Raw genomic sequence first — 71,723 nt, 5'->3', positions numbered from 1 at the left:
GGCCAGCTAGCACAATAACATTCTTAAGCACTTTCATTATCTTCCTTAAATAAACACAATAAAAGGAAGATTTATCTAGAGAACTGAAGAGCAAAACATTTCAAAAGCAGATACTATGAATACGGAATCGCAGGTTTCAAAGCAGGCAAAGGAATTTTGATGGTGTGCTAAAATTTATTTGTTCCTTCAGAGCTGTTAATGTATATTAGATACTTTAATGCATCAACTCCAGGTCTTCACAGTGTTCTAACAACTCAGAATCTCTTGACATATTTAGAGGTACTTAGCCAGAAACGACACAAGACTTTCCCATCATTTTTCCAGAGAAATAGTAGTCAGAAAAGAAGCTGTTGATTTGCACTCCACATCGCTCACTGATGTGAATCCAAACAGGAAGTAAATTATTGCAGGGACCCCAGATTGGGGCCCCTACAATTTTCGATTGAAGGAACCAAGACTCCTTGGGGAAATGACAGAGTCCTGAGCTGAAAGCACAAGATGAAGCAGGAACATACCATACCAGAAAGCAAGACAAAGTGTCAGTGCTCGCTGCGAGTGTGTCTAAAGGTCTCCGCGGCCAGTTTAAAGGCTCCACAATTAAAAAGATCGGAAACTCCAAAGAATTGCTATGAGCCGGGCATGGTGGCACACGCTGGTAATTCCAGTCCTCGGGAGGCTGAGACGGGAGGTTCACAGGTTAGAGTCCAGCCTTGGCAATTTAGTGAGATCCTGTTTCAAAATCAAAAATAAAAGCCGGGCGTGGTGGCGCACGCTTGTAATCCCTGCGCTTGGGAGGCTGAGACAGGAGGATCGCACAGGTTCGAAGCCAGCCTCAGCTACTTAGTGAGGCTCTCAGCAACTTAGTGAGACCCTGTTTCCGAATAAAATATAAAATAGGTCTGGGAGTATAGTCCACAGGTAGAAAAGCCCCTGGGTTCCACCCACCTGGTACCTCAAAAAATAAAAAGAGCTGGGGGTGTAGTTCAGGGGTAGATGGATGGCCCCTGGGTTAGATCCCTAGTACCAAAAAAGAAAAAGAAAAAAAAAAGAATTGCTGTGAGCTAGGCTTGGGGCGCATGCTTATGATCTCAGCACTTGAAAGGCTGAGACAGGAGGATCACAGGTCTGTGGCCAGCCTTAGCAATTGAGCGAGGCCCCCACAACTTGTTTCAAAATAAAATAAAATAAAATAGGGCTGGGGGTGTAGCTCAGAGGTAGAATTCCTCCGAGTTCAATCCCCAGTACCACAAAATAAAACAAATAAATAGGAAAACTAGTAAAGGAAAAGATTGAGCCATTTCCCCGTAAAAACTATTCCTCAAACTAACCAAATCGTTCACAAGGGGAACTTTTTAAAATAGAAGAAGGCCTGATAGAATTAGAATATCATCGTTTTTGCCATTTTGCAACCACTAATGAATTAATAAGAGATCTTGGTGACAAAAATAAGTGACTGCTAAGCAGAAAGCCATTCAGACATATGCCTCATGACGGAACCACGCCATGCCACGGGCCAACAAAACCCTAACCGAAGGCCCCTTACCTCTCTCACTCTAACTCAGCTTTATAGGAAATACAGGGCACAGAGAAACAGGGCAAGGGAACTCCAGCATGTGACTGACAGTTCAGCTGGGAAGCTTTATACGGTGGCACATTGCTTGCTATCTCCTACAAATAAATTAGAAGGGAAGCCGGGCGTGGTGGCGCATGTTTGTAATCCCAGCATTCCGGAGGCTGAGACAGGAGGATAGCGGTTGGGGGACAGCCTCAGCTACTTAGTGAGGCCCTCTGCAACTTAGTGAGACCCTGTTTCAAAATAAAGAATAAAAAAATGGGGCTGGAGATGTAGCTCGGTGGCAGAATGAACCTGGGTTCAATCTCCAGTAACACAAAAAAAGAAAAAGAAAAGAAAAGAAATACAGCACCTTTGTGTGTGCCTGCACACGTGTACACACAGACACGTGTTGGGGGGGTTACTGGGGATTGAACCCAGGGGCATTCTACCTCTTTTTTTGTGTGTGTGGTACTGGGGGTGGAACCCAGAGGCTTTCTACCTCCGGGCTATACTCCCAGACCTATGTTTCTTATATTTTATTTGGAAACAGGGTCTCACTACGTTGCCAAGAGTCTCACTAAGTAGCTGAGGCTGGCTTCGAACCCGTGCGATCCTCCTGTCTCAGCCTCCCAAACTCAGGGATTACAGGCGTGCGCCACCACGCCCGGCTGGCATTCTACCTCTGAGCTACACCCCGGCTCTTTTTTTAAATTTTTATCTTGAAACAGTCTCCCTAGGTTGATTAGTCTCACTACTTGCTGAGACTGTCGTTGAACCTGTGATCCTCCTGTCTCAGCCTCCCAAGTATTGCAAATTATGGGTGTGAGCTACCCACCACACCCAGCTCAATACAGTATATTTAAAAAACTTAACAATTATAAAAATACAGAGCATTATCGTATATTATATAACACTCTCAGATTCTGGGGCAGCAACCAAAAATTAAATACGGTAATATTTCTATAGTAAATCTTACAGGCATCAGCATTGTAAGTATTTATTAAGTGGGATTAATTAAGACTATAGATAGACTCCAATAGAGTTTTATTGCCAAAGGAATACTGGCACCAAATGTGAAAGAAAAAAAAAAACTTGGTTTCCAGAGGGTTTTTAAATTACTATTTTAGGATTGTCATTAAGGAATTGTGAGCCTGTAATGCTGTAACTTTACACTATATCCTAAAACACTGATGATACATCTTTTTGTGTAGGGGGAGTACTGGAAATTGAACCCAGGAGCATTCTGCCTCTGAGCTACACCTCCAGCCTGATTTTATTTTTTATTTTGAAACAGGATTCAAAAACGTTGTACCTCCAAGCTACACCTCCAGCCCCCTTTTTAAAATATTATTATTCAGCGTCTCAAGTACTGGGATTACAAACTCCAGGCACCACACCCAGCTAGTGCTTTTTTTTTTTGGGGGGTGGTGCTGGGGTTCCTGGAAGCCCTTCTCCGGGCTACACTCCCAGACCTAATTTCTTTTTATTTTTGGAAACAGGGTCTCTTAAGCCAGCGCGGCTGGCTTCGAACCTGCGCCATCCTCCTGTCTCCGCCTCCCAAGCCCGGGGATTACAAGCGTGCGCCACCACGCCCGGCCAGCTAGTGCTATTTAAACATCTATCTTTCACAGTCTTATCGATAAAACTACCAAGCCTATACCCTTTCCCTTTTCTGAGCAATTCGATGGCTAGTTATAGTTTTCTTCTCTACTGTATGCGCTTGAAACTTTAATTTTCTTCTAAATACTACTTGAGCTATTATCACACAAGCACAGATTAAATTCTGTTTTGCTCCTGTCCAGTTCTTTTTTTTTTTTTGCCAGATACAAAGGATGCTTTATAATGACAAAAGAAACAATTCATCAAGAAAATATTACAATCAGAAACATATTTATACCGCTCCAGTCCAGTTCTAAATTCTAAAAACTTTGTAATTTGGGGGGGGGGGTCCTGGAGACTGAACCCAGGGGCATTCTACCCCAGAGATACATTCCCAGACACATTTTATTCTAAAACAGGTTAAACCAACCAAGTGTAGTGGTGCATGACTGGAATCCTAGTACTTGGGAGGCTAGGACAGGAGGATCAAAGGTTCCATGACAGCCTCAGTAAATAGTGAGACTCAAATCAACCTAGCAAGAGCCGGGCGTGGTGGCGCACGCTTGTAATCCCCGCGCTTGGGAGGCGGAGACAGGAGGATCGCACAGGTTCGAAGCCAGCCTCAGCTACTTAGTGAGGCTCTCAGCAACTTAGTGAGACCCTGTTTCCAAATAAAATATAAAAATAGGTCTGGGAGTATAGCCCGGAGGTAGAAAGCCTCTGGGTTCCACCCCAGTACCACTACCAAAAAAAAAAAAAAAAAATCAACCTAGCAAGATTCTGTTTCAAAAAAAATAATAAAATAAGGCGTAGCTCAGAGGTAGAATGCCTCTGGGTTCAATCCCCAGTACCACAAATAATAAAGAGGAGCCTCACTGTGTGGGTGAGGCTGTCCTCGAACCTGTAATCCTCCTGTTTCAACCTCCCAAGTCCTGGGATTAATTGTGTGCACCATTATGCATGATTACAGTTTCTTTTTTAATCCAATAATTATTGCAAAATGTTTTAAGCCAAGCGTGGTGGTACACACCTGTAACCCCAGTACTTGGGAGGTTGAGATGGAAGGATTACATATTTAAACCAGTATGATGGTGCACGCTTGTAATCCCAGTACCTGGGAGGCTGAGACAGGAGGATTATGGGTTTGTGGTCAACCTCAGCTACTTAGTGAGGCCCTCTGCAACTCAGTGAGACCCTGTTTCAAAATAGAAAGAATAAAATAGGGTTGGGGGTGTAGCTCAGAGGTAGAATGTGAATGCCCCTGGGTTCCATCCCCAGTAGCGGGCGCGCGCACGCGCGCGCACACACACACACACACACACACACACACACACACACAAACAACAACAAAAAATATTTTTTAAAAAACCTGTCCCTACTATAAGGGAAGGGCATAGTTTTTGTTTGTTTGTTTTTTAGGTACTGGGGGTTGAACCCAGAAGTGCTCTACAGTTGAACTCCACTTCCAGCCCTTCTTATTTTTTATTTTGAGACAGGGTTTCACTGAGTTGCCCAGGCTAGCCTTGAATTTATGATCCTCAGTCTTAGCCTCCCAAGTACTGGAATCACAGTAGTGAGCCAACACACTCCACTGGAAGGCTGTGTTTTTATATTATCTATATCGAATTTGATTTCTTGAAGCCAGAGAACGTACTTCATATTTGTGCCACTCAAACCATTTGCAGTGAAAGACTAGCTTTTTAAAATCCAAGCCAGAGCCGGGCGTGGTGGGCACACTTGTTATCCCAGCATTTGGGAGGCTGAGACTGGAGGATCACGGTTCGAGGACAGCCTCAGCTACTTAGTGAGGCCCTCCGCAACTCAGTGAGACCCTGTTTCAAAATAAAGAATAAAAAATTGGGCAGGGGTTGTAGCTCGGAGGTCAAATGCCTCTGGGTTCCATCCCCAGACCCACAAAAACAAATAAAATAAAAATAAAAAATTCAAGCCAGGAGTGGCGGCTAAGAAGAGAGGACTGCTGGTTTCAGGACAGCCTCAGCAAGTAGGGAGGCTCTCATCAACTTAGGGAGATATTGTTTCCAAATATGAAATAAAATTGAGCCGGGGGTGTATCTTGAAGGTAGAAAGCCTCTGGGTTCAGTTCAAAGTACCACACACAAAAAATCCAATCTAAACCAGAGTCACAGATTTGAGGACAGCTTCAGGGGTATAGTTAGACCCTCAGCAACCTAGTGAGACCCTCTTTCAAACTAAAAAAATCAAAAGCGCTCCAGAACCAAAACAAAACAAAACAATCCCCCTCTTTTTACATTGATACTTCTTGTTTGTTTTGTTCTGTTTTTATTTCTGCACACTGACATTTCTATAAAATACCATAATAAATTAGAAAAATAAAAATTTCAAATGACATCAAATTTTTTTTGCTATGAGAGGCAGCAGACATAAAATTACTTGGCCCAATATTATAAAAGTTTCTAGACACATTCTCTCAATTTCTGTATTTATCTCGTCACAGTCACAGGCAGGTAACAAAATGTTCACTGATTGGCATCACTCCGCAACATTACTTGTAATAACACTGCTTTGATTACATATATATAAAATATATAACATCTTACATAAAGATCCTTAGGTTAACTTTTGCCAAAATAGCTCTTGGAAATTATATCGCCTTATAATGAAAGACTCCTTGTTTTTATAACATAATGACTTTCCTCAAAAAATACATTAAATTAATATGCTAAAAGAAGTACTAATTTAACATTACACTTTAAGGCATAAATATACTCACCAATCACAGGACACAAGAACTTCTATTCAGAGAATATCATATGGAACAAATTTGGACTGTGCCCTGGGCTTGAATGAAGCACAAATGTTTTCTGCTTACTTATTTCTTTCAGCATACAGACAGCAGGCAAAAGAAATAAACACCCCAAATTGAGAACAAAACAGGAAGAAGCAGCTGGCAGAACTGTGGAAAGTTTTGTAATTCTCCCAAAGGTGAGGCAAGCCAAGGACACAGCAGGAGGAAAATTAAAGTTTCAGTGATGTCTGAATTGTGCATACAAGATTTCTAGGTGCCTGGCAACGGAGCCCCCACTTCGGGGGAATATCGCTATATTAAGAGGGAAATTCGCATGAAAACGGAAGTGAGGAGGAAGGAGAATCGGATTGTTATATGATCTGGCCTGGTGAAGAGTCTGTTTTTGGCTTTTTTTTTTTTTTTTTTTTTTTACTGTAAGGAATGTCTCTGGTGGATAGAAAAAAAAATTGATGTTTAAGGAAAGGGTTAAAGTGCGCCTGCGCGCTGCAGCAGAGCCTCTCAAACGTCCATGTGCTCGCGAGTCTCCTGAGGATGCTCTGCAAATGCCTGTTCGGAATAGGTGGGTTCAGGACGAGGACTGAGAATCTCTCACGTGACGCGATTGGCCGCTTCTGAGCGGAGCCGCAGGGGCTTGTGGGAGCTCGTCGGGCTCCGCACGCCGCCGAGCCCCTGGGAAGTGTTACGTAGCACGCACGCGGCGTGGGGGCTGGGACGTGGAAGAGGCGCGTTCCCGGGCGGCCGGGGAAGGGGCCGGGCTCTCTGCAGGCGGCCGGGGGCTCAGCTTCCTGCCGCGGCCCGGATGTGGCCCGGGACGGTGGGGGTGGCGGCCCCTCCTCTCTTCCCCCCACGCGCGGCCCCCGGGACTCCAGCCTCAGAGGTGGGGGAGAGGAAATGCCCGGAGACGAGACGCGCCGGGTGCAGAACCGGCTCCGCCCACGGCACTTGCTGGTCCAGCCCCCAGAGATGACGGAGACATTTTTTTGAAAAAAAAAAAAAAAAAAAAAAAAAGGCCAGGCGTGGTGGCGCACGCCTGTAATCTCAGTAGCAGGGAAGCTGAGATAGGATCGAAGGTTCAAGAACAGCCTCAGCAATCTAGTGAGACAAATATTATAAACAGGGCTGGCAAGCGGGGCGTGGTGGTGCATGTTTGTAATCCCAGCGTTCGGAAGGCTGACACAGGAGGATCGCGGTTCGCGGACAGCCTCAGCTACTTAGTGAGGGCCTCTGCAACTCAGTGAGACCCTGTTTTAAAACAGAGAATAAATAGGGCTGGCAAAGTAGCTCAGAGGAATGACCCTGAGTTCAATGGTCAGTAGGGGGTGGGGGTGAAAGAAAGAAAAGAAAGATTTTCCTAAGCTGAGTCTACAGACTGAAAGAATTTTGCATTTTCAGGGAGAATTAATATCCTACAGACAGACTCAATGTTTTACTCACAGGGGAAAATGCCTGCAGCCATTGTTAAGGGGGGGGCGGTGTGTGGGGAGAGCATCCTTTTCCGGGGAGCCTGCCTAGGGTCTGGCTTCGCCGGTCTTCCTGGAAGTTCTCTCAGCCCTGAGACAGCCAGCCTTGGAGTTGCCTGGGACTCCAGAGCTCTTCATACTGTATGCTTATATTTTTGTTATGTTTTGTTTGGGGTACTAAGGACAGAACTCAAAGGCATTCTACCAAGATCTACACCCCCAGCCCTTTTTTTTTTTTTTTTTTTTTTTTTTTTTGTGGTACTAGGGGTGGAACCCAGAGGCTTTCTACCTCCGGGCTATACTCCCAGACCTTTTTTATATTTTATTTGCAAACAGGGTCTCGCTAAGTTGCTGAGAGCCTCACTAAGTATCTGAGGCTGGCTTCGAACCCGTGCGATCCTCCTGTCTCAGCCTCCCAAGCGCGGGGATTACGTGCCCACCACGCCCAGCTTCCACCAGCCCTTTTATTTTGGAAACTCTTGCTAAGGTGCAAAATTGCTGAGGCTGGCCTTGAGCCTGCGATCCTCCTCTCTCAGCCTCCCAAGTCCCATTATAGGCATACAGTAACATATCCAGATAGTTCCAGATATGTCAAATGGTTAGGATTTGGCGGGGGTGGAGGGGGTAGGGGGGTGGGGGTTTGTTTGTACTTGTTTTTTCTTTCTGTGGTACTGGGGATTGAATCCAGGGGCCTTTTACCTCTGAGCTATACCCCCACCCTATCTATCTATTTATTTTGCGGTACTGGGAATTTTTTTTTTTTTTTGGTACTGGGGATGAAACTAAGGGTCATTCTACCTCCGAGTTACACCCCCAACCCCATTTTTTATTCTTTATTTTCAAACAGGGTCTCACTGAGTTGCAGAGTGCCTCGCTAAGTCATAACTGAGGCTTGTCCTCGAACTGTGATCTTCCTGCCTCAGCCTCCCAAATGCTGGGATTACAAGCATGCGCCACCACGCCCAGCTGCGGTACAGGGAATTGAATCCAGGGGCATTCTACCTCTGAGCTACACCCCCAGCCTTATTTTTTTTTAATTTTTTATTTTGAAACAGGATCTCACTAAGTTGTAGAGGGCCTCACTAAGTAGTAGCTGAGGCTGGCCACATGTCTGGCTCCTATTTTATTTTTTACTCTGAAACAGGATCTCACTAAGTGACAGGCCTCAGTAAGTACCTAAGGCTGACTTCCAATCTGTGACCCTCCTGCCTCAGCCTCCTAGGTACTTGGATTGCAAGTGTGTGCCACCATGCCCATCTTCTGCCTTTATTTATGGTACTGAGATTGAACCCAAGGACATTCTATACTCTTGAGCTATGCCCCCAGCCTTTTTTTTTTGAAACAGGATCTCCCTAGGTTGTTGAGACTCTCATGACTTGCCTGTGATCTCCCTATCTCAGCCTTCCAAATACTGGGATTACAAGTGTGCACACACCACACATGACACTGACTTGTTTATTTATTTATTTATTGGTCCTGGGGATGGAACCCAAGGGCTTTTCTACCTCCATACTATACTCCCAGACCTATTTCTATTTTATTTGGAAACAGGGTCTCACTAAGTGCTGAGAGCCTCACTAAGTAGCTGAGGCTGGCTTCGAACCTGTGCAATCCTCCTGTCTCAGCCTCCCAAGCACTGGGATTAGAAGTGTGAGCCACCACGCCCAGCTCTGAGCTATACCCCCAGCCCTATTTTTTATTCTTTATTTTGAAACAGTGTCTTAATTGATTGGTCGGGGTCCCTTCCACACTCTGCCCCGAGAGCAGCATCTCACGAGAAGCATGTGTTCCCATGAGTGAAAAGAAGAGCCTGCCTCTTCTAGCCTCAGACGGGCGTGTGGGCCCCATGCAACTGCCAGGCCCTGATACCCGGGAGAACCGTGCAATTGAAGTGAATGCCACATGTACCAGACCTCTCTCGTGTTTTTCACACTCCCAAAACCTGGGAGGAGTTTTTTTGGGGGGTTCCCATTTTTTATTTTTTCTCCTCCTTTTTTTTTTTTTTTTTTCTCTTTTTGAGCCCCGGACTCTCCGACCTGCCAGCAGCTCGACTGCGAAGTCCCATGCCCGTGCTCCACTTGCAGGCATTGCTCCCACCGCCGCAGTCACCACCGCCGGGGCGTGCAGGCTCCACCGGCCGCCAGGCTGCCAGTTCCACCTGTCCCGAGCCAGGCTCCTTGGGGAGTGCAGGTGCCTGTTCTGCCTGCCGACCGACTGCGCAGGCCAGGACCTCTGCCTGCCGAGTGGACCTCCTAAAACCACCGTTCTGGCTCGGCGCTCCAGTCACCACCGGGACCTCTGGCCATTCTGTCCCGCCCGCCCCGAGCCAGGATCACTGGGCGGCGCACAGCCCGGCCTCGGTGCCCGCCACAGTCACCCGCGCCAGGCTTGACTTGCAGGTGTAGCTCCACTCGCTGTTGCTGCTTCGTTCCGCCCACCCTGAGCCAAGCTCACTGGCGGTGCTCCTCGGGACCCAGCCTCAGCATCTGCCATGCGCCTGGAAGCCATTTTGTTTTCATGCCACGGACCTGGCAACTCATGCTGCCTGCATGCCACCGTTTGATTCCGCCTGCGTCAGCTGCCAGTGCCGCCCACACCAGGCACAGGCACCGCGCGCCCCGGCTCCACTGCGCCCCCAGCAGCTTCTCAGCGCTTCTGCCGCAGCCAGCGCTGGCCAGCAACACTTAACTCCGGTAAGCTGCCTCCTTCCCTTGGTTAGCAGACTCCAGACGTGGGTCTTCCGGTCCACTGTGACCCCCAAATCCAAGCACTTGGTGACTCATTGTCCCCCAGTCCACTGGGACCACCCTCTGGATGACCAGATCATCCTCCGGTTTTGAGAACGGATGGAGACGTCCTTCCCGATCTCTTAACCCCCGTTTCCAAACAATTGATCAGGAAAATGAGGACGCCTGTTTCCTGTTCTTAGTTTCCACCCGCGAACCAATTATGGGAAGTCGAACCTTTAAACTAGCGGATGCCCTGAGCTCCTGTCTGGCCTTGATACGAGTTGGGTAATTGGTTGCGGTGGCCCAAGAATGGCTAAGAACTTTTGTAAGCGGTCTGGTAAATGGTCAGAAGTCTTTATGTCCAGTTTTTTTTCCCCCTGCATTCTGTCCCTCCAAATGCTCTCCCCCATCAGCTGCCATTTATGTTCCCGCCAGCCACCATTTTGTGATGGCGCATAGTCGCTGCCTGGTAACGTCACAGTTGCCATCTTGGTTGCTATCTTGTGACATTCAGTCGCGACCATGTGTCGTTACGCAGTCGCCATCGTGGCCTGCGCCAGCCTGCAATTTTGCTGAGTCACAGGCACAGTCCACATTTTGTGACGATACGTGGATGCCAGAGTCTGACCGGGCTGGCTTGTAGGCGCCGCTTTCTGCGGACACTGATTTACAGGTTCTCTCCTCACCGCCCCGGTCACCATCCTATCCCAGGACAGCCTCCCACTCTAACCTGCTCTGTTCCCCCTGCCTTCCTCCCTTAAGGAACCAACTCAGGAGGCTTTTCAAAATAATTAAGAGAGGCTGAAGACAGTCCTCAAACCCCTATCCGAGATTTGGTTAACATGGCATTTAAAGTTTTAATTCCAGAGAGGAACAGGCGGAGATGGAGTGTACACTCCGAATTCGCCAAAAGGCAGATCCCTGGTAGCTGCCCTTCAGCTGGTAGTGGTGGCTCCGCCCTCTGGAGCGCCACCTAGGGGTGGAGGACAGCAACGATGACTACCTCCAGGAGCCTGCCTCAGGAGCGTCAAGGTCACGCCCACCAATCAGATTGTGCCCGGCATGTGGCCCGGAGGGCCACTGGAACAGTGCCCTGGGAAAAGCAGTGAGCCCCAGGTGCCTCAACACAGGGGGACCACCTTTCCAGACCAGGCCCCACCACTAGCCCTACGCGGCCTGGCCGAAGACTGACAGCTCCTGGACCCCTCAACCTCCATCTTCCTTGCCAGCCCAGGGCAACTCTCCAGGTAGCGGGTCAGCCAGTCTCCTTTTTGGTTGCCTGCTTAGTGCTTCCATCCTTTCAGGTTCTAGTTTTTCCTTTTCCGATCTCGATACAGGGGATTGACGGCAAGCTCTCATGCCCACACACTACAGGCCCTCTTTTACAGGACAAAATTGCTCTGCCTGAAGCTTTTGCAGAGTCTACAAAGGGCTCCGCTACAACAGTCTTGTACAGTTTTGGGGCCCACTAAGCTTTGTTTGTTCTCGGCATAATTCTCTTTGATGTTTTTATTTTAGCAGGTCCACTTGTTTACATACTACGGTGCTCTCCCTCTTCAGATGCCAAACTGCCATAAGTATTAAACCTCTGAAATCCGTTACTGATGACCTCATATTTTGAAGGGTTCCAAGGGCCAGCAGCTGCTGGGTTCCTTCCCTTTTGGGCAAGGGCCAATAGCTGGTGGGCTCCTACCTTTCCCAGGACTCGCTCTCACGATTTGTTTTTTCTTTAATAGCCCCTCACCTGTTACAGTCTCCTCGAACGCTCATCACCAAGCTGTCCAGGGTAACCTCAAACTCCTGCTGCAGCCACACTTCCACCTGCCCACTTCTGGAGGACCTGCCCTCTCCTGGCCAAGGGGGGGCCCCCTTGACAGCTCAAAGCAGCTCGAGTCGATTCTTCACCCATTAATCACCAAAAGGCCAGGATGATTGGTTGGGGTCCCTTCCACACTCTGCCCCACGAGCAGCATCTCGCGAGAAATGTGTATTCCCCTGAAAAAAAAGAGCCCACCTCTTCTAGCCTCGGACGGGCGCACGGGCCCTATATAACTGCCCGGCCTCAATCCTCGGGAGAGCTGTGCAATTAAAGTAAATGCCACGTGTACCAGACCTCTCTCGTGTTTTTCACACTCCGCCGAACCCACATTTTTATTTTTATTTAACATTAATGAGTTACTAAGTGTAGCTGAAGCTGTCCTAGAACCGAGATCCTCCTGCCTCAGCCTCCCAATTGCTGGGATTACAAGCCTGAGCCACCATACCCTGCTATTATTTTTTAAGGTTTTGTTTTTCTGTTGTGATGGAGAGGCTGGGAATTGAACCCGGGGCCTCACACATGCTAGGCAAGCACGCTACCATTAAGCTACATCCCAGCATTGCTTTATTTTTAATTTTGAAATATGGTCTCGCCAAAATAGCTGAGGCTGGTCTCAAACGTGTTGATCCTAGCTGGGTGTGGTGGCATACACTTGTAATCCCAGTACTTGGGAGGCTGAGACAGGAGGATCACAGGTTCAAAGTCAGCATTAGAAACTTAGGCCCTCTGCAACTTAGTGAGACCCTGTTTCAAAATAAGAAATAAAAAATCAGGCTGGGGTATAACTTGGAGATAGAATGCCTCTGGGTTCCATCCCCAGTACAAAAGAAAACAAACAAACAAAAAGCCCTCTGATCCTCCTGTCTCAGCCTCTCGAGTACTGGGATTATAGGTCTGTGCCACCCCACCATGTCTGGCTGCATAATAGATCTCTTGAATTGATGTCTTCTAAGATTTTATATCATCTTTAACCAATGTGTCTCCTGCTCCACCCTAGCCTCTGGTAATTACCCTTCTGGTCTTTGCTTCTGCCAGTTCAACATTTTCGATTCCACACGTGAGATCATGCAGTACTTGTTTTTCTGTGCCTAGCTTATCACTAACATAATGGCTTCCAGGTATAATTAAGTTCTTTTGTTTCCTTCCTTTGGCATTCCATTCTGTGATCACTGACAACCAGGTTGGGGTAGGGGTGCGTGCGTGCGTGTGTACGTGTTGCAAAGGAGGGAACTCAGGGCCTCAAATACTACACAAGAGCAGCCCAAGTTGATTTCTTTTCAATTTCATACAGTAACATTCGCACTTGCTGGTACATCATTCTATGGGTTTGCGGATGGTAGAGTAATGTGTCCACCAGTAACTTTGGCAGCTCGTTGTTCTCAACTCTCCCCCCAACCCCTGGGAGCCACTGATCTGTTTGTGGTCCTGTTCTAGAACGATTAATAACCACACCAAGGTATCGGTGTCCAACTCTCAGAAACTTGTAAATGTTACTGTGTTTTGTGGGTCTGGGGCTGGAACCCAGGAGCATCATATCCAAGAGCTATGCCCCCTGCCCTATTTTTTATTCTTTATTTTGTTTTTTATTATTTATTATTTTTTATTTTAGTGTGTGTGTGTGGTACTGGGAGTGGAACCCAGGGGCTTTCGACCTCCGGGATATACTCCCAAACCTATTTTATACTTTATTTGGAAACAGGGTCTCACTAAGTTGCTGAGAGCCTCACTAAGTAGCTGAGGCTGTCCTCGAACCTACACAATCCTCCTGTCTCACCCTCCCAAGCGTGGGGATTACAAGCGTGCGCCACCACACCCGGCTTTGAAACATGGTCTCACTAAATTGCGGAGGGCCTCACTAAGTAGCTGAGGCTGTCCGTGAACTGTGATCCTTGGGTCTCAGCCTCCAGAATGCTGGGATTACAAGCGTGGGCTTGTAAGGATCGTGAGAAGAGATTATCCTGGGTTATTCTTGTAGCCCTTAAATGCAATAATAAGAATATTTATGCCGAGCGTGGTGGCGCACGCTTGTAATCCCAGCATTCTGGAGGCTGAGACCTGGAGAACCGCGGTTCGCAGACAGCCTCAGCTACTTAGTGAGGCCCTCTGCAACTCAGTGAGACCTGGCTTCAAAATAAAGAATAAAAAATAGGGCAGGGGCTGTAGCTCGGAGGTTGAATGCCCCTGGGTTCCATCCCCAGACCCGCAAAAAAAAAAAAAAAAAAAAAAAAAGAATATTTAGCCAGACTGTGGTGATGCATGCTTGAAATCTCAATACTTGGGAGGCTGAGTTAAGAGGACCACAAGTTTGAGGACAACCTCAACAAGTAGTGAGATTCATCAACCTAGTGACACCCTGTTCCAAAAAAAAGAAAGAAAGAGAGAGAGAGATGGGCTCTAGGGTACACTTCTATAATCCCAGTACTTGGAAGGCTGAGACGAAATTATTGCAGATTTGAGCCAGTCTCAGCAACCTAGAGAGACCCTATTTCAAAAAAATTTTTAAAAAAGCCGGACGTGGTGGCGCACGCTTGTAATCCCCGCGCTTGGGAGGCTGAGACAGGAGGATCGCACGGGTTCGAAGCCAGCCTCAGCTACTTAGTGAGGCCCTCTGCAACTTAGTGAGACCCTGTTTCAGAATAAAGAACAGAAAATAGGACAAGGGTTGTAGCTCGGAGGTAGAATGCCCCTGGGCTCAATCACCAGACCCGCAAAAAAAAAAAAAAAAAAAAAAAGAATGTCTAAAAGCTTTATAAAACTCTTTGTAGCCAGTCATGGTGGCGCACACTTGTAATCCCTGCTCTTGGGAGGCTGAGAGGAGGATCGCGCAGGTTCGAAGCCAGCCTCAGCTACTTAGTGAGGCTCTCAGCAACTTAGTGAGACCCTGTTTCCAAATAAAGTATAAAATAGGTCTGGAGTGTAGCCCAGAGGTAGAAGGCCCTGGATTTCATCCTCAGCACCATACACACACACAACTCACTACAAGATTCATAACAAATAATCGTGGGGTATGGGATTTTCCCTGACTTACAAGTTTGCCTTTTCCAATCTGTTTCTCCATCCTGTAGGTTCTAGCAGCACAGCAAGCTAGCCTGAGCATCATCGTATCTGCCTTGGCTTCCCTGATCTCCAAGTCCCACAGGGCCACCCGTAGGGTGCCAGGTACACAGACTGTGCATGTTGTCACATTCACACGACAGGCAAAGAATACTGGCCTGGGAGACATCGTGTGTGTGTGTGTGTGTGTGTGTGTGTGTGTGTGTGTGTGTAGAACCAAGGAGCATCCTTCCTGCGAGCTATATATCCAGCCCTATTTTTTTGTGTGTGTGTGTGTGTCTCTGGGTCTGGGTAGGAACCCAGGGGCATTCAACCTCCGAGCTATACCCCCTGCCCTAATTCCTAATTTTTCTTCTTCTTCTTCCTCTTCTTCTTCTTCTTCTTCTTCTTCTTCTTCTTCTTCTTCTTCTTCTTCTTCTTCTTCTTCTTTTTGGTGGTACTGGGGTTCCTGGAAGCCCTTCTACCTCCGGGATACACTCCCAGACCTATTTTATACTTTTTAAAAAAAATATTTGGAAACAGGGTCTCTTAAGCCAGAGCGCTGGCTTTGAACCTGCGCGATCCTCCTGTCTCCGCCTCCCAAGCTCAGGGATTGCAAGCGTGGGCCACCACGCCCGGCCTTAATTCTTTATTTTGAAACAGGGCCTCATTGAGTAGCTGAGACTGTCCATGAACTGCAATCATCCAGTCTCAGCCTCCCAAATACTGGGATTACAAGTGTGGGCCACCACGCCCGGCTTCCTATTTTATCTTTTATTTGAAACACAGTCTTAGACTGTCCTCAAATAAGCAATGCTCCCGTCTCAGTCTCCCAAGTAATAGGATTATAGGCCTGTGTCGCCATGCCCAGCTTGAAAGTCACATCTTTTTTTTGACAGACTTGCTCTTCGTCCTAAAAGAAGCCGTCATCTCACTCCTCAAGACAGCCCCTTGCAACACAGCTCTGAGAAATGACCCAGGTAAAGAGCACTCAGGGACTCAGAGACTCGCATTCTTGGCATACCCAACAAGAGCCAGCAGGGATGCTTGCTGTCATGGGGACTGTAATCTCCCAACAACAATATGCCCCAGGAGAAAACAGGCCCTCTCTCTTTTCTCAAGAAGTGAAAAGCAAGATGTACTGCCTCAAGTCTTGCCCTTAGGAGTACTTTCCTTCACCTTTGTCTTGCTGGGGCTAAGATGCAGCTAGCTGCTTGCACTTTTTGTGTGTCTGTGTGTGTGGTACTGGGGGTGGAAACCAGGGGCATTCTACCTTCGAGCTACACCCCCAGCCCTATTTTTTATTCTTTATTCTTTATTTTAAAGCAGGGTCTCACAAAGTTGCAGAGGGCCTCACTAAGTAACTGAGGCTGGCCACGAACCTGCTATCCTCCTCTCTCAGCCTCTCAAAAAATAGGACCTTTTATTTATTTTGTAGTACTGGGAGTGGAACCCAGGGGCTTTTCTACCTCCGGGCTATACTCCCAGACCTATTTTATAATTTGTTTAGAAACAGGGTCTCACTAAGTTGCTGAGAGCCTCACTCAGTAGCTGAGGCTGGCTTCGAACCTGTGCGATCCTCCTGTCTCAGCCTCCCAAGCGCAGGGATTACAAGCGTGCGCCACCACGCCCGGCTCTGATGGTCATTTTCTTTTTTTTTTTCTCTCTTTTTTTTTTTTTGTGGGTTTGGGGATGGAACCCAGGGGCATTTGCCTTCCGAGCCACACCCCCTGCTCTATTTTTAATTCTTTATTTTGAAACCGGGTCTCACTGAGTTGCAGAGGGCCTCACTAAGTAGCTGAGGCTGTCCACGAACCGTGATCCTCCGGTCTCAGCCTCCCGAATGCTGGGATTACAAGCGTGCGCCACCACGCCCGACTCTGATGGTCATTTTCAAGTCACTCTCCTTTATCTTCCAGGTCTCCTGCCAATGATTCCCACTGAGTGGATCCTTCCAGAAGCAAAGGGCAAGGAAACCTGTTCATACAATTCCTTCCTGGAGCACAGAAAGGGAGTTGAGAAGGCAGCCGGGAGATAGCTAGCCCAGCCCACAAATGGCACGGATGTTATTGGTATGATTTTCTAAAACATTTAAGTTATTCATGGTAAAATTCCAAACAAAACAACACGTGTTCCTTTCAATTTGCATAGTAGCTCCATTCCTGGAAAATTCCATGCATATTAAACCATGCAAAAAATCCTTGGACTTATGCTTGCTACAGCAGCAATACACTACGACTGAAAAAATACAACAAAGAGAAATGTGTTCCCCACCCTAGAATGACATGAAATTTATTAAAGCACTCCCTTCTTTTTTAGTGTGTGTGTGTGTGTGTGTGTGTATGTGTGTGTGTGTATGTGTGTGGTATTGGGAATTGAACCCAGACACATTCTACCTCTGAGCTACACCCCAGCCCATTTTTTATTTTCACTTTGAAACAGATTATTGCCACGTTGATGAGAGTCTCATTACTTGCTAAGGCTTTTCTCAAACCTGCCATCCTCCTGACTCAGCCTCCCAAGTACTGAGATTATAGGTGTGGGCCACCACGCCCGGCTAGCACTACACTAATGTGTGTGTGTGTGTGTGTGTGTGTGTGTGTGTGTGTGTGTGTGTGTGTGTATGTGATGCTAAGGATGGAATCTAAGGGCATTCTACCCCTAAGCTACACTCCCAAGCCTGTTGTTTTGTTTTTTGTTTTTGGGGTTTTTTTTTTTGCGGTACTGGGGATTGAACCCAGGGGCATTCTACCTCCAAGCTACACACTCAGCTTTAATTTTTATTTTTTATTTTGAAACAGGGTTGCACTGAGTTGCACAGGGCTTCACTAAGTAGCCAAGGCTGTCCACGAACCTTGATCCTCCTGTCTCAGCCTCCCAAATGCTAGGATTACAAGCGTGCGCCACCACACCTGATTTTATTCTTTTATTTTAATTTTTAATTAAATTAATTAATTATTTTATTTATTTATTTTGCGGTACTGGGGATAGAACCCAAGGATATTCTACCTTCAAGCTACACCCCTGTAGGGAGCCATTAAGGCTTTCCCCTAGATTGATATCTCTGACTCAGATGACTGTCCTTCGCCCAGAGTCAACAAGGTTTGGGGAGAAGATCAGATGGTGATGGCACGAGGGTACTGATTAACCTGTCTGTAATATATGTGTTTTGTATTGGTCTTTATTGTATTCTGGTGATGGTAGCACAAGGATATTGATTGACCTGTGACTGTATAAATACCTCTGAAAAAACAAACCCAATGTTGGCGCAGTGGAGATGAGATTGACCCAGAAGTAGGCATCGGCCAGGAGCGTCGGCGCAATGGAGAATACTGACCCAGGCATAGTCGTCGACCTGTAGGAAATATTGACCCAGGAACAGGGGTCGACCAGTGGAGATAGTGGGCTGGCAGCTCCCCCATGTTAGAATTAAAAGTTCTTCATCCTCACACCTCTCTTCAGAACCCGTGCTCTTGCCAGCTGGCTCCGGCACACCCCAGTCCTATTTTTTTTTAATTTTTTTATTTTGAAACAGGGTCTCGCCAGGCATGGTGGCGCACGCTTGTAATCCCAGCATTCGGGAGGCTGAGACCCAAGGATCGCGGTTCTTGGACAGCCTCAGCTACTTAGTGAGGCCCTTAGCAACTTAGTGAGACCCTGTCTCAAAATAAAGAATGAAAAATAGGCCAGGGGGTGTAGCTCGGAGGTCGAATGCCCCTGGGTTCCAGCCCCAGACCCGCAAAAAAAAAAAAAAAAGAGTCTCACTGAGTTGCAGAGGGCCTCACTAAGTAGCTGAGGCTGTCCATGAACGGTGATACTACGGTCTCAGCCTCCCGAATGCAGGAATTACAAGCGTGTGCCACCATGCCCAGCTATTCTTTGATTTTGAAACAGGGTCTCACTAAGTTGCAGAGGCCCTCATAAATTCCTAAGGATGGCTTCAAATTTTTAATCCTCCTGTAGCAGCCTCTCAAGTACTGGGATTACAGGCATGTGCCACCACTCTAGGCTAACACTAGCTTTTTTTTTTTTTGCGGGTCTGGGGATGGAACCCAGGGGCATTCGACCTCCGAGCTACATCCCTGCCCTATTTTTTATTCTTTATTCTGAAACCAGATCTCACTGAGTTGCAAAGAGCCTCACTAAAGTGTAGGTGAGGCTGTCGGCGAACCGTGATCCTCCAATCTCAGCCTCCCGAATGCTGGGATTACAAGCGTGCACCAGCACTTCCGGCTAACACTAGCTACTTTTTAAAAGAGAAAAAGGATTTGGCCAGGCGTGGTGGCTCACGCTTGTAATCCCCGCGCTTGGGAGGCTGAGACAGGAGGATCACACAAGTTCGAAGCCAGCCTCAGCTACTTGGTGAGGCTCTCAGCAACTTAGTGAGACCCTGTTTCCAAATAAAAATATAAAATAGGTCTGGGAGTGTAGCCCAGATGTAGAAAGCCCCTGGGTTTCACCCCCTAGTACCACGAGAGAGAGAGAGAGAGAGAGAGAGAGAGACAGAGACAGAGACAGAGACAGAGAGAGAGAGAAAGAGAGAGCGCGCGCACGCTTGTAATCCCAGCATTTAGGAGGCTGAGACTAGAGTATCGCAGTTCGCAGACAGCCTCAGCTACTTAGTGAGGCCCTTTGCAAACTAGTGAGACCCTGTTTCAAAATAAAGAAGAAAAATAGCCCTGGGGATGTAGCTCAGGAGTAGAATGTCCCTGAGTTCCATCCCCAGTACCGCAAAAAAGAGAGAGAGAGAAAGAACTTTACATTTACATGTAAAATGAAGTTATATTGAAACTAAGATAATTACGAATAGGTTTTTCATATACAGGAATGTCCAAGGACATTTGAACAGGATGTAATATCTACATAACAGCTTTCCTTGCAGAGCCGGGCGTGGTGGCGCACGCTTGTTGTAATCCCAGCATTCGGGAGGCTGAGACCTGAGGATCACGGTTCATCCTCAACTACTTAGTGAGGCCCTCCGCAACTTAGTGAGACCCTGTTTCAAAATAAAGAATAAAAAATAGGGCAGGGGGTATAACTCGGAGGTCCAATGCTCCTGGGTTCCTGCCTCAGACCCGCCAAAAAAAAAAGAAAGAAAAAAAAAACCTTCCCTTGCAATAAACTCACATGCATTGAAGGACACATGATATTCCTGGCTCCTGCCCAATAAATGTCAGAAGCTCCCTTCTAGGAGATTCCCGTCAATCTCTAGAATGACCGAAATAGCCCCCCTGTTTACAAAGCACATCCCTGGATGATGCTGCCCTGCTGACACTCACTCTCCTGAGGTAAAATATTCAAACTTGAGCGGGCGTGGTGGCGCACGCTTGTAATCCCCGCGCTTGGGAGGCGGAGACAGGAGGATCGCGCAGGTTCAAAGCCAGCCTCACTGGTTTAAGAGACCCTGTTTCCAAATAAAAGAAATATAAAATAGGTCTAGGAGTGTGGCTCAGAAGTAAAAGGGCTTCCAGGAACCCCAGTACCACCAAAAATAAAAACAAAAAAATTTCAAATTTGCAGATTTATATTTTGCAGTACTAGGGATGGAACCCTGGGGCATTCTACCTCCAAGCTACACCCCCAGCTCTATTTTTTTATTCTTTATTTTGAAGGAGAGTCTCACTGAGTTGCAAAGGGCCTCACTAAGTAGCTGTAGCTGAGGCTGTCCATGAACCACGATCCTCCTGTCTCAGCCTAAATTTGCAGAATTTGATTATGATATTTCACCTACTTCGAGTCTGGGGTAACACTGAATGGAAGAAATGACTTCACTGCTTTTGCATCCCGATTCATTCAATCAAACACACAGAAGTCTCTGGCCAAAACGTGGCAGCCATTTCTGGCCATGTATAAGGGTGAATGGAATGTTCTGATTCAGTACAAAGAAAGTCAGAAGATAAGTGACTGAATGTGATGTTCAAGGTGCACATTAATCCATAAAAGTGGCATCATAATTCATGCATGCCGGCCGTGGCGGGCACGCTTGTAATCCCTGCGCTTGGGAGGCGGAGACAGGAGGGTCGCGCAGGTTCGAAGCCAGCCGTGCTCGCTTATGAGACCCTGTTTCCAAATAAAAAGTATAAAATAGGTCTGGGAGTGTAGCCCGGAGGTAGAAGGGCTTCCAGGAACCCCAGTACCACCAAAACTAAAAATAAAAATATAATTCATGCCACCATAATATTCTCTCTCTTTTGTATGTGTGTGTGGTACTGGTGATTAAACCCGGGAGTGTGCTACCTTGAGCTATTCCCCCAGCCCCACTCTTTTTTTCTGAAACAGGGTCTCACAGGATTGCTGAGGGCCTCACTGATTTGCTGAGGCCGACTTTGAATCTGTGATCCTCCTGTCTCACCCTCCCAAGTACTGGGATTACAGGCACACTCCACCTGTCTGGGCTTTATTTTTATTTTGAAACAGAGTCTCGCTAAGTTTTTGAGGGTATCCCTAAGTTTCTGAGGCTGATTTTGAACGTAAGACCCTCCTGTCTCAGCCTCCCAAGTAATAAAATTATAGGCATGTGCCGCCATGCCCAGCAACAAACTCCATTTGTTCAAATACCTAAACTATTAATATGTTCTCAGATGACACAAAAATGCCTTTCAGTTTGGTCCAAACCAGGATTTGTTCGAGAACTTCACATAGCGTCTGATTATTGTGGTACCTTCTGTTATGTTCTGTTGTGATGCTGATTGCTGGAAAAACTGTCCATTGTCCACAGTTGTTCTAAGGAATTATACTACCTGTTGGTTAGGTAGAAGATGGTTTTTCTGTGTTCAGCATTTCAGTATTTTCTGTAATTTGGGAGGGTGGGGACTAGGGATTGAACCCAGGAGCATTCTACCTCTGAGCTACAACACCAGATTGATTTCTTTTTTCCTTTTTTTTTTTTTGGTGGTACTAGGGATGGAACCCAGAGGCCTTCTACCTCCAGGCTACACTCCCAGACCTATTTTATTTTATTATTATTATTTTATTTTTTGGTGGTACTGGGGTTCCTGGAAGCCCTTCTACCTCTGTGCTATACTCCCAGACCTATTTTTACATTTTTATTTGGAAACAGGGTCTCCTAAGCCAGCGTGCGCGGCTGGCTTCGAACCTGCGCGATCCTCCTGTCTCTGCCTCCCAAGCGCGGGGATTACAAGCGTGCGCCACCACGCCCAGCCACCAGACTGATTTCATTTTCTATTTGGAAACAGGGTCTCTCTAAGTTGCTGAGAACCTCACTGAATTTCTGAAGCTGACTTCAAACCTGTGATTTTCTTGTTTCAGCCTCCAAAGTACTTGAGATTACAGGCATGCACCATAATACCCAGCTATTTTGGTTCTATTTTATGTTACTGGGGTAAGAAATATAAAATCTTTTCTGTCAAACAGGAGGTCAGATAGCAACCATTTTACTTAATATAACCTTTGGTTAACAAAATCTCCCAGAATTTCAACCATTTTAGCTCAGATAGCCTTTGATTGACCAGGAATGTTCAGAATCTCAGCCATTTTAGCTCCTATAACCTTTGATTGGCTAGAATCTTCCAGAATCTTGTGTGTGTGTGTGTGTGTGTGTGTGTGTGTGTGTGCGCGCGGTACTGGGGATAAAACCCAGGGGCCTTTTACCTCTGGACTACACTCCCAGACCTATTTTACATTTTATTTGGAAACAGGGTCTTACTAAGTTGCTGAGAGCTTAAGTAAGTAGCTGAGGCTGGCTTCGAACCTGCACAATCCTCCTGTCTCAGCCTCCCAAGTGCCGGGATTACAATTGTGCACCACCCGCCTGGCTTCCAGAATCTTAAACTTTGTTTAAAAACTCCTGCCTAGCCAGGCGTGGTGGCACACACTTGTAATCCCAGCATTCGGGAGGCTGAGACAGGAGGATCACGGTTTGTGGACAGCCTCAGCTACTTAGTGAGGGCCTTTGCAACTCAGTGAGACCCAGTTTCAAAATAAAGAATAAAAAAAAAATAGGGCAGGGGGTGTAGCTTGGAGGTCGAATGCCACTGGGTTCCATCCCCAGACCCGCAAAAAAAAAAAAAAAAAAAAAAAAAAAGCCAATCAGTCAGAGTTGTGAACCCAAGCACCCACCAATCAGGGCAAGGGGCAAAATTTGTCAGAGATAAAAAAAAAAAAAAAAAAAAAAAACCAGCAGAGCCAGGTGTGGTGGCAAATGCTTGTGATCCCTGAGCTTGGGAGGCTGAGACAGGAGAAACGCACGGGTTCGAAGCCAGCCTCAGCTACTTAGTGAGGCTCTCAGCAACTTAGTGAGACCCTGTTTCCAAATAAAATATAAAAAATAGGCATGAGAGTATAGCCCGGAGGTAGAAAGCCTCTGGGGTTCCAACCCCAGTACTACCAAAGAAAAAACTCCCCAAACCCAGCAGACTGCACTCTCCAGGTACTTTTTGTTGGTTGCACACCCTTTTGCAGAAGTAAAAGGGTTTTGCTGAGCCGCTCTCTGGAGTGTTTTGTTTTTTGTTTTGTTTGTTTTTGCGGTACTGGGGATGGAACCCAGGGCCCTTCTACCTCTGACCTACACCCCCAGCCCTATTTTTTATTCTTTTTTTTTTTTTTTTTTGGTAGTACTAGGGGTGGAACCTAGGTGCTTTCTACCTCCAGGCTATAATCCCAGACCTATTTTCTATTTTATTTGGAAACAGGGTCTCACTAAGTTGCTGAGAGCCTCACTAAGTAGCTGAAGCTGGCTTTGAACCCGTGCGATCCTCCTGACTCAGCCTCCCAAGCGCAGAGATTACAAGCATGAGCCACCACGCCTGGCTCTTATTCTTTATTTTGAAACAGGGTCTCACTGAGTTTCAGAGGGCCCAAATGCTGGCGTTATAAGCATATAGCAGCGCCACCAGGGCCAGACTGAGTGTTTTGTTTTGATTGCCAATTTGCATTTGTGTGCCCAACACTGGAGATTGAACTCAGGGCATTCTACATCCTAGCAACACCCTAAACCCTTTTATTTATTTATTATTTTATTTTACTTTTTATTTTTGCAGTCCTGTGGATTGAACCCAGGGGCATTCTACCTCCAAGCTACACCACCAGCCCTGTATTTTATTCTTTATTTTGAAACAGGGTGTCACTGAGTTGCAAAGGGCCTCACTAAGTAGCTGAAGCTGTTCACGGACCGCAATCCTCCGGTCTCAGCCTCGCAAATACTGGGATTGATTACAAGCACGTGCCACCACACTTGGCTCAAGATTGAATTTATTTACTTATTTATTTATTTTTGTATGTATGGGGATGGAACCCAGGGCCATTCAACCTCCGGGCTATACCCCCTGCCCTATTTTTTATTCTTTTTTTGTTTTGAAACCGGGTCTCACTGAGTTGCAGAGGGCCTCACTAAGTAGCTGAAGCTTTCCACGAACCACAATCCTCCTGTCTCAGCCTTGCAAATACTGGGATTACAAGCGTGCACCATCACAACTGGCTCAAGATGGAATGTTTTCAACACTCATTTCTGATAGGTTCCTGTCTGCTTGGTACACCCACTACAATACTGTCCTCAGGCTCTAACAATCAGTCCGGTGAGCTCTGCTTCAGAAGCCAGGTCTGGAGTGATTACAAGCACGCGCCGCCATGCCCGGCTCTTTATTTTTTATTTTGAAAGAGGGTCTCACTAGGTTGCTGACAGTCTGGCTGAATTGCTGAGGCTAGTTTTGAACCTGTACTGTGATGACAGGTGGTGCCACCATGCCCAGCTTCTTTTATTTCTTTTCTTTGTTTTTTCTTTTTGTGGTACTGGCGAATAAACTTAGGGACATTCTTTCTGAGCTACACCCCCAGCCTATTTATTTTTATTTTTATTTTTTTATTTTTTGTGGTACTGGGGATAGAACCCAGGGGCATTCTATCTCTGAGTTACACCCCAAACCCTATTTTTTATTCTTTAATTTGAAACTGGATCTCACTGAGTTGCAAAGGGCCACACTAAGTAGCTTAGGCTGTCTGCGAACCACGACCCTCTTGTCTCAACCTCCTAAATGCTGGGAGTACAAGTGTGCACCACCACGCCTGGCGCCCCCAGCCTTTTTTTTTTTTTTTTTTTTCAGGTCTGGAGATGGAACCCAGGAGCATTCGACCTCCAAACTATACCCCTGCCCTATTTTTTTTTTATTCTTTATTTTGAAACAGGGTCTCACTGAATTGCAAAGGGCCTCACTAAGTAGTAGCTAGGCTGTCTTCCAACAACAATTCTCCTGTCTCAGCCTCCCAAATGCTGGGATTACAAGTGTGTACTTGGGAGGCTGAGACAGGAGGATCACACAGGTTCAAAGCTAGCCTCAGCTACTTAGTGAGGCTCTCAGCAACTTAGTGAGACCCTCTTTCTAAATAAAATATAAAAAGGTCTGGGAGTATAGCCCGGAGGTAGAAAAGCCCCTGGGTTCCACCCCCAGTACCACCAAAAAATAAATAAATTAATTAATTAATTAAAACAGAGTCTCACTAAGTTGCAAAGACTAACTTTAAACCTTGTGATTCCCCTTTCTCAGCCTCCCAAGTACTGGGAATATAAACTACACATGGCTTGTTTCTTTCTTTCTTTCTTTCTTTCTTTCTTTCTTTCTTTCTTTCTTCTTTCTTCCTTTTTTTATGGTGCTAGGGGTGGAATCCATGGGCCTTTTTCCCTCCAGGATATACTCCCAGATTTATTTTATTTTATTTTATTGGAAACAGGGTCTAAGCTAATGAGAATCTCATACCATGTTGAAGCTGTCATTGAACCTGAGATCCTCCTGTCTCAGCCTCCCAAGTACTGGGATTACCAGCATATGCCACTATTCCTGGCCTCAATTCACAGAAATCTGATTTACACAAAATTATCAAAGTATTTGCTTTCCACTAACAATGGTATTCCCCAAAACAAGCCATCTCTGCATTTGAATTTTTTTTTTTTTTTTTTTTTTTGCAGGTCTGGGGATGGAATCCAGGGGCATTCGACCTCCGAGAGCTATACCCCCTGCCCTGTTTTTTATTCTTTATTTGAAACACGGTCTCACTAAGTTGTGGAAGGCCTCACTAAATAGCTGAGGCTGTCTGCAAACCGTGATCCTCCAGTCTCAGCCTCCCGAATGCTGGAATTACAAGCGTGCGCCACCACGCCCGGCTTGAAATGTTTTTTAAAAAACAATTTTGAGCAGAAAAACTTGATGGCACAAGCTTGTAATCCCATCATTTGAGAGGCTGAGACAGGAGGATCATGGTTCACAGACAGCCTCAGTTACTTAGTGAGGCCCTTTGCAACTCAGTGAGACCGTTTCAAAAATAAAGGATAAAAGCCGGGTGTGGTGGCACATGCTTGTAATCCCTGCACTTGGGAGGCTGAGACAGGAGGATCCCACAGGTTTGAAGCCAGCCTCAGCTACTTAGTGAGGCTCTCAGCAACTTAGTGAGACCCTGTTTCCAAATAAAATATAAAAAAGGTCTGGGAGCATAGCCCGGAGGTAGAAAGCCTCTGGGTTCCACCCCCAGTACCACAAAAATAAATAAATAAATAAATAAATAAATAAATATAAAATAAAGAATAAAAAATAGGGCTGATGGTGTAGCTTGAAGTAGAATCCCCCTGGCTTCCATCCCCAGTACTGCAAAACAAACAGAAACCACACACACATACACACACACATACACAAATGGGCTGGGACCCCAGCGTGGTGGAGCACACTTGTAACCCCAGCACTTGGGAAGCTGAGACAGGAGGATCACGGTTTGAGGGCAGCCTCAGCTACTTAGGCCATTTGCAACTCAGTAAGACCCTGTTTCAAAATAAAGAATAGGGCTGGGTTTGTAGCTCTGAGGTAGAATGCCCCTGGGTTCCATCCCCAGTACCACAAAAAAATTATATATACACACATATGCGTGCGCACACACACACACACACACACACACCAGGCCCAATGGCATTCCTGTAACTCCTGGAATTGAGAAGTTGAGATGAGAGAATTTCAGGTTTGAAGCCACTGTGCAGTCATTTAGTGAGACCGTCAGCAATTAGTAAGACCCTGTTTTGAAAAAATAAAAAGGCGCCGAGTGTAGTTGGCACGCTTGTAACACCAGCACTTGGGAGGCTGAGACAGGAGGATTGCGGGTTCAAAGCCAGCCTCAGCAACTTAGCGAGGCCCTCCAAAACTTAGTGAGACCCTGATTCCAAATAAGAAATAAAATTGGGCTGGGGTTATAACTTGGAGGGATAATGCCTCTAGGTTCAATCCCCAGCACCAAAAATAAATAGATAAAATAAAATAGAGCTGGGGGTGTAGCTCAGAGGTAGAATGCCCCTGGGTTCTATTCCCAGTACCACAAAAAAGAAAAGGCTGGGGGTGTGGCTCGGAGGTAGAATGCCCCTGGATTTAATCCCCAGTACCAAAGGAAAAGTAAATGGTGAAGTAGCTCCCTATGGTGGTACAAGCCTATGTTCCCAATACTAACCAGCCTAAGGTAGGGGGATCGCTCGAGCCCAGCAGTTCAAGACCAATCTGTGCAACAGAGCCAAACCCTATCTCAAAAACAAAGTTGGGCCGGGCGTGGTGGGCACGCTTGTAATCCCAGCACTCAGGAGGCTGAGTCCGGAGGATCGGGGTTCGCGAACAGCCTCAGCTACTTAGGCCCTCCTCAACTTAGTGAGACCCTGTTTCAAAATAAAGAATAAAAATAGGGCAGGGTTTGTAGCTCAGAGGTCGAATGCCCCTGAGTTCCATCCCCAGACCCGCAAAAAAAAAAAAAAAAGTGGGGCGCAGTGGCACACGCAAGCCTGTAATCTCAGCCACTTAGGAGGCTAACGCAGGAGGATCATAAGCTTGGGACAAGCCTCAGTAACATAGTCTTAAATAAAAAGCGCTGGGATTGTAGTTTAGTGGCAAAGTGTCCCTGAGTTCAGTCCTCGATACCAAACACAGAATAAAACAGTTAAATACACAATGCTATTTTTAGAATTTTTTGTTTGTTTGTTTTGGGTAGTTTTTTTTTTTTTTTTTTTTTTTTTTTTTTTACGGGTCTGGAGATGGAACCCAGGGGCATTTTACCTCTGAGCTACACCCCCTGCGCTACTTTTTATTCTTTATTTTGAAACCGAGTCTCACTGAGTTGCAGAGGGCCTCACTAAGTAGCTGAGGCTGTCTGCGAACCGCGATCCTCCGGTCTCAGCCTCCCGAATGCTGGGATTACAAGCGTGCGCCACCACGCCCGGCTACTTTAGCCATTTTAAAGTGTACACCTGACACTAACTAATTTCAGGATGTTGTGCAACCATTCCTGCTAATTCCAGAACATTGTTATCACCCCAAAGTGAAATCCTAAGCAGTTGAAATCCATTAAGCAGTTACTGCGGATTCTCACCCCCACCCCAGCCCTTGGCAACCACGGAGGCACTTTCTGTTCACGTGGATTTGCCAGCTCTGGATAATTCACATAAACGGAATCATACACTATCTGGCTTTGTGTCTGGTTTCTCTCACGTAGCATAATGTTTGCAAAGCTCAGCCGTGTTGCAGCACGTGTCAGTGCCTCGCTTCTTTCTGCAGCAGAATAATGTGGCGTATTTTGTTCATCTGTTCCCCTGTTGATGAACATTTGGGTTGTCGCCATGCTTTGGCTCTGGGGAACAGCAGTGCAAAGAACACTCAGGCGCACGTTTGGGTGTAAACACCTGCTTCCAATTCTTTTGTGTATATACCTAGAAGTGGAGTTGCTGGGTCATAGTAATGATACGCATTAGCTTTCTGAGGACCTGCCAAACTCTTTTCCAAAAATGTCTACCTCATTTTATGTGGGATTTTTTTTTTTAAGATTCAGAACTCCAGTTCCTTCAGTGAGATAGGACTGTACAAATTTTGTATTTCATAATGGATGCATCACGGTAGTCCATGGCTTTGGCGGAACTGGTACATTTGATCTCAGTGACTTGCAGTTTTAGTCCATCATGTCAAAAAAGTACCCGTAAACTCCCACAGTGTTCTCCGGAAGGCAGTGTCATCCCCCCTGAACCCATGGTACTTCTTTTTCATAGACCAAAAAATGACATACATTCTGAAATTGTATTGTATTGTATTTTGGGGGTACTAGGGATTGAACCCAGGGGCATTCTACCTCCAAGATGCACTCCTAGCCCTATTTATTTTGAAACAGGGTCTTACTAGGTTGCTGAGAGGCTTTTTTTTTTTTCCAATACTGGGGATTGAAACCAGAGGCATTCTACTTCTGAGCTACGCCTCCAGCCCTATTTTTTATTCTTTATTTATTTATTTATTTTTTTGGTGGCACTGGGGTGGAACCCAGAGGCTTTCTACCTCCGGGCTAGACTCCCAGACCTATTTTATATTTTATTTGGAAACAGGGTCTCACTAAGTTGCTGAGAGCCTCACTAAGTAGCTGAGGCTGGCTTTGAACCTGTGCGATCCTCCTGTCTCAGCCTCCCAAGCGCGGGGATTACAAGCGTGTGCCACCACCCCCGGATTTTTATTCTTTATTTGGAAACAGGGTCTCACTAAATTGCAGAGAGCCTCACTAAGTAGTGAGGTGGGCTTTGAACCTGTGATCCTTCTGTCTCAGGCTCCCAAGTACTGGGATTACAAGCATGCGCCACACCCAGCTGCTGAAAGTCTTACTAAACTGTTGAAGTTGTACTCAAACTTGTGGTTCTCCTGTCTCAGCCTCCGAAGCACTGCAATTACAGATGTGTGCCACCACACTGCTGATTCTGAAATTTTATTTATTTTTTGCGGTACTGGAGATAGAACCCAGGGGATTTTTTTTTTTTGTGGTGGCATTGAGGGTGGAACCCAGAGGCTTTCTACCTCTGGGCTATACTCCCAGACCTATTTTACATTTTATTTGGAAACAGGGTCTCACTAAGTTGCTGAGAGCCTCACTAAGTAGCTGAGGCTGGCTTCGAACCTGTGCGATCCTCCTGTCTCAGCCTCCCAAGTGCAGGGATTACAAGCGTGCGCCACCACGCCTGGCAACCCAGAGGCATTTTACCTCCGAGCTGCACCCCCAGCCCTATTTTTTTATTCTTTATTTTGAAACAGGGTCTCACTGAGTAGCAGAGGGCCTCACTAAGTAGCTGAGGCTGTGCATAAACTGTGATCCTCCTGTCTCAGCCTCCCAAATGCTGGGATTACAAGCGTGTGCCACTGCACCTGGTTGATTCTGAAATTTTAAAATATAAGTTATACCCTCGTTCTACATAATTTTCATTTCTGGGCTTATATTCTACCCATACCCATTCTTCCAGTGATTTTTGGAAATCTGTAGCTTTTGCAAAGGTTTTGGCCAACTTTCTTCTGTCTCATTGTTATGCATTTCTTTATTTATTTTAAGATATTTAAATATATTTCCTTTTTTTTTTCAGTACTGGGAATTCAACCCAGGGGCATTTCCTATTTTTTAAAATTTTTTTGTGGGTCTGGGGATGGAACCCAGGGTTATTCGACCTCCGAGCTACACCCCCAGCCCTATTTTTTATTCTTTATTTTGAAACAGGGTCTCACTGAGTTGCAGAGGGCCTCACTAAGTAGCTGAGGCTGTCCATGAACCTTGATCCTCCTGTCTCCGCCTCCCAAATGCTGGGATTACAAGCGTGCACTACCACACCGGCTTAAAAAAAAAACTTTTTTTTTTTACGGGTCTGGGGATGGAACCCAGGGGCATTTAACCTCCGAGCTACACCCCCTGCCCTATGTTTATATTTTTTATTTTGAAACAGGGTCTCACTGAGTTGCGGAGGGCCTCACTAAGTAGCTCAGGCTATCAGCAAAATGCGGTCCTCTGGTCTCAGCCTCCCGAATGCTGGGATTACAAGCGTGTACCACTACCCCCGGCTTTAAAAAAAAAAAAAAAAACTTTAAAAAAAAGAATCATACTAGGCCAGGCATGGTGGCCCATGCTTGTAATCTCAGCATTCAGGAGGTTGAAACCAGAGGATCATGGTTTGCGGACAGCTTCAGCTACTTAGTGAGGCAGTCCGCAATTCAGTGACACCCTGTTTCAATTTTTTTTTTTTTTTTTGGTGGTACTGGGGGTGGAACCCAGAGGCTTTCTACCTCCAGGCTATACTCCCAGACCTTTTTTTTTTTTTTAATTTGGAAACAGGGTCTCACTAAATTGCTGAAAGCCTCACTAAGTAGCTGAGGTTTCGAACCTGTGCGATCCTCCTGTCTCAGCCTCCCAAGCACAGGGATTACAAGCGTGCACCACCATGCCCGGCCTGTTTCAATTTTAAAAGAATAAAAAATAGGACAGGGGGTGGAGCTCAGAGGTCGAATGCCCCTGGGTTCCATCCCCAGACCCGCAAAAAAACAAAAACAAAAAACAAACAAAAAAAAAAAGATCATACTCTGCCGGGCGTGGTGGCGCATGCTTGTAATCCCAGCATTTGGGAGGCTTAGACAGGAGGATCACGGTTCGCGGACAGCCTCAGCTACTTAGTGACGCCCTTTGCAACTCAGTGAGACTCTGTTTTAAAATAAAGAATAAAAAGTAGGGCTGCTGGGATGTAGCTCAGAGGTAGAATACCCCTGTATTCTACCCCGAGACTCTGTTTTAAAATAAAGAATAAAAAGTAGGGCTGGGATGTAGCTCAGAGGTAGAATGCCCCTGTATTCTACCCCCAGTGCTGAAAAAAAAAATCATATACCATGATCAAGTGAGGTTTATTCCATAGATGCAAATCCGGTTCAGTATTCAACATCAATGCAGTCCACTTCATTAACTAGCTAACGAAGAAAGATCCCATCTATACCAATTTTTAATTTCTTTAATTTTTTTGTGGTACTGGGGGTGGAACCCAGAGGCTTTCTACCTCCGGGCTATACTCTCAGACCTATTTTATGTTTTATTTATTTTTATTTTTTGTGGTCCTGGGGGTGGAACCCAGAGGCTTTCTACCTCCGGGCTATACTCCCAGACCTTTTTTCTATTTTATTTGGAAACAGGGTCTCACTAGGTTGCTGAAAGCCTCACTAAGTAGCTGAGGCTGGCTTCGAACCCATGCGATCCTCCTGTCTCAGCCTCCGAAGCGCGGGGATTACAAGCGTGCGCCACCATGCCCGGCTATGTTTTATTTGGAAACAGGATCTCACTAAGTTGCTGAGAGCCTCACTCAGTAGCTCAGGCTGGCTTTGAACCTGCAAGATCCTCGAGTGTCTCAGCCTCCCAAGTGCTGGGATTACAAGCGTGCACCACCACGCCCGGCTCACATCTATACCAATTGATGAAAAAACATTTGACAAATTCAACACTCATTACTGATAGAAAATCCTCAAAGCTGGGCATGGTGGCACACACTTGTAACTGGTACTTGGGAGGCTGAGACAGGAGGATTGCAGGTTCATGACCAGCCTCAGCTACTTAGTGAGGCCCTCCACAATTTAGTGAGATCATGATTCAAAATAAAGATAAATAAAGCCAGGCATGGTGGTGCACGCTTGTAATCCCAGCATTTGGGAGGCTGAGACCTGAGAATAGCGGTTCATGGACAGCCTTGGCTACTTAGGGAGGCCCTTCGCAACTAAGTGAGACCGTGTTTCAAAAGTAAAAAGACGAAAACAATAGGGCTGGGAGTGTAGCTCAGAGGTACAGTGCCCCTGGTTTCCATCCCCAGTACCGCAATAAATAAATAAATAAATAAATAAATAAAATTTTTACAATATGTATTTTTGCAGATCAAACCCAAGGACTCACCCATGGTAGGCAAACATTCTATCACTGAACTATATCCCCAAATTGATCATTATTCTTTTAAGAGCTAAGGCCCAGGATGGCCTCAAAGTCCTAGGATCAAGCGAGTCTCCTGCCTCTGCCTTCTGGATAACCGGGACTACAAGAGGGACTATGCTTAGCTTTGCAAATTTTAGAGTGAAAACAATATCCTACCATTGTTAGTTTTTCTGTTCCTCCTTACTGGCTAGGCTGAGCACTTTTCAAATGTGTACTGGAGATTTGTATTTCTTCTACTCTATAAATTGCCTGTACATACGTGTGTGAGAGATTGCCCCTGCGCTCCTAACGCTGGAGTTAGATGTATTATTCAATGATGCCGCTTTATCCCCGGAACAGTGTGACTTCCCTGCTGTCCACTGTTTGCAAACATTCATTTCATGGAAACATCAAGAGTACTTGTCTAAATTTTTCCTCAATAGTGACAGAATACCCAAGCATGAAAGTACAGTGGTCCAGCATGAAATTCATTGTCTCTGATCCAGCAAGACACTGCCTTACAACTTAGTCACGGATAGCGGTGCAATCCCTCCCTGTTATGAAGCCTGGGGCACCACCAAACTCCACACCTCCACAGCGATGATGCGCCGCGTCTGCTTCGCTCTGCCAGGCAGGTAAACCGCCACTCACTTCCCTACCCCCCCCCCCCAATTAAGCCCTGGCATTCAGTGCAGGTGAGTGTATAAGGTTTGTTTCCTGACCGGCTCTCTTTTCTCCCTCCCTCCTTTTCTTCCTTCTGTCCTTCCTTGTACTGGAGATTCAATCCACGACCTTGTGCAGGCACTCCTGCCAGTTTTTCTTTCTTTCTTTTTCTTTTTGTGGGTCTGGGGATGGAACCCAGGTGCATTCGACCTCCGAGCTACACCCCCGTCCTATTTTTTATTCTTTATTTGGAAACAGGGTCTCACTGAGTTGCAGAGGGCCTCACTAAGTAGCTGAGGCTGTCCGCGAACCGTGATCCTCCAGTCTCAGCCTCCCAAATACTGAGATTACAAGTGTGTGACACCACACCCATCCTGCTGATTTTCCAACAACTAACGTTATGCAATGTATACCTTGTCCTGTGTGTGTGTGTGTGTGTGTGTGTGTGTGTGTGTGTGTTTATTTAATGTTTTTTTTGTGTGTGGTACTAGGGATGTAACCCAGGGGCATTCTACCTCCAAGCTACATGCCCAGCCTTAATTTTTATTCTTTATTTTGAAACAGGGTCTCACTGAGTTGCAGAGGGCCTAAGTAGCTGAGGCTGTCCACGAACCATGATCCTCCTGTCTCAGCCTCCCAAATGCTGGAATTACAAGCGTGCGTCACCACATCGGGCTCTAATTTTATTTTGAAACAAGGTCTTACCAAATTGTCGAGCGCCTCACTAAATTGCCTAGACTAGCTGCAATTTTGTGACCCTTTTGTCTCAGCATCCTACATACTGGAATTACAAACATCCGCCACCATGCCCAGCTTCAATTTTTTTCTTTCTTTTTTTTTTTTTTTTGGTGGTACTGGGGATGGAACCCTTCTACCTCTGGGTTACACTTCCAGACCTATTTTATATTTTTATTTTTGGAAACAGGATCTCTTAAGCCACCAAGGCTGGCTTTGAACCTGCGCAGTCCTCCTGTCTCCGCCTCCCAAGTGTGGGGATTCCAAGCATTACAAGCCACCATGCCTGGCAATACAATTCTTTTTTGGGGAGGTTGTGTGTTTGTGGTACTGAGGATTACACCCCCACTGAGCTGTACTCCCAGCCCTTTTTATTTACTTATTTTTTGTGGTACTGGGGATGGAACCCGGGGGCATTCTACCTCCAAGCTACACCCCCAAGCCTATTTTTTATTTTGTGTGTGTGTGTGGGTCTGGTCTGAGCTACACGTCCTGCTCCATTTTGTATTCTTTATTTTGAAACAGGGTCTAAGTTGCAGAGCCTCACTAAGTAGCTGAGGCTGTCCACAAACCACAATCCTCCTGTCTCAGCCTCCTGAATGCTGGGATTACAAGCGTGTGCCACCATGTCCAGCTTATTCTGTATTTTGAAACGGGTCTCACTGAGTTGCAAAGGGTCTAAGTAGCTGAAGCTGTCCGTGAACCGTGATCCTCCTGTCTCAGCCTCCCAAATGCTCCGATAGTAATATAAGCCTGTGCCACCACACCCAGCTCCTTTTCCTTTGTGGTACTAGAGAATGAACTCTGGGGGCATTCTATCCAAGCTCCACCCCCAGCCCTACTTTTTATTCTTTTTACAGAACTGGGTATTGAACCCAGGGACATTCTACTTTTTTGGTGGTACTGGGGGTGGAACCCAGAGGCTAATTCTGAGATATACTCCCAGACCTATTTTATATTTTATTTTGAAACAGGGTCTCACTAAGTTCCTAAGAGCCTCACTCAGTAGCTGAGACTGGCTTCGAACCTGTGTGATCCTCCTGTCTCAGCCTCACAAGCATGGGGATTACAAGCGTGTGCCACCACACCTGGCCCTATTTTTTTAAAAACTTGTTTTGAAAGAGTCTCAACTGGGCATAATGGCACAGGTTTGTAATCCCAGCATTTGGGAGGCTGAGACAGAAGATCTGGGTTCGGGCAGCCTCAGCTACCTAGTGAGGTCCTTTGCAACTCAGTGAGACCCTGCTTCAAAATAATAAAAAATAGGGCTGGGGGTATAGCTTGGAGGTAGAATGTCCTTGGGTTCCATCCCAAGTACTGCAAAAAAAAAAAAAAAAAAAAAAAAAGAATCAAGAGTCTCTGTAAGGTGTGGAGGGCCTAAAGGCAAGGCTGGCTGTGAACCTGTGATCCTCTCAGCCTCCCAAGTACTGGGATTACAAGCGTGCGCCACCATGCCTGGCTTTATCCTTTTATTTTGAAGCAGGGTCTTACTAAGTTGTGGAGGACCTCACAAAGTGCTGGAGGCAGCCCCCGAACCTACAATCCTCCTGTTTCAGCCTAAATACTGGGATTACAAATGTGCATCACAACCTGGCCCCCAAAAGCTCTTTCCTAATCCTTTAGCCACATGTTAACTCCTGCATTAAATGAAGTATAATAGATGTCAATAGACTAGTATATGAATCTGTCTTCTTCAATTTATTGGTTTTTGGCTTTAGGAAGATGCTTGACATTTTGGCTTGGTTTGGTTAACAATGGATAATAATACGTGATACGCACACGTGGTGGGAGGGGTCCAAACAAAGGGAAGCCAGTCTTGAAGAATTTGTGTCTTCTGGGTTTACTGGTACAACAGTCCCTTAGCCTCGTGCAACTCAAACACGAATCATGAACAAGAAGAAGAAAAACTTTATTTAAGACTGGTTTAGTGGTATGCGTGCTACAACAAAAGCTGGTGTAGCAAAAAGTTTCATTTCCAATATGTGTAAGTCATACATTACTTGTGAATTCTTCGCTTCTGCTAAAATGTAGATTCAATCCAATATCACATTAATTCTTACATTTATTATAGATCCTATATTAGTACCAGAGGTTAAATTTTCATCACCAAAAAACTGAGAATAATCTTACAGCTACCTACTAAGGTAATGAGCTGTGAAATTAATTCTCCAGTATTGCTTTGAAAATATACCCCTAGGTTGTGAAGAGAAATTTCAACTCCATTCAAATGTATTATTTCACTGGGATTCTTCAGTCATCATCCACGGTTGGCTTGATTGTCACTCCTCTTCTTATCTGACCCCAACCAATTAAACTGTAAAATCAAAAGAAAAATCATGAATTTCAAATCCATTTCATTACCATCATTATCATCACCACATGTTCATAGAACAGAATGGGTTTTACTTGCCCATCTTCTAAATTCAAATTTGTTCACAAAGCCTGCTCCTTCATAAAAAAGTTCACACTCTTTTCTCGGAACTAGACAGATGGAGCCGGGCGTGGTGGCGCACGCTTGTAATCCCAGGCTCTGGGAGGCTGAGACTGGAGGATCGCGGTTTGTGGACAGCCTCAGCTACTTAGCGAGGCCCTCTGCAACTTACTGGGAGACCGTTTCAAAATAAAGAATAAAAAGTTGCACAGGGGTTGTAGCTTGGAGGTCAAATGCCTCTGGGTTCCATCCCCATATCCACAACCCCCCCCCACAAACAAAACAAACAAACAACAACAACAACAAAAAAAAACTAGACAGATGGGCTCTGGCCAACATCACAAGAAAAGCAAACCAAAATTACTACCATGAAAATACTTGTCTTTATCAAAATATCCCCACAAGTTCAGATCCACCGAAGAGCCCTCTAGTTCCCGAAGGAGGCATGCCAACACCACTGCATCTGATTCTGGAAGCAGCGTCACTAGGCTGCTGAGGGTCTTGCTAAGTTCCTAAGGCTGGCCACAACCTGTGAGCCTCCTGTGTATCTGCTTCTGTGTGTGTGTGTGTGTGCATGTGTGTGCGTGTGCGTGTGCGTGTGCGCGCGCGGTACTGGGGAGTGGAGCCCAGAGGCTTTCTACCTCTGGGCTATACCCTCAGCCCTATTTTATAATTTATTTGGAAACAGGGTCTTACTAGTTGCTGAGGACCTCACTAAGTAGCTGAGGCTGGCTTCGAACCTGTGCACGCCCGGCTGTCTGTTTTCTAACTACTGGGATTATAAACCTGTGCTACCACACCCGGCTTTGCAAGAGTTTAGATGGTAAGTAAATTAAAGAAGCAGAAAGCACACAGTATATAGGGAGATGAATCTGTGTGTGTGTGTGTGTGTGTGTGTGTGTGTGTGTGTGTGTGTGTGTTACACCTGCTTTGGAGATCCCCAACCCTTTTTATTTTATTTTTTTGGTGGTACTGGGGTTCCTGGAAGCCCTTCTACCTCCGGGCTACACTCCCAGATCTATTTTATATTTTTGAAACAGGGTCTCTTAAGCCAGTGCTGCTGGCTTCGAACCAGCGCGATCCTCCTGTCTCCTATCTCCGCCTCCCAAGCAGGGGGATTACAAGCGTGCGCCACCACGCCCGGCTTCAACCCTTTTTATTTTAAAATAGTCTTAGCTGGGGGGGGGGGGGGTTGTGCACGCTTGTAATTCCAGCATTCGGGAGGCTGCGGTTCACAGACAGCCTCAGCTACTTAGTGAGGCCCTTCGTAACTCAATGAGACCCTGTTTCAAATAAAGAATAAAAATAGGGCAGTGGGTGTAGCTCGGAGGTCAAATGCCCCTGGGGTCCATCCCTAGACCTGCAAAATAAATAAATAAATAAAATAGAGTCTTGTTACTACACATTGACTATAGATCTTTATTTCTAAACACCATTTTCCACTTAAAGGAATCAGGGTTCCTTAGAGAAATGGCCAGTTCTAAAACAGAAGCATAAGGAAGCAAACTGCAGTATTTGGACTAAAATATGGGACTATAAATGGAGGCCAGAAACAGTTTTCAAAGTCATCCAAGTTGGGCGTGGTAGCGCACACTTGTAATCCCAGGAGGCAAAGACCAAAGGATTGCGGTTCACCTACAGGCTCAGCTACTTAATGAGGCCCTCAGTAATTTATTGAGACCCTGGTTCCAAATAAAGTCTAAAATAGGTCTGGGAGGATAGCCCGGAGGTAGGAAGCCCCTGGATTCCATCCCCAGTACCACCAAAAAAGGTATGGGGTTCCACCCCTAATACCAAATAAATAGATAAATTTATTTTTTTTAACGGCTATTTATTTATTTATTTATTTTATTTTTTGGTGGTACTGGGGGTGGAACCCAGAGGCTTTCTACCTCCGGGCTATACTCCCAGACCTTTTTTTTTTGGAAACAGGGTCTCACTAAGTTGCTGGGAGCCTCACTGAGTAGCTGAGGCTGGCTTCGAACCCGTGCGATCCTCCTGTCTCAGCCTTCCAAGTGCGGGGATTACAAGCATGCGCCACCACGCCCGGCCCAATAAATAAATTAAAAAAAAAAAAAGAATAAAAAATAGGGCAAAGGGTATAGCTCAGAGGTCGAATGCCCCTGGGTTCCATCCCCCGACCCACAAAAACAAAACAAAGTCATTCAAACAAATAGTTGAGAGTTAAAGCTATACTATTATGTTCAAAGAGTAGGTACCCATGTATATACCTCCAAGAACTTAAGGAAGTGGATTCTTCTTACTTAGACAGTGGCAAAGGCTAATAACTTACCGCCAGTGTTTTTCAACTCTTCGGCTAAGGGCAATTTTTTCACCGACTTCTGTGCACACGGGATTAGTTAGCACAATTTTACCCAAATCAGCCTTGACAGCGCTGACTCTCCCTCCTGTTGACAGGGATCCTATGTTCACCATCAGCACTTCATTCTTAGACAGCTTTTGGACCTAAGGAAGTAAATTAAAGGGGAAAAAAGGAATTACAAAATCAAGAAAATGCTTTCCAAAAATGAGGGGGAATTTATCAAATACTTTGAAAGTAGGTCAAATATAAAAGAAAGAAAATTCTGCAGATTTCACTGTAATGGGATCTAAACTCTATTGTGTAAAGGTGACAAAGAGAAGGTTTGCTTGGCATCCGTTGACAGAACATAAGCTCAACCTGTTTAAAAAAAAAAAAAAAAAAAAAAAGGCCGGGCCTGGTGACGCATGCTTGTAATCCCAGCATTTGGGAGGCCGGACAGGGGGATCAAGGTTTGCAGCCGGCCTCAGCTTGTGATCCCAGTACATGGGAAGCTGAGATAGGAGAATCCAGGTTAACAGCCAGCCTTTATTTAGGTGCTGGGCAACTTAGTAAGACTCTGTTTCAAAATAAAGGATAAAAAATAGGGCTGGGAATGTAGCTCAGAGGCTCTACACCCCCAGACCTTAAATACAAGAATTACAAGTGTGTCCCACCACACCCTGCTTACTTCTTTCTTATTGCTATCTCCTGAAAATAACTTTTCATGTCATTTCATTTTGCTGTTTGAAACTTTCATCATCATCAGTCTCAGACTGTTCAGTGCTTAAACCAAAGAGACAAATCTTCTCTTTTTATTCAGTACTGGATGGGTTGAACCCAGGGGCATTCTACTTCCGAGCTACACCCAAGCCCTATTTTTATTCTTTGTTTTGAAACAGGGTCTTCCTAGGTTGAGGAGTACCTCACTAAGTAGTTGACCTATGATCCTCCTGTCTCCGCCTCTCAAACACCAGGATTACAAGTGTGCGCCACTAAACCTGGCCCAAAGAGGCAATTCTCAAATTTTCTGTAACTTGTTTGTTGTCTAGTGTTCTATGTCAACATACATAGTTCATAAGCTGCTCGTTTTCTCACTGAATGGATAGTTCCAGTCTAAATATATTAGCTAGGCGTGGTTGCAAACACCTCTAACTGAGCACTTGGGGCGCGGACACAGGAGGATCACATGTTTACATGTTTAAGGAGTCTCAGCAAGTAGTTAAACACTGTTTCGAGCCGGGCGTGGTGGTGCACATTTGTAATCCCAGTGCTCGGGAGGCTGAGACAGGAGGACTGCACAGGTTCGAAGCTAGCCTCAGCTACTTAGTGAGACCCTGTTTCCAAATAAAGTATAAAAAAGGTCTGGGAGTATAGCCCGGAGGTAGAAAGCCCCTGGGTCCCACCCCCAGCACCACACACACACACACACACACACACACACACACACACACACACACCTGTTTCAAAATAAAAATAGGGTTGGGGGTGTAGCTCAGAGGTACAATGCCTCTGGGTTCAATCCAGTGCCATAAATAAATAAATATATGCTAAGAAATGCTGTAGCCGGGCACCTGTAATCCCAGTACTTGGGAGGCTGTAACAGGAAGATTTGCAGGTGCGTGGACAGCCTCAGCTACTTAGTGAGGCCATATTTCAAAATAAAAATAAAAAAGGGATGGGAATGAAGCTCAGAGGCAGAATGCCCCTGGGTTCCATCTCCAGTACCACAAAATTAACTAATTAACTAACCAATCCAGTATTAACTTAAAAGTAAAAGCTGCTTTTTACATCTCAGTCACCTTCTGTTACAGGAATCTTAAGAAGCACTTACCTTTGCTGCTTTTTTGTCTCCTTCAGTGCGCACACCCAGAAGCCGTCTAAGCAGGAAATAGGAAATTTCCAGTTCCGTGAAAATCTCAGGTAATGCTCCAACTGCACCAAGCACCTGCCCCACCATTCTGTCAGCTCGGCACAGAGTGGGGTCGATTTTTGTTCCAACTCCTGAAATAAAAAGTATACGGGTCAACTTTTTTGTTTTATTTATTTTTTTTTTGCGGGTCTGGGGATGGAACCCAGGGGCATTCAACCTCCAGGCTATACCCCCTGCCCTATTTTTTATTCTTTATTTTGAAACCGGGTCTCACTGAGTGGCAGAGGGCCTCACTAAGTAGCTGAGGCTGTCCGCGAACCGCAATCCTCCGGTCTCAGCCTCCCGAATGCTGGGATTACAAGCGTGAGCCACCATGCCCGGCAACTTTTCAATTTTTAAAATACCTATAGCTGGGTGTGGTGGCACACACTTATAATCCCAGCATTTTGGAAGGCTGAGATAGGAAGATCACGGTTCAAAAACAGCCTCAGCTACTTAGTGAGGTCTTTTGCAACTCATTGAGACCCTGTTTCAAAATATAGAATAAGAAATAGGTCTGGGGGTGTTGCTCAGAGGTAGAATGCCCCTGGGTTCCAATCCAAGTACCACAGAAAACAAAATACAAAAAACCTTATAAAGCAAATTATATGCCCAAAGCTTAGTTAAACAAGCACAGCAAAGCAGGGCATGGTGGCACACGCTTGTAATCTCAGCATTTGGAAGGCTGAGACCAGAGGATGGTTGGTGGTTCACAGAGAGCCTCAGTTACTTAGTGAAGTACTCCGTAACTTAGTGAGACCCTGTTTCAAAAATAAAAATAGGGCAGGGGCTGTAGTTTGGAGATCGAATGCCCCTGGGTTCCATCCCCAGATACGCAAAAAAAAAAAAAAAAAAAAGCACAGCACACACCAGTACATTGTTTATTTATCTATTTTGTGGTGCTGGGCCTATGTGCTCAGGTGTCAGGGCAGCGGATATCATGAGCTCTGTGGACGGAACCCATGGGTATTCTACCTCTGAGCTACACCCCCAGCCCTATTTTTTATTTAGAAATGGTCTTGCTAAATTGATGTGAGCACTACTGAGTTGTTAAGGCAAGTTTGAAACCTGCGATCCTCCTATCTCAGCCTCCCAAGTACTGGGATTACAGGTGTACACCACCACACTCAGCTATTTTTGTGTGTGTATGTTACTGGTGATTTTACCCAGTGGCATTCTACCTCTGAGCTATACCCCAGCCCTATTTTTCATTCTTTATGCTAAACCATATAACATATTTTATGTTTTATATTAACACTTAGCAATATGACATATTGCTAAAAGGGAATCATTCATCAAAATGTGTTCTTTAAAGCTGGGTGTGGTGGCACATGCTTGTAATCACAACATCTGGGAGGCTGAGAAAGGAGGATCAGGGTTCTCAGCTACTTAGTGAGGGCCCTTTGCAACTCAGTGAGACCCTGTCTCAAAATAAAGAATAAAAAATAGGGCTGGGGGTGTATGTAGCTCCGAGGTAGAATGTCCCTGGGTTCCATCCCCAGTACTGGGGGGGGGGGGAGTACTAGAGGTGTATAGTTCAGAGGTAGAATGCCCCTGGATTCCATCCCCAGTACCACAAAGGGGGCGGGGGGGGGAGTGTTTTTTAGGCCAGGTGTGGTGGCACAGGTTTATAATCCCAGTACTTGGGTGGCTGAGACGGGAAGATCACAGGTTCAAGGCCAGCCTCAGCTACTTAGTGAGACTATTTCAACATAAAGAATAAAAAAATTGGCTGGGCACAGAGGTGCACACTTGTAATCCCAGCATTCGGGATACAGAGGATGATGGTTTACTGACAGCCTCAGCTACTTAGCGAGACCCTTTGCAACTCAGTGAGATCCTGTTTCAAAATACACAAAAAAACTGCAAAGTAGAGCTGGGGGTGTAGCTTGGAGGTACAACTGATCCTGGGTTCCATTTCCAATACTACAAAAAAAGTAACATAAAAATAAAATTGGTGTGGGGATATAGTTCAGAGGTAGAATATCTCTGGGTTAAATCTCCAGTAGGACAAAAAGAGAATTGTTCTTTATGTTTAAAAATAATCTTTACAGTCAGGTATGGTGACGCACACCTGTAATCAATCTCAGCATTTGGGAAGCAGAGACAGGAGGATCACGGTTCACAGACAGCCTCAACTACTCTTTAGTGAGGCCCTTTGCAACTCAGTGAGACCCTGTTTCAAAATAAAGAATAAAAAATAGGGCAGGGGTGTAGCTCGGAGGTTGAATATCCCTAGGTTCCATCCCCAGATACACACACACAAAAATAAATCAATAATTTTTTTTACACAAATTTCATGAAACGATCTTACAAACAGCTTAACTACTAGTATATTCCCTTGTTCCATTCACTTATTAAAATATTCAATTAAAAATCTACAATGAAGCCGGGCATGGTGGCGCACGCTTGTAATCCCAGCATTCGGGAGGCTGAGACCGAAGGATCGTGGTTGGTGGACAGCTACTTAGGCCCTCTGAAACTCAGTGAGACCCAGTTTCAAAATAAAGAATAAAACATAGGGCAGGGAGTGTCGCAAAAAAAAAAAAAAAAGATAAATAAAATGAAGTAAAATAAAAAAATAAATAAAAACCTACAATGTACCTTTACAAATAATTCGATTATCATGAAAATACTATAAATATCCACAAATTAGAAAGAGGACGAGAGTAAAATCCTTACCAATGAGCCCCCCCGGAGCAGCATACTGAAGATCATTATGTTCCGCAAACAGAGATACAATTTTTGAAAAGATTGGTTTACACATGAGTTTTCCTTCACTATCTTTGGAAACAATACCAGGTCTTACTTCTATCTCCTGGCCCACCTAAAAACATAAAAAAAAAATTACTGAGAATTACTATGGAACAACACAATTAAAATCAATCCATCAAAAGTTCTAACAGGAAGACAATACTGAAAACAGTCCTTCTTGGATTTTTTTCTTTTTTTGTGGTACTGGGGTTCCTGGAAACCCTTCTACCTCCGGGCTACACTTCCAGACTTATTTTATATTATTTTAATTTGGAAAGAGGGTTTCTTAAGCCAGAGAGGTTGACTTCAAACCTGCGTGATCCTCCTGTCTCCGCCTCCCAAGCACAGGGATTACAAGCGTGCCCACCATGCCCGGCGTCTTCTTGGATTTCAAAGACTGCTTTTTTCTGCGTGTGGTAGTAGGGAATTGAACCCAGGGACATTCTACTTCTGAGCTATACCCCAGTCCTATTTTTACTTTGAAACAGGTTCTTGCTAAATTGCAGAGGGCCTAAATAAATTGGTGAGGGCAGCTGCAAACCTGTAATCCTCGTGTCTCAACATCCCAAGTACTAGGATTGCAGGCATGTACTGCTGCATCGGGCCCAAAGATCGCTTTTTTTTTTTGGGGAGGGGGGGCAGTACTAGGGATGGAACCCTGGGGGCATTCTACCTCTGAGCTACATTCCCCCCATTTTTTATTCTTTGTTTTGAAACAGGGTTTCGCTAAGTTGCAGAGGGCCTTACCAAGTAAGCAGAGGCAGGCCACGAAACTGTGATCCTCCTGTCTCAGCCTCCCAAATACTGGCATTATAAGCGTGCACTACCATACCTAGAGAAAGATTACTCTCAAAAAAAAAAAAAAAAAAAAAAGCCGGGCATGGTGGCACACGCTTGTAATCCCAGCATTTGGGAGGCCAAGACCAGAGGATCATGGTTTGTGGACAGCCTCAGCTCCTACTTAGTGAGGCCCTCTGCAACTCAGCTTCAAAAAAAAAAAAACAAAAAAAAGGCAAAAAGGCTATGGGTGTCGCTCAGAGATAGAATGCCCTCGGCACAGGCTTGTAATTCTAGTACTTGAGAGGCTCTCCACAACTTAGTGAGACTGCTTCAAAATAAAGAATAAAAAGTAGGGTTGGGGGTATAGCCTAGAGGTAGAATGCCCCTGGGTTCCATTCCCAGTACTGAAAAAAGAAAAAGGTATGTGGGCCAGGTGTGATGGCATTAAGCCTGTAATCCCAGTACTTGGAAGTCTGAAAAAGAAGGATCACAGGTTCAAAGACAGCCTCAGCAACTTAGGCTCTTAGCAACTTAGTGATACTGTTTCCAAATAAAAAAAATAAGGTTGAAGGTAGAATGCCTCTGGGTTTAACTCACAGTACCCCTGCCCCCTCCACACACAAAAAAGGATATAGAAGAGATCTTCAAAATGAGAACCACCCCAATGTTACTAACTACCCACTATACAAAGCTATGACCACATAAATGTGTTCTGTGTTCACAAGAAGCCCATAAGTTTAGAGGTCAGATACAATTCAGACATTAAAGTAAATAAACCTGTATTAAATATAACATAAAAATGTTATCTTTTGCAAGGTTGTGGTGGGGCATGCTTGTAATCTCAGTACTTGGGAGGCTGACACAGGAGGACTGCCGGTGTGCTGACAACCTTGGGTACTTAGTGAGACCTTATTTCAAAATAAAGAATAAAAAATAGGGCTGGGGGTATAGCTGGGAGGTAGAAGTCCCCTGGGTTCCATCCCCAGTACTGCAAAAACAAAAAACTTAATTTGGATTATCCATGCATTTTTCCTGATTAAGGGCAAAACAAAACAAATAAATAACAACCCAAGCCCAGTTTACCTTTAATACTCCTTTTAGAATACTACCACCAGCAACACCTCCCTTCAGGTCATCAACCTCACAGCCAGGCTTGTTGACATCAAATGATCTAATAACTAAAAGAAAATAAACTGAATCCATTTCTGTTCAACTCAATTCAGAATATTCTTTCCCATGCTAGCTTTTCTAAAAAATCGAATATTACTACTCTAATGCTCACTGCAGCCTTACTTATGATGGGAAAAACGGAAACAACTTGAAAGTTCATCAATAGGTGTCTTATTAGCTGGGCACTGTGGCACATGCCTGCAATCCCAGGACTTGGAAGGCTGAAACAGGAGCATCGCAGGTTCAAGGACAGCCTAAGCAAGTAATGAGTCTCTCAGCAACCTAGTGAGACCCTGTTTCAAAACAAATAATAAGCCAGGCATGATGGCACATATCTGTAATCCTAGTACTCTGGGAGGCTGAGATAGAAAGATTACAAGTTTGAAACCAGCCTCAGCAATTCACTGAGTCTTGCATCAACTTAGCAAAACCCTGTTTCCAAATGAAAAATAAAATACAATGGGCTAGGCGCGTAGCTCAGAGCTAGAGCGCTCGCCTATGCAGCATGCTCGAGGCACTGAGTGAAATCCCCAGTGTCCCCACCAACACAGACACAAAGAAATTAAGTGCTTCCCTTCACTTACCAATAAGCCGAGGTTCTGAAGTAAAGTCTCTTGGAGGTACTGGTATTTTCTTTACTATGTACTCACAGACAACTTCAATATTGTACTTCAGCTGGGCAGATATTGGAATAATGGGAGCCCCTTCTGCTACTGTACCTGTATGAAGAAATTCAGAAAGATCGAAATTCTTCACTTTTCTAAAACTTGTTCTACACAACTGTTACATAAAACAATTAAAATGACTAAAATAGAAGCCTAAACATCCCTATATGAATATCTAAGCCGGGAGTGGTGGCGCATGCTTGTAATCCCAACTTTTGGGAGGAGGAGGAGGAGACCGGAGGATGCGGTTCGCGGACAGCCTCAGCTACTGAGTGAGGCCCTCTGCAACTTAGTCAGACCCTGTTTCAGAATAAAGAATCAAAAACAGGGGAGGGGTGTAGCTCGGAGGTCGAATGTCCCTGGGTTCCATCCCCAGTACTGCAAAAGAAAACAGAAAGCGATAATGCTTTAGAAAGATTTGGAAAACATTTCACCTTTGTTTCAACTCCTAAAAATGAAAAACTATTTTCTTTAAGGAAAAAGTATTAAATAAAAATTCTGCCAGGCATGGTGGTGCATGCTTTAATCCCAGGATTTGGGAGGCTGAGACAGGAGGATCACAGTTCGAAAATAGCCTCAGCTTAGTGAGGCCCTTTGTAACTCAGTGAGACTCTGTTTCAAAATAAAGAATAAAAAATAGAAAATAGGACTGAGGGTGTTGCTTAGAGGTAGAATGCCCCTGGGTTCCATCTCCATGACTGCAAAAAAAAGAAAAAAAAAAAAAAAAAAAGTATTACTAAGCCAGGCAGGTATGGTGGTGCACACTTGTAATCCCAGTACTAGGGAGGCTGAGACAAAAGGATTGCAGGTTGAAAGCCAACCTCAGCAATGTAGCGAGGCTCTCAGAAACATGGTGAGACCCTGTTTCCAAATAAATAAAAAAACTGGACTGAGGGTAGGTATGGCTTAGAGGTAGAATGCCTCTAGGTTCAATCTCCAGTACCAAAAATATAAAATAAAAATCTGTATTACTAGATATATTTAATATAGCAAAATGAAAACTGCGTCAAGGAATAAAAATACACCAGGCTTGTAATCCCAGTACTTGGGAGGCTGAGACAGGAGGATCATAGGTTCGCTACCAGCCTCAGCTACTTGTTTGTGAGGCCCTCCACAACTTAGTTGAGACCCTGTTTCAAAATAAAAAATAAGCTGGGTGTGGTGGCGCAGCTTGTAATCCCCACACTTGGGAAGTGGAGACAGGAGGATCGCTCAGGTTCAAAGCCAACCTCGCTGGCTTAACCCTGTTTCCAAATAAAATATAAAATAGGTCTGGGAGTGTAGCCCGGAGGTAGAAGGGTTCCATCCCCAGTACCACCAAAAAATAAAAAAATTAAAAATAAAAATAAAAACTAAAAAACTAGAAAAATAAAACAGGAAGCCAGGCATGGTACTCATACTTGCAATCCTAGAACTTGGGAGGCTGAGAGAGGAAGAATCACAGATTTGTGGCCAGCCTCAGCAATTTGTGAGGCCCTCCACACTAAGTGAGATCCTGTTTCAAAATAAAGAATGAGCCAGGCATGGTGGTGCATGCTTGTAATACCAGTCCTTTGGAAGCTGAGACAGGAGGATTGCAAGTTCATAGCCAGACTTGACCACTTAGAAGGCTCTCCATAACTTAGTGAGACGCTATTTCAAAAATAAAGAATAAAAATAGAGCTGGGGGGTGTAGCTTGGAGGCACAATGCCCCTGGGTTCTATTCCCAGTACCATATACAGAGAAATAAATTTAAAAAATAGGCTGGGCGTGATGGCGCACACTTGTAATCCCGGCACTTGGGAGGCTGAGACAGGAGGATCCCACAGGCCCGAAGCCAGCTACTTAGTGAGGTTCTCATCAACTTAGTGAGACCCTGTTTCCAAAAAATTATAAAATAGGTCTAGGGATATAGCCCAGAGGTAGAAAGCCCCTGGGTTCCACTCTCTAGTACCACTAAAGAAAATAAAAAATAAAATAAAGAACGAAAGGCCGGGCGTGGTGGTGCTTGCTTATAATTCCAGTGCTTGGGAGCCTGAGACAGGAGGATCGCAGGTATCAAAAAGCCAGCCTCAGCTATTTAGTGAGATCCTGTTTCCAAATAAAATATAAAATAGGTCTGGGGGTGTAACCCAGAGGTAGAAGGTCCCTGGGTTCAATCCCCAGTACCACACACACACACACACACACACACACACACACACACACACACACACACAGGAAATAGAATGCCCCTTATTCAATCCCAAGCACCTCAAAATAAAATAAAAATTAAGATAAATAAAAAGGAGCCGGGTTCCATTCCAAGTACCCCCTCCACACACACTCTTAAATAAATAAAATACTAACACTCCTGGGAAAGAACACTTTACTAGTTGAAAAGATTTATAACATGCAATTAGCCTTCTAATAAACTTAAGATAAAATTACGGACTCTTTCTTAACCAAAGACTGCTAGCACATATATTTAATCCTTATTAATTATATGTCAAACAGGCTGGTAAAAGAAATGAACCAAACATGACTAGATTTTAATTAAATGACTTCTTTTTCATGATGATATTAAATGAGTTCATGGGAAGTTAAGCTTCCTAACAAGAAAAACAAGGCGAAGAATGAATCACATGCAGAAACACGGGTATCATGTCTTTCCCGAAATGCAATGTACCATGCAACTAGAGAACTGATTTTTTTTTTTTTTTTTTGGGTACTGGGGATGGAACCCAGGGGCTTTCTACCTCTGGGCTACACTCCCAGACCTATTTTTATATTTTATCAGAAACAGGGTCTCACGAAGTTGCTGAGAGCCTCACAGTACCGGGATTACGAGCGTGCGCCACCACGCACGGCTGAGAACTGATTTTGATAGCTGGAAAATATTCAGCTACATAAAATTTTCTAAACGAGGTGCAGTGATGCACGCCTGTGATCCCAATACTTGGGAGGCTAAGACAGGAGGATTGCAAGTTTGTGGTAAGCCTCAACAACTCAGTGAAACCCTGGTTTCAAATTAAAAAATAAAAAGGACTGAGTATGTTTACCTTAAAGGTACAACCCTCCTGGGATGAATCTCTAGTCCTAAGATATCAGCAGTTTCACTGTTTAAAATAATTGCTTTGAGCCGGGTGTGGTGGCTCACACTTGTAATCCCAGCATTTGGGAAGCTGAGACAGGAGGATCGTACTTCGAGGACAGCCTCAGCTTCTACTTAGGCCCTCTGCAACTCAGTGAGACACTGTTTAAAAATAAAGAATGAAAAATGGGGTTGGAAGTGTAGGTCTGAGGCAGAATGCCCCTGGGTTCCATGCCCAGTACTCCAAAGTAAATAAATAAATAAATAAATTGTTTTGTAGCCAGGCATAGTGATGCATGCTTGTAATCCCAGCATTTGAGAGGCTGAGATTGGAGAATTGCGGTTTGAAGACAGCCTCAGCTACTTAGTGAGGTCCTCCGCATCTTAGTGAGACTTTATTTCAAAATAAGGAATAGGCAGCCAGGCATGGTGGCGCACGCTTGTAATCCCTGTGCTTGGGAGGCAGATAGGAGGATCACGCAGGTTCGATGCCAGCCACACTGGCTTAAGAGACCCTGTTTCCGAATAAAAAATATAGAATAAGTCTGGTAATATAGCCCGGAGACAGAAGGGCTTCCAGGAACCCCAGTACCACCAAAAACAAAACAACAACAAAAAGGCCAGGCATGGTGGCGCACGCTTGTAATCCCAGCATTTAGGAGGCTGAGACCAGAGGATGGCAGTTCGCGGACAGCCTCAGCTACTTAGTGAGACCCTGTTTCAAAATAAAGAATAAAAATAGGGCAGGGGGTGTAGCTTGAAGGTCAAATGTCCCTGGGGTTCCACCCCCAGTACCAGGATTAAAAAAAAAAAAAAAAAAGTAATCAGGCTGGGCGTGGTCCCAGCATTTGGGAGGCTGAGACAGGAGGATCTGGGTTCTTGGACAGCCTCAGCTACTTAGTGAGGTCCTTTGCAACTCAGTGAGACCCTGTTTCAAAAGAAATACTAAAAAATATAGGGCAGGGGTATAGCTCAGAGGTAGAATGCTTCTGGGTTCTATTCCCCGATACCCCCCCTCACACACACACAGTAATCAGTAGAGAAATATTAAGCTTAAGACACTGGGCTGGGATGTAGCTGAGTGGTAGAATGCTTGCCTAGCATGTATGAGGCCCCAGATTCAATTCCCAGCTCTACCATCACAAGAGAAAAACAAAACTTTAAAGCTTAAGACCCCAACGTTTACCTTGCTTTAGGTTAAATACTATATTCAACATTATTTTAATATCCAATATCTAAATTAAATACCTCTCAAAGTGATTCAGACTTTTAGATATTATGGCTTCTTACCTTGTACAAATGCAAGGATCTGTTCATATTGTTCTTTAGCCTGACTTTCTTTTACCAAATCAATTTTATTTTGTAGAATCAAAATATGCTTCAGTTTCATGATTTCTATAGCAGCCAGGTGTTCAGAAGTCTGAGGCTGAGGGCAAGATTCATTACCAGCTAGTGGACAAAGAAGAAAAAAGGTGCGTAAGAATAGCTAGAAAGCTGGGCATGGCGGTGCACGCTTGTAATCCCAGCATTCAGGAGGCGGAGACAGGAGGATCCCATCTCACAGACAGCCACAGCTACTTAGTGAGGCTCTTTGCATCAGTGAGACAAGTGTTTCAAAATAAAGAATAAAAAATAGGGCTGGGAGCCAGGCGTGGTGGCACAGGCTTGTAATCCCCGCGCTTGGGAGGCTGAGACAGGAGGATCGCACAGGTTCGAAGCCAGCCTCAGCTACTTGGTGAGGCTCTCAGCAACTTAGTGAGACCCTGTTTCCAAACAAATAAAATAGAAAATAGGTCTGGGAGTATAGCCCGGAGGTAGAAAGCCTCTGGGTTCCACCCCTAGTAACACACACACACACACACACACACACACACACACACACACACACAAAATAGGGCTGGGGGTATTGCTAGAGATAGAATGCCTCCTAGAAATCTCCAGACCAACTGGGCATGTGGTGCAAGTAATCCCAGTACCTGGGAGGCTAAGACAGGAGGATCACAGGTTCGCAGCTAGCCTCAGCTCCTTAGTGCGGCCCTTTGCAACTCAGTGAGACCCTGTTTCAAAATAAAGAATAATAGGGCTGGGGGTGTCGCTTGGAGGTAGAATGCTCCTGAGTTTCCTCCCCAGTACCAAAGGAAAAAGTCTATGTGTATAGCTTGGATGTACAATGCACCTGGGTTCAAGCCCCAGTACCACAATAAAACAAAAGCTATTCCTTTACAAAGGAAGGGAACTACGAAGTTAAACAGCAGCATATTATAAATAGCCACACACCTGTAATCCCAGCACTTGGGAGGCTGAGACAGGAGGATTTTAGGTTCAAGGATAGCTTCAACAACTTAGCAAGACTCTCAGTAACCTAGTAAGACCCTGTTTCAAAGTAAAAATAAAATAGGAAGCCAGGTGTGGTGGCCCACACTTGTATCAGGAAGCTGAGACTGAAGGATTGCGGTCACGGCCAGCCTCAGCTACATAGTGAGGCCCTTTGTAACTCAGTGAGACCCTGTTTCAAAATAAAGGAAAAAAAAAAAAAATAGGGCTGGGGGGTGTAGCTCAGAGGTAGAATGCCCCTGGGCTCCACCTCCAAACTGCAAAAAACCCCAAAACCAAAACCAAAAAAAACAACGTGCTGGGGTATCAAGAGGAAGAATGCCCGTTTCAGTCCCCAGTAAAAAAAAAAAACAACCCCCCCCCCACACACATTTTATTCAGCATGCTAACAATCATCCTTTCCAGGGTTCATGATGCCCAGGTGTCCTGATCTGCCTCTACTTGGCATGTGTTTAAAAATTATATTCCAAGCCGGGCGTGGTGGCGCACGCTTGTAATCCCCGCGCTTGGAAGGCGGAGACAGGAGGATCGCGCAGTTTGGAAGCCAGGTGTGCTGGCTTAAGAGACCCTGTTTCCAAAAATAAAAAAGTATAAAATAGGTCTGGGAGTGTAGTAGCTCAGACGTAGAAGGGCTTCCAGGAATCCCAGTACCACCACCACCACCACCACAACAACAAAAATTCCACAGTGATCAAGTTTCTCAACAGCTCACATAAGGAAGTACAATTGTGGCTGTGAAAATCCCCACACTGAACTACACTTCAGCACTTATAGTGAACGCTATTTGTGTCTAAATAACACAATTATACATCTATAAGTAAACAGCTCACAGAGTAAAGAAACTCCACAACACACATATTGGCTTTTACATATACATCTTAAACAGAAATAATAAACTATGTCATATGATTTACAGAAGGAAAACACTATTGATTTCTTTTTCATTTGGATACAATCTTATGAATTCTCAGACACCATTAGCCCCAGGTGTACCTTTAGTATTCTGTGATAGCTGGTAGGTAGGGAGAACACTGTTGGCTCCCATGCATGTTACCCTTAGGCAATGGATATGGCCCTTAAAGGCCTCAGTTCTTCCCTGAATATTCCATATTGAATATGTCACACAGATTTGTCCAGACCAATTCCGATGCACTTACCTATCAGCAGAAGAGCTGCATCCATAACTGCTGCACCGTTCAGCATGGTAGCCATCAAAATATCGTGGCCAGGACAGTCAACAAAGGAAACATGTCTAACAATTGAGAAATAACAATTGGCATTAAGATCAATTGATATGTGCAAATTACAGATTTCTTAAAATTAAATCACTTAGAAAATAATTCTTGTTGCAAGCTGAACGTGGTGGCACGCACTTGTAACCCCAGCGCTTGGGAGGCTGAGACAGGAGGATCACACAGGTTTGAAGCCAGCCCCAGCTACTTAGTGAGGCTCTCAGCAACATAGTGAGACCCTGTTTCCAAATAAAATAGAAAATACGTCTAGGAGTATATCCTGGAGGTAGAAAGCCCCTGGGTTCCACCCCCAGTACCACCCCCCCCACACACACAAAAAGCTCTTGTTGCTGTTAAATAGTTACAGAACTGGATGTTTCTAGCCCCTCCACAGTAAGATTACTAGCTGAGAACAGAATCACCAGAGATCATTGCAAAGAAAATTAAATTAGCTGTGTTAAGAAATAACTGAAGAAGCTGGGTGTGATGGTACACACCTGTAATCCCACTACTTGGGGGCTGAGAGGAGGATCTCAGCTTCAAGGCCAGTCTCAGCAACTTATCAAGACCCTGCTTAAAAAAAAGAAAAGAGAGCTGGGCATGGTGGTGCACACTTGTAATCCCAGTGCTTAGGAGGTTGAGAAACTCCCAAGTCCAAGATGGTAGAGTATAACGGTACAGAGGGAATACTAGGAATATCACTGTTTTGAAAGCTAAATCTTAATGCTATATAAAGACCACATTCTTATAACCCCAGTACTTGGGAGGCTGAGACGGGAGGATCAAGGGTCCATGGCCAACCTCAGATACTTAGCGAGGTCCTCTGCAACTTAGTGAGACCCTGTTTCAAAATAAAAAATAAGAAATAGGGCTGGGCGTGTAGCTCAGAGGTAGAAAGCTCCTGGGTTCAACATCCAGTTCCGTGAACAAAAACAAACAAAACCATGTTGACAAAGCCAGGCATGGTGGTACATGCTTGTTATCCCAGTACTTGGGAGGCTAAGACAGGAAGGATCTCAGGTTTGCGGCTAGTCTCAGCTACTTAGTGAGGACCTCTGTAACTTAGTGAGACCCTGTTTCAAAATAAAGAATAAAAACAGGGCAGGGGGTGTAGCTCGGAGGTCGAATACCTCTGGGTTTCATCCCCAGACTTGGAAAAAAAAAAGTAGGGCTGGGGGTATATCAGAGGTAGAATGCCCTGGGTTCAATCCCCAGTACCACACACAAAAACAAACAAACAAAAAACATGTTGACAGAATGAAGATGGGCATTTGAAAAATTAAACTGCCCCAAATAAAAGACAATAAAATACAGTGTTAACCATTTTTAATGCTCAAGTGGTCACCTGACTAATTTGAAGTTCCCTTTGGTCCCGGGAATGTCTGTAGGAAACTCATCCGGTGTGCCACTTCCACATGACCTGTAACATTCTGGCCGAGGACAACTCGGGTCATCAAGTTTATAAATCTAAAAGTTTCAATAAAAAAAGATTAAATTTGTTATGTGTACGACAACAAAAGTTAAATGGTTTGTAGTTTCACAGTATACAGCTCACCTTAGCATTAGCATATCCAAGCTTGATGGTGATGTTTCTTTCTAGTTCATTTTTGAACCTGACAGTGTGAACTCCAGAAATGGCTTTCACGACGGTGGATTTCCCATGAGCTACGTGACCAATTGTGCCTGAAGACAAAATGAAATTAACTCCTATGCATTTAATTATATGAAGTATTTTTAAATAGTATTAAAGGCAAACTCAAACCCATAGCTCCCTGTGTAACATTGGGATTTGAACCAGAGGCATTCTACCTCCAGCTAAATATATTAATGTAAAACCAGCAATGAAGCCAGGCATGGTGGCACATGCTTGTAATCCCAGCATTTGGGAGGCTGAGACAGGAGGATCACAGTTCACAGACAGCCTTAACTACTTAGGGAGGTTCTAAAATAAAGAAATTAAAAATAGAGCCAAGAGTAGAGCTTGAAGGTAGAATGCCCCTGGGTTCCACCCCCAGTACTACAAAATAAATAAATAAATAAATGAAGCCAGGCGTGGTGGTGCACGCTTCTAATCCCAGTACTTGGGAGGCTGAGACAGGAAGATCTGCAGGTTCGAAGCCAGCCTCAGCTACTTAGTGAGACCCTGTTTCTAAATAAAATGTAAAACAGGTCTGGGAGTGTAGACCAGAGGTAGAAAAGCCCCTGGGTTCCATCCCCAGTAACACACACACACACACACACCCCTCAGCCAGGCATGGTGGCGTGCACTTGTAATCCCAGCATTTGGGAGGCTAAGACAGGAGGATCGCAGTTTGCAGACAGCCTCAGCTATTTAGTGAGGCCCTTTGCAACTCAGTGAGACCCTGTTTCAAAATAAAGGATAAAAAATAGAGATGGGGGTGTAGCTCAGTTAGAATGCCCCTGGGTTCTGTCCCCAATACTGGGGAAAAAAAAAAAGATGCTTAACCAGGTGTGGTAGTAGTACACACTTGTAATTCCAGTATTTGGGAGGCTCAGACAGAAGGATAGCAGGTTTGTGGCCAGCCTCAGCAACTTAGCAAGACCATGTTTCAAAATAAAAAACAGAGCCAGGCATATGCTAACATGCCTGTAATCCTAGTCACTTGGGAGGCTGAGATAGGAGGATCCCAGGTTTGAGGACAGTCTTAGCAATGTAGCAAGACTCTTTCAAAAAACAAAAAATAAAAAGGGCTGGGGATGTAGCTTGGAGAGAGAAGGCCCCTGGCTTCAATCCCCAGCACTACAAACATAAAACAAAGCAAAAAACAAAAAAACTCAGCATAGCGATAGCTATTTATCGTATGGTTTGAACCACAGAAAAGTCCGTTGCTTACATTCAATAAAAAGTGCTTTAACATCTAGTATATCCGGAAACATTCCAGCATATGGATGAAGTCAATAGGTATATGGACCCAGGCATAACTAAGGAATTCATGAAAACAAGAAAGTAATTCAAGTCTAATTACGGTAATACTGCCAAGGACAGCACATATTAAAAATTTTTTTTCACAGCCTCATGGCAGGGTCTTTCTTTTAACTAGGTTTTACTGTGCTCTTTGTAGACTCTCAAAATGTCCAAAATTTATACTCCGTCAACATAACTTCTCCTCTAAAGTTCTAAGTGCCAATTAAGGGGGGGGGGAGAAAGACTTAATCATAGCTTATATATCAAATAAAACTTCATAAACTGCCATTTCAATAGCCTTGTGTGGCAAGTACAGCTGCATTTTTTCCTCTTCCTTAAACATCTGCCACATATGATTACATACTGCTTTATGCTATTAAATTTTTCTATATCTACACATTTTCTTCTCAGGGAGCCTGTAAGCTCAAGGTGGGAAATCTGGCAGATGATGTCCTTACAAGGGCTTTTTCGAGACAAGATGTCACTATGTTGCCCGGTCTGACTTCAAACTCCTCATATCTCAAACAATTCTCCTGCCTCAGCCTCCGTAGAAGCTGGACTAATGGCACATGACATCATGCCTGGCCCCAATATCTATTCTTGAATATTTAAATCCTGTTATTCTTGTAACTATTGAAAAAAGAGCTTAAAAGGTCTACATTATTCTTCTCTTACCTATATTAATTGTGGCTTGTCTGCTTATAACTTCATGTGAAAGTGGAGTCAACTTGGTAACGTCCTGCAATGAAATATATTTGTTTTAAAACATTGCTTGTAAGACAAATTAGGTCATTTCCCCTAAACTTTCCATTTACTGTGTACAATTCACCACCATCTGTACAGCTCTCTTTTCCTTTCCTAAAACGACTTTCTGGTATAAGCAATCTTGTACTCTGATGATTGGGACGCCTTAAGAGTTGTCCAAAGTCACGCAACACAAGGCGACTCCCCTCACTAAGGAGGTCCCCAATCTTCAAGCCGTTAGTAGGTCCAGTGAGGACAGTATAAACACCCCCCTCTCAACCTTTAGAAGTGAAAACCTTAATGACATTTAACAGCAAGACTGAGAAGAACCCTTCAGGAGCTCGAAATCCCAGGATCACTGGCCCCATGCCCGCCAAGCGCACAGGTTGGGGTTCCGGCGCTTGCCCGCGCGCGGCTTTAGGGCGCCCGGCTCGGAGGTTCCCTCCTAACTCGTGTTCCGTATAGCCCAGGGCCGCTTCGCCCCAACGCCTTCCGCAAGGCGAGGTTATCCCCATTTCTGAGCTCACTCTACGTACTCCCAAAGGGAAACCTCACCAAGGTGGCGAGATCCTGCCGAGAAAGGTGCGGCTGCCCCAGAGTCACTCCAGCCTCGCCCCCCGCCATCTTGCCCAGAGAGGAAGGAAGCTGCTCCCGCTGCCGCCCGACAGTATGTAGGACCCCACGGGCGGGGCTAGGACACGGAGGCGGGAAGGCCGACTAAGGTCCGGACCTGAAAAAAAGTGCCGCAGTGGCCTCACTGCCTGAATTTTTTCTGCTTGGCGTCTCGACAGACCTATTTGCAAGATTATTTAAAAGCAGGATGCAAAATTTGGGGATATTTTTGTTACAGACCTGTTAGATATTTGTACAGGCAATGCCTAGGGCAGCCCCAGGAAAGGACCCCGGGAGGCGGGTATTGCGGCAAGCGGGTTGGCAAGGGAGAGGTCATTTCCGTTTCCGGTGGGGTTCACGGAGGCAGTCTTCCCGAACCCAGGAATCTTAACGTGGGGTGTGACCGCGGAGAAAGGAATATCACTTTATTTTCCCCATGTCTATAATTTAATGAGCTGAGATAGGCTTGGGGTCTTCTCCCGCCTGTGACGGGAGCTGTTGGGCGGCACGAGGCCGCGTGCTCAACTGGCCACGTTCTCGTAGCCGCGCGGTCCCTAACGGGCTTTCAGGGAGGGCGCCCTCACGCGGAGATTTGGTGAAGTGCCAGCGGCGCATGCAAGCATGCAAGCAAATACTAACTTGCTAGCTTTTCCCAGGCAGCAATTTCAAGGGCCAGGGAGGCGGTTCTTGGTGACGCTGTCTTGCGTATGCAGAGAATTTAGCGTCAGGCGGAAGTTAGGTATCGTGAGACCGACCAAAGGTGGTTTTCTTTTTTTTCTTAAAGGAGATTCAAGAAAATTCACAACTTTAACGGAAGGGATACCGATAAACCGATATTTTAAAATTTTAAATATTTTAATGAGTCAATCCCTTTTTATTGTACGCTAAGAGTAATTTTAGAAGCTTGTGGTGGCATACGCTTGAAATCCCAGCATTTGGGAGGCTGAAGCAGGAGGATCGCAGGTTCCTGGTCAGCCTCAGCTACTTAGGCTCTCCGCAACTCAGTGAGACCCTGTTTCAAAATAAAGAATAAGCCAGGCGTGGCGCATGATTGTAATCCCAGTACTTGGGAGGCTGGGACAGGAGGATCCCACAGGTACTTATGAGGCTCTGGGCAACTGACTGAAGACCCTGTTTCCAAATAAAATACAGAAATAGGTCTAGGAGTGTAGCCCGGAGATAGAAAACCCCTGGGTTCCATCTCTAGTACCACACACACACACAAAGAATAAAAATAGGGCTGGGGATGTATGTAGATCAGAGGTAGAATGCCCCTGGGTTTCATCCCCAATGCTACAAAAAATAAAAATAAAAGAATTTAGGCAATCTGAGTTCATTGAATAAGAATGAACACGTATTTTATTTTATTTTTGCAGTACTGGGGATGGTACCCAGTGATACTGGGCAAGGTGGCCCATACTTGTAATCTCAGTATTTAGAAAGCTGAAATAGGAGGATCACAGGTTCATGGCCAAATAAAGTATAAAATAGGTCTGGGAGTGTAGCCCGGAGGTAGAAGGCCCTTGAGTTCCATCCACAGTACCACAATAAATAAATAAGTAATAATAATAAAAATAGGGTTGGGGTGTAGTTCAGAGGTAGGATATCCCTGGGTTCAAATCCCTAGTACCACACTTACAAAATAAATAAAAATAGGGCTGAGGTGTAGGTCAGATAGAAACCTCCCCTTTCAATCCCCAGTGCCACACAGAAAAAAAAAAAAAAAAAAAAAAAAAAAAAAAAAAAAAAAAAAAAAAAACTTCTTTTTGGTACTGAGGATTGAACCTAGGGGCATTCTACCTCAGAGGTACACCCACAGCCCCAGTTTTTGTTTTTTTTGGGGGGAGGGGGTACTGGGAATGGAATTCAGGGGCTTTTCTACCTCCAGGCTATACTCCCAGACCTATTTTATACTTTATTTGGAAACAGGGTCTCATTAAATTGCTGAGAGCCTCACTAAGTAGCTGAGGCTGGCTTCAAACCTGTGTGATCCTCCTGTCTCAGCCTCCCAAGTGCGGGGATTACAAATGTGCGCCACCATGCCCGGCTTATTCTTTCATTTGAGTCTCACTAAGTTTCAGAGGGCCTCAAAAGTAGCTGAGGCTGGTCAAAAACCTGCAGTCCTCCTATCTCAGCCTCCCAAGTACTGGCATTACAAGCATGGGCCACCACACCCAGCTTAAAATTTTTTTTTCTTTTCTTTCTTTTTTTTTTTTGTGGTATTGGGGATGGAACCCAGGGGCATTTTACCTCCGAACTGCATCCCTATCCCTATTTTTTATTATTTATTTTGAAATAGGGTCTCACTAGGTTGCAGAGGGCCTCACTGAATAGTTGAGGCTGAGCCAAGCATGGTGGTGCACACTTGTAATCCCCACACTTGGGAGGCTGAGACAGGAGGATCGGACAGGTTCGAAGCCAGCCTCAGTTACTTAGTGAGGCTCTCAGCAACTTAGTGAGACCCTGTTTCCAAATAAAATATAAAAATAGGTCTGGGAGTATAGCCTGGAGGTAGAAAGCCTCTGGGTTCCATCCCCAGTAACACACACACACACACACACACACACACACACACACAAATAAATTAATAGCTGAGGCTGTCCTCGAACCTGCGATCCTCCTGTCTCAACCACCAAAATGCTGGGATTGCAAGCCTGTGTCACCACACCCGGCAAGTTATATTTTAATAAGTGCATTCATTGTTATGTGATGGTAGAAACTACAACCTATTTCTTTGGGTGAAGGTGTTAATGTGATTTTTTTTATGTGGTACTGAGGATGGAAACCAAAGGCATTCGCCCTCCGAGCTACACCCCCTTCCCTATTTTTTATTCTTTATTTTGAAACAGGGTCTCACTGAGTTGCAAAGGGCCTCGCTAAGTGTATTTATTTATTTATTTATTTGCTTTTTTTGGTACTGGGGATTGAACCTAGGGGCATTCTACCTTCAAGCTATGCCCTTAGCCCCATTTTATTTTATTTTGTTTTGTTTTATTTGTAGTACTGGAGATGGTACCCAGAGGCTTTCTACCCCCCAGGCTACACTCTCAGACCAATTTTTTATATTTTATTTGGAAACAGGGTCTCATTAAGTTGCTGAGAGCCTCACTCAGTAGCTGAGGCTGGCTTCGAACCTGGGCTATCCTCCTGTCTCAGCCTCCCAAGTTCTGGGCCATGTGCCACCACGCCCAGCTTAGTCCTTTTTATTTTTAAACAGTCTTCCTAAATTGCTGAGACTGGCCTGGAACCCAAGCTTTTCCTGTCTCCCAAGTACTGGGATTACAAGAGTGTACCAACACTCCCGTCTAGTTGTAGCTTACATTCTAAATAGTTATACCAAAACTGGGCATGGCGGCGCAGGCTTGTAATCTCAGCATTTGGGAGGCTGAGACAGTAGGATTGCGTTTCGAGGACAGCCTCAGCTAATTAGTGAGGCCCTTTGTTGCTCAGTGAGACCCTGTTTCAAAAAAATAAAGAATAAAAAATCAGGCTGGGGGTGTCGCTCGGAGGTAGATGCCTCGGGGTTCCATCCCCAACCCCGCAAACATAAATAAATAAATAAATAAATAAATAAATAAATAAATAAATAGTTATACCAGCTAATTAAGGAAACCCATTAAGGAGTGAGTTTTCTTAAGTGTTGTGAAATTAGTGTGTGGTGATGGTTGCACATCATTTGTGAATATATTAAAAACCAATGAACTGTACAGTTTAACAGCGTGAATCTAAAGCTATGTTAATTATATCTCAAAAATACATTAACAGTAGCCAAGAGGGATGGTGCACACTTGTAATCCCAGCATTCAGGAGGCTAAGACTGGAGGATCTCAGTTTGTGGACAGCCTCAACTACTTAGTGAGGCCCTCTGCAACTTAGTGAGACCCTGTTTCAAAATAAAGAATAAAAAATAGGGCAGGGGGTGTAGCTTGAAGGTCAAATGCCCCTGGGTTCCAGCCCCAGACCCGCAAAAAAAATATATATATACATTGACAGTAAACAGAGCATAATACGTTCTATCAGAAACATTTTGGAAGTATAAATGCCAAAGAAATAAGGTTTATTAATGAAAGCAATTAAAGCTGGCTGTGATGGCCTTTGCCTGCACTTGTAGTTACTTGGGAAGATGAGACAGGAAGATTGCATGAGCCCAGGAGTTCCAGATGAGACTGAGCAATATAGTAAGACCCTCTATTCATCTAGCTGTCTAGCTATCTCTGTTATCTCTCTTTCTTTCTATCTTTTTGGTACTGGGGACTGGGTATTAAACCCAGGGACATGCTATCTCTGAACTACAGTCCCATCCCTTTTTATTTTTTTATTTTTGCAGGACTGGGGATTGAACCCAGGGGCATTGTACCTCTGAGCTACACAGCTACACCCCCAACCCTACTTTATTTTTATGTTTGTTCTTTGCCATTGCGACATTTTTGACCTTTATTATCTCAGATTACTATGATTTCTGTTAGTCGGATAGCCTCCAGTGAAACACACTTACTTTTATCATAATTCTATTTCTCTTTCTTTTTTTTTCTTTTTTTTTTTTGCGGGTCTGGGGATGGAACCCAGGGACATTTGACCTCCGAGCTACACCCTGTGCCCTAATTTTTTGTGTGTGTGTGCAACTGGGGTTCCTGGAAACCCTTCTCCAGGCTACACTCCCAGACCTATTTTTGTATTTTTATTTGGAAACAGGGTCTCAGCCAGCGGGGCTAGCTTAGAACCTGGGCGATCCTCCTGTCTCCGCCTCCCAAGCACGGGGATTACAACGCGGGGATTACAAGCGTGTGCCACCACGCCTGGCTATTCTTTATTTTTGAAACAGGGTCTCACTAAGTTGCAGAGGGCCTCACTAAGTAGCTGAGGCTGTCCACGAACCGTGATCCTCCGGTCTCAGCGTCCAGAATGCTGGGATTACAAGCGTGCACCACCACGCCCGGCTGGCTGGCTGGCTTGCTTGCTTGCTTGCTTGCTTGCTTCAGAACTGGAGATGAAACCCAGGGGCATTCACCATTCGAGCTACACCCTCAGCCCGATTTTTTTTCATTATTCTTTATTTTGAAAGACGGTCTCACTGAATTGCAAAGGGCCTCACTAAGTAACTGAGGCTGTCCTAGAACCGCGATCCTCCTGTCTCAGCCTCCCAAATGCTGGGATAACAAGCCTGCGCCACCACGGCTAGCTCATAGTTTTATTTCTTAAATTTAAATTTGGTTCTGCTGCGCCCCTGCTCTATAATAATTATCTTTATAGTAAACTCAAAACTCCTTTAGCAGCCACATGGTGGCGCACTTTTGTTAATTCCAGCATTTGGGAGGCTGAGACATGGGGATCGCGGTTCATGGGTAGCCTCAGCTACTACTTAGTGAGGCCCTTTTCAACTCAGTGAGATCCTGTTTCAAAATAAAGAATAAGTCAGGTGTGGTGGCGCATGCTTGTAATCCCAAGACTTGGGAAGCTGAGACAGGAGGATAGCGCAGGTTCGAAGCCAGCCTCAGCTACTTAGTGAGGCTCTCAGCAATTTAGTGAGACCCTGTTTCCAAATAAAAAATAGAAAATAGGTCTGGGAGTGTAGCTCGAAGGTAAAAAGCCTCTAGGTTCCATCCCCAAGACCACACACACACACACACACACACACAAAAAGAGAATAAAAAACGGGTGGAGGTGTAGCTCATAGGTAGAATGCCCCTGGGTTTTTATCCCTAGAACTGCAAAAAACAAACAAAAACAAACAAACAAACAAACAAAAAACTCCTTTAGCTAGGTGTGGTGGCCCACACTTGTATTCCTAGTACTTGGGAGGCTTAAATAGGAAGATTGCAAGTTCTAGGACAGCCACAGCAAGCAGTGAGATTCATCAACCAAGCAAGACCCTGTTTCAAAATTAAAAAAAAAAATAAGAAAATAAGGGCTGAGTGTGGTGGCGCATGCTTGTAATCCCAGCACTTGAGACTGAGGCCCTCCACAACTTAGTGAAACCTTGTTTCAAAATAAATAAAAAATAGAGCCGGGCATGGTGGCGCATGCTTGTAATCCCAGCATTTGGGAGGCTGAGACAGGAGGATGGCAGTTGGAGGACAGCCTCGGCCACTTAGTGAGGCCCTTTGCAACTCAGTGAGACCCTGTTTCAAAATAAAGAATAAAAAGTAGGGCTGGAGGTGTAGCTCGGAAGTAGAATGCCCCTGGGTTCTATACCTGGTACCTCAAAAAAAAAAAAAATTGAAACAGGTCTCACTGAGTTGCAAAGAACCTCGCTAAGTAGCAGAGGTTGTCTGTGATCCACTATCCTCTTGTCTCAGCCTCCCGAATTCTGGGATTACAAGCATGATCCACCAAGCCCAACCTCTATTTGATTTTTTTTTTTTTTTTTTTTTTTGGTACTGGGGTTGGAATCCAGAGGCTTTCTACCTCCAGGCTATACTCCCAGATCTATTTTATATTTTATTTGGAAACAGGGTCTCACTCAGTTGCTGAGTCTCACTAAGTAGCTGAGGCTGGCTTTGAACCTGTGCGATCCTCCTGCCTCAGCCTCCCAAGCGCGGGGATTACAAGCGTGCGCCACCACGCCCGGCTTGATTTTTATTTTTATTTTGAAACAGGGTCTCTCACTAAGTCATGGATGGCCTCACTAAAACCTGAGGCTGGCCTCCAAGCTACAATCTCCTATCTCAGCCTCCCAAGTAGGTTGATAACAGGTGTGCGCATTATGCCCCGCTGACACTGCTATTTTGTTTTGTTTTGTTTTGTTTTTTTGTGGGTCTGCGGATGGAACCCAGGGGCATACACCAAGCTACACCCCTAGCCCTATTTTTTATTCTTTTTTTTTTCTTTTTGGTAGTACTGGGGATGGAACCCAGAAGCTTTCTACCTCCGGGCTATACTCCCAGACCTTTTTAAAAAATATTTTATTTGGGGCCGGGCGTGGTGGCACACGCTTGTAATCCCCGCGCTTGGGAGGCAGAGACAGGAGGATCGCGCAGGTTCGAAGCCAGCCGCGCGCGCTGGCTTAGGAGACCCTGTTTCCAAATAAAAATGTAAAAAGAGGTCTGGGAGTGTAGCCCATAGGTGTGTGTGTGTGTATATATATATATATATATATATATATATATATATATATATATATATATATTTTTTTTTTTTTTTTTTTTTTTTTTTTGGAAACAGGGTCTCACTAAATACCTGAGGCTGGCTTCGAACCTGCAGATCCTCCTGTCTCAGCCTCCCAAGCGTGGGGATTACAAGCGTGTGCCACCACACCCGGCTTTATTCTTTATTTTGAAACAGGGTCTCACTAAGTTTCAGAGGGCCTCAATAAGTAGCTGAGGCTGTCTGTGAACCGCCATCCTCTGGTCTCAGCCTCCTGAATGCTGGGATTACAAGCGTGCGCCACTATGCCTGGCTCTGTTGTTTTTTTAAGTGAAGGTAAAAACAAAAACAAACAAACAAAAACAGCATAAGCCCGACCCAGTGGCACATGCCTATTAATTCTAGTACTTGGGAGGCTGAGAGAGGAGGATCTCATATTCAAAGCCAGCCTTGGCAACTTAGCAAGGCTTTTAGCAACCTAGGGGGACCTTATTTCCAAATAAAAAATAAAATCAGGCTGGGTTGTAGCTTGAAGTTAGAATACCTCTGAGTTCAATTACCCAGTATCCCCCTTAAAAAAAAAAAAAACAGCATAAAATGGATGTGGTGACACATGCGTGTAATCCCAGTACTTGGGAGGCGAGACAGGAGGATCACAGGTTCAAGGACAGCCTCAGCTACTTAGCTAGGCTCTCTGCAACTTAGTGACACCCTGTTTTAAAGTAAAAAATCAAAAGGGCTGGGAGTGTAGCTCAGAGGTAGCATGCCCCTGAGTTCAATTCCCAGCACTACAAGTGCAGGCCCGCCTACACACACACACACACACACACACACACACACACACACAGAGCTTTTGTCTTAAGATAGTTATGTGACCAAAATTTTTTTTCTTGCAGTACTGGCGATTGAACTCGGCATTCAATTCCCCCAGCCCTATATTTATTTATTTATTTATTTATTTAGTGTATGTGGGTCTGGGGTTGGAATCCAGAGGCATTCAACCTCCGAGCTACACCCCCATCTCTATTTTGTATTCTTTATTTTGAAACAGGGTCTCACTAAGTTGCAGAGGGCCTCACTAAGTAGGTGAGGCTGTCTGTGAACCACGATCCTCCTGTCTCAGCCAGCCTCCCGAATGCTGGGATTACAAGCGTGCGCCACCACGCCCAGCTTTATTTATTTATTTATTTATTTATTTATTTATTTATTTATTTATTTATTTATTGTGGTACTGGGGTTCCTGGAAGCCCTTCTACCTCCGGGCTACACTCCCAGACCTATTTTTATATATTTTTTTTATTTGGAAACAGCATCTCTTAAGCCAGCGTGGCTGGCTCCAAACCAGCGCGATCCTCCTGTCTCCGCCTCCCAAGCACGGGGATTACAAGCGTGCACCACCACGCTTGACTATTTATTTATTTTTTAATTTTTGGTACTAGAGATTGAACCCAGGTACATTCTACCTCTGATCTACACCCTCAGCCCTATAGTTTATTTTTTATTTTGAAACAGGGTCTCACTAAGCTGCCGAGAGCATTACCAAGTAGCTGAGACTGGCTTTGAACCTGCAATTCTCTACTCTAAGCCTCCTAAGTACCGGGATTACAAGCGTGGACCATCATGCCCAGATTATTTTTATGTATTTATGTATTTATGTATTTATTTATTTTTACTTCATTTATTTATTTATTTATTTATTTGTTTGTTTATTTTTCAGGACTGGAGATGGAATCCAGGGGCATTCTACCTTTGAGGGAGACCCCCATCCCTATTTTTTAATCTTTATTTATTTTATTTTATTTTTTGGTGGTATTGAGGGGTGGAACCCAGGGGCTTTCTACCTCCGGGCTATACTCTCAGACCTATTTTCTATTTTATTTGGAAACAGGTCTAAGTTGCTGAGAGCCTCACTAAGTAGCTAAGGCAGGCTTCGAACCTGTGCGATCCTCCTGTCTCAGCCTCCCAAGTGCGGGTATTACAAGCGTGCGCCACCACGCCCGGCTCTTCTTTATTTTGAAACAGGGTCTCATTGAGTTACAAAGGGCCTCACTAAGTAGCTGTGGCTATCCAAGAACTTCTCTCCTCCTGTCTCAGCCTCCCAAATGCTGGGATTACAATCCAGTCTCATTTTTTATTCTTTTTTTTTGTGTGTGTGGTACTGGGGGGTGGAACCCAGAGGCTTTCTACTTCCAGGCTATACTCCCAGAGCTTTTTTATATTTTATTTGGAAACAGGGTCTCACTCAGTTTCTGAGCCTCACTAAGTAGCTGAGGCTGGCTTCGAACCCGTGTGATCCTCCTGTCTCAGCCTCCCAAGCGCAGGGATTACAAGTGTGCGCCACCACGCTTTATTCTTTATTTTGTAACAGAGTCTCACTAAGTTACATAGGGCCCCTCTAAGTAGCTGAGGCTGGCTGGGAACCTGGGAACTTCTTGTCTCAACCTCCCAAGTGTTGGGATTACAGACGTATGCCACCATACCCAACACCAGTCCTATTTCTCTCTTTCCTTCCTTCCTTCCTTCCTTCCTTCCTTCCTTCCTTCCTTCCTTTTTGCAGTACTTGGGATTGAACCCAGGGGTATTATACCTCCGAGCTACACCCCCAGCCCTACTGTTGTTGTTGGGTTTTTTTGTGGTACTGGGGGTGGAACCCAGGGACTTTCCTACCTCCGGGCTACACTCCCAGACCTATTTTATACTTTATTTGAAACAGGGTCTCACTAAGTTGCTGAGAGCCTCACTGAGTAGCTGAGGCTGGCTTTGAATGTGTGTAAACTTCCTGTCTCAGCCTCCCAAGTGGGGGGCGATTACAGGCCTGAGCCACCATGCCTGGCTCCTATTGTTTTTTTTTTTTGTTTGTTTGTTTTGTTGTTTTGTTTTTGGTGGTACTGGGGTTCCTGGAAACCTTTCTACCTCCAGGCTATACTCCCAGACCTATTTTTTATATTTTTATTTGGAAACAGGGTCTCTTAAGCCAGCACAGCTGGCTTTGAACCTGCGTGATCCTCCTGTCTCTGCCTTCCAAGCGCGGGGATTACAAGCGTGTGCCACCATGCCCGGCTCCTATTGTTTTTTGAAACAGGGTCTCACTAAGTTGTGGAGGGCCTCCCTAAGTAGCTGAGGCTGGCCGTGAACCTGCAATCCTCCTGTCTAAGCCTCCTAAGTACCGGGATTACAAGCGTGCACCATCTCGACCAACCAGTGACCACTACTTTTTAAGCAACTTATGTTTTCAAAACCAATAAATAACTCTAGAGCCTACTTTCAGTCCTATTTCTTTTCTTTTCTTTTTTGTGTTACTGAAGATTGAGCCCAGGAGCATTCTACTTCCAAGCTATACCTCCAGCCCAATTATTTATTTATTTGGAAATGAGGTCTTCCTAGGTTGCTGATAGCCTCACTAAGTTGCTGAGGCTGGCTTCAAACCTGCAATCCTCCTGTCTCAGCTTCCCAAGAACTGTGATTACAGGCATGCGCCACCATGCCCAGCTCTGTGTCTATCCTTAACCATGGTCCCCAAACTCTAAAGTTGTGCTGCTGGAAGCAGCAATTACTGGAGGCTTTTACCCACTTCATTCATTCTTGGAGTGCACATAACAGCTCTTCCTTTCTACTCCTCGCTTCTACTCTGGCACTTACAGTTAGGATATGCATGTTTGCTTCACATCTGAAATGCAGTAGTCATAGCCAGGCATGGTGTAACATGCCTGTAATCCCCGGACTTGGGAGGCTGAGACAGGAGCATCACAAATTCGAGGCCAACCTCAGCAACTTACAAGGACCTTGGCAATTTAGTGAGAACCTGTTTCCAAATAAAAATAAAATAGGGCTGGGGATGTAGCTCAGAGGTAGAATTCCCCTAGGTTTTATTCCCAGTACTTAAAAAAAGAAAATGAAAAAGCCGGGCGAGGTGGCACATGCCCAGTACTTGGGAGGCTGAGACAGGAGGATCACAGGTTTGTTGCTGGCCTCAGCTACTTAGTAATGAGGAGGTAGAAGGAAATAGGCAGATAGGGAAGAGGCGGTAGAAAAAAACCTTAATTTCCTGAGGGGCAACGAATATCAGAACTTCCAAGGCTCAGAGATAAGAATGACCAAAGCTTCACAAAACCAACTGTTTACTAATCAACAAACCCAGGAGACATCACTGGAGCAAGTCTGACACTCCTACTGAAAGGAGACCCTTCAAAGGACATGCAAATGACACTCCTACTGAAAAGGAGACCCCTCAAAGGACATGCAAATACCCTATGCAAATTCTGAGAGCTGCTTCCCAGAATCCCAAACTCCAAGCAATAGAGGACATGCAGACAGATATAAACCCCTAGACTAGCCACCAGGACGGTTACCCACTATGGGAACCCCTCCCCGTTGGGGAGCTTCTCTCTCTCTTGCAGGTCGAGTTAGCTTTGAGAGAAGGTGGAGTGCAACTCTTGCAGGTCGAGTTAGCTTTGAGAGAAGGTGGAGTGCAACTGATGGCACTTGACCCGGGCTACACTTGGGTAGTGACCTGAAGGCCTCTGCTGGACATCAAGGCCGACCAGGGCCCCTAGGGGTGACCTGCACCTCTTTTCTGGCAGATCGCATGGACTTTTGGAGAAAGCAGTTTGCAACTGACAGTACTTGGCCCGGGATACACTCAGGTAGTGACCTGAAGGCAGCTGCTGGACACCAGAGCCCTCAGTCCTAGAGGTGTTCTGCCACTTTCTCTATTCCTTTCTGGCAGATCGCGTGGAATTTGGAAGGAAGCAGCTTGCAACTGAAGGCATTTGGCTTGGGCTACCCTCAAGTATTGTCCTGAAGGCAGCTGCTGGACTTCAGAGTTCCGACAGCCCTTAGGGGTGTTCAGCCACTTTTCCCTATTCCCTGTTGCTTCCAATAAACCTTTTACTTCCCTTCCTGTGGTCTGTGGGTGTCATTCTTTGCTCACCATAGACAAGAACCTGGTAAGGAAATGCCGGGTTTCTTGAGAAGAAACTCCGTTTCATCTTAAGGAAACGCCGGGTTTCTTCTCAAGAAACCCCCCCATTTCAGTAAGGCCCTCAGTAATTTAGTGAGAGCTGGTTTTAAAACAAAGAATAAAAAATAGGGCTAGAGAAGTAATAGCTCAGAGGTAGAATGCCCCTGGGTTTAACTTCTAGTACCACAGGGGGAAAAAAAAAAAAAAAAGGAACGCAGTAGTCATGAATACATGGCTTGTATCCCAAAGCTTCTAAAGTATAGTGTTACTTTTCATTGGTTAATAAAGACCTTAAAATTATTAACTTTTGGAAGGGTTTAGTTCTTACCATTTTTGTTTGCAAGGGGCATTGTCTATATTTCATTTCAAAGTAAATGCATCCAGTTAGAATGCTGACATTCATTTCATTTGTCCTTGAGAGTGGATGTTTAGCAACTTTCCTGTGTGGCTTAGCAGAGCACACTCTGTCTCACTCTTATCTCACTAGCTACTTCTTCTCTGTCTCCTAGACAGTTCCTATCTTCTCCCAGAGGACGCCCCAGGGCCGAGTCCTTGATCCATTTACACTTGGCCCCTTGGGAATCTTGCAAACACTTCTTGAATATATGGCTCAAAATTTGAGGCTTCTGAAGCATAGTGTTATTTTCTTTCTTTCTTTCTCTCTTTCTTTCTTTCTTTTTGTGGTACTGGGGATGAAACCCAGGGGCATTCTACTTCTGAGCTATACCCCAGACCTATTTTTTAATCTTTATTTTTTATTTTATTTTATTTTTTATTTTTTGGTGGTACTGGGGTGGAACCCAGGGGCTTTTGACCTCCGGGCTATACTCCCAGACCTTCTTTTATATTTTATTTTGGAAACAGGGTCTCACTAGGTTGCTGAGAGCCTCACTAAGTAGCTGAGGCTGGCTTCGAACCTGTGTCATCCTCCTGTCTCAGCCTCCCAAGCGTAGGGATTATAAGCGTGCGCCACCACGCCCGGCGTTTATTTATTAAATAGGGTCTCACTAAGTTGTGGAGGGCCTCACTAAGTAGCTGAGGCTGACCACGATCCTGGATCCTCCTGTCTCAGCCTCCCAAATGGTGGGATTACACACATGCGCCACCACGCACGGCTCAAGCATAGTGTTATTTTCATTGGCTCATAAGGAGCATTAAATAATCAACTTGTTTTAAAATTGTGTTCTTTTAAAATATCTTACTTATGCCAGGCATGGTGGCACACACTTGTAATCCCAGCATTTGGGAGACTGAGACAGGCACTCGCGGTTTGCGGACAGCCTCAGCTATTTAGCAAAGCCCTTGCAACTCAGTGAGACCCTGTTTCCAAATAAAGAATAAAAGCTAGCTGTGGTGGCACACGCTTGTAATCCCTGAGCTTGGGAGATGGACACAGGAGAAGCGCTCAGGTTTGAAGGCTTAGGAGACCCTGTTTCCAAGTTAAAAAAAATTATATATATATATATATATATATATATATATATATATATATATATATATGTCTGGGTGTGTAGCCCGGAGGTAGAAGAGTTTCCAAAAACCCCAGTACCACCAAAAAAAAAAAAAAAAAAAAAAATGCCAGGCATGGTGGCGCAGGCTTGTAATCCAAGTACTTGGGAGGCTGAGACAGGAGGATGTTGAAGGTTCAAAGCCAGCATCAGCTACTTAGTGAAGCTCTCAGCAACTTAGTGAGACCTTGTTTCCAAATAAAATATAAAGTAGGTCTGTGAGTAGAGGCTGAGTATGGTGGTGCACGCTTGTAATCCCAGCATTTGGGAGGATGAGACTGGAGGATCGCCGTTTGTGGACAGTCTCAGCTACTTAGTGTAGCCCTCTGCAACTTAGTGAGACCCTGTTTCAAAATAAAGAAAAAAAGATAGAGCTAGGGGTCTAGCTCGGAGGTTGAATGCCCCTGGGATCCATCAAATAGGTCTGGGAGTGTAGCTTGGAGGTAGGTAACCCTTTGGTTCCATTCATTCCCAGTACCACACACACAAAAAAAAGAATAAAAAATAGGGCCAGGGGTGTAGCTTGGAGGTAGAATGCCCCTTGGTTCCGCTCTCAGTACCGCCAAAATAAATAAATAAATAAATAAATAAATAAATAAATAATTTTTTTTTTACTTACAAGGGGGCGTTGTCAATACCATGTTTCAAAGTAAGTGTATTTGGTTAAAATGACAATATTTCTTGCCTATTATATTATATTGTTATATTATTATTAAGCCGGGCGTGGTGGCGCACGCTTGTAATCCCCGTGCTTGAGAGGCTGAGACAGGAGGATCGCACAGGTTCGAAGCCAGCCTCAGCTTCTTAGAGAGGCTCTCAGCAACTTAGTGAGACCCTGTTTCCAAATAAAGTATAAAATAGGTCTGGGAGTATAGCCCGGAGGTAGAAAGCCTCTGGGTTCCACCCCAGTGCCACCAAAAAAAAAAAAAATATATATATATATATATATATATATATATTATTAAGGATTGAACCCAGGAGCATTCTGCCACTGAACTAGACCCTCAGCCCTTTGTTATTTTTTAATTTTGAAACAGGTTCTTGCTAAATTGCCCTCAGTCTTGTTTCAGCCTCCTAAATACTGTGCCAGCAGGCCCAGTTTTGTTGCCTCTCTTAATTGATAGTGGTTACTTCACTTACAGTCACTTTCTTTTTTTTTTTTTTTTTTTTTTTGGTGGT

The 71,723-nt window shown here is 44.9% G+C and overlaps 1 protein-coding gene across 1 annotated transcript; it reads right to left on the bottom strand.

Moving 5' to 3' along the window:
* Positions 1-36,113: 36,113 nt before the first annotated feature.
* On the bottom strand, positions 36,114-57,020 carry EIF2S3 (eukaryotic translation initiation factor 2 subunit gamma). Its single transcript, XM_080719108.1, has 12 exons — positions 56,937-57,020; positions 56,313-56,376; positions 54,267-54,394; positions 54,057-54,178; positions 52,637-52,731; positions 50,436-50,594; positions 46,012-46,146; positions 45,341-45,435; positions 43,406-43,550; positions 40,646-40,815; positions 38,806-38,978; positions 36,114-36,395 (listed from the first exon to the last, which is right to left on the bottom strand). The coding sequence occupies exons 1-12, from the start codon at positions 57,003-57,005 to the stop codon at positions 36,332-36,334; spliced, it is 1,419 nt and encodes a 472-aa protein (XP_080575234.1). The 5' UTR covers positions 57,006-57,020; the 3' UTR covers positions 36,114-36,331.
* Between the last annotated feature and the right edge of the window lie 14,703 nt (positions 57,021-71,723).

Source organism: Muscardinus avellanarius, assembly GCF_963383645.1.
Source record: "Muscardinus avellanarius genome assembly, chromosome: X".
Taxonomy (NCBI): Eukaryota; Metazoa; Chordata; class Mammalia; order Rodentia; family Gliridae; genus Muscardinus; species Muscardinus avellanarius.
Note: the sequence above shows the minus strand (reverse complement) of the source record. Positions and strands in the feature narration are given on the sequence as shown.

Bases quoted from the DNA above. Each gene is read 5' to 3' on its own strand.
- EIF2S3 (XM_080719108.1), bottom strand. From the start codon at position 57,005: ATGGCGGGGGGCGAGGCTGGAGTGACTCTGGGGCAGCCGCACCTTTCT. The intron at 50,595-52,636 runs GTAAGTGCATCG...TTTGTCCACTAG, and splicing joins TGCAGCTCTTCTGCTGATAG to CTGGTAATGAATCTTGCCCT. The intron at 36,396-38,805 runs GTAAGTTATTAG...TTGATTTTACAG, and splicing joins AGAGTTGAAAAACACTGGCG to TTTAATTGGTTGGGGTCAGA.